Source organism: Calonectris borealis, chromosome 13, assembly GCF_964195595.1.
Source record: "Calonectris borealis chromosome 13, bCalBor7.hap1.2, whole genome shotgun sequence".
Classification (NCBI taxonomy): Eukaryota; Metazoa; Chordata; class Aves; order Procellariiformes; family Procellariidae; genus Calonectris; species Calonectris borealis.
The window spans coordinates 2028393-2097500 of record NC_134324.1 but is presented as its reverse complement, the minus strand read 5'-3'; the positions used below and the strand labels follow the sequence as shown (position 1 = coordinate 2097500).

The 69108-nt window shown below is 47.7% G+C and overlaps 4 protein-coding genes and 2 long non-coding RNA genes across 9 annotated transcripts; 3 read left to right on the top strand and 3 right to left on the bottom strand.

Moving 5' to 3' along the window:
• The first annotated feature begins 10860 nt into the window (after window positions 1–10860).
• On the top strand, window positions 10861–21902 carry ITM2A (integral membrane protein 2A). The gene is made up of 6 exons (XM_075161931.1): window positions 10861–11043; window positions 15010–15141; window positions 15373–15561; window positions 16962–17072; window positions 18188–18338; window positions 20827–21902. Exons 1-6 carry the CDS (start codon window positions 10960–10962, stop codon window positions 20913–20915), a joined length of 756 nt encoding a protein of 251 aa, XP_075018032.1. The 5' UTR covers window positions 10861–10959; the 3' UTR covers window positions 20916–21902.
• A 12367-nt stretch (window positions 21903–34269) lies between these two features.
• GPR174 (G protein-coupled receptor 174) lies at window positions 34270–44403 on the bottom strand. Its single transcript, XM_075161929.1, has 3 exons — window positions 43591–44403; window positions 41238–41309; window positions 34270–37086 (listed from the first exon to the last, which is right to left on the bottom strand). Exon 3 carries the CDS (start codon window positions 36665–36667, stop codon window positions 35687–35689), a length of 981 nt encoding a protein of 326 aa, XP_075018030.1. The 5' UTR covers window positions 36668–37086; window positions 41238–41309; window positions 43591–44403; the 3' UTR covers window positions 34270–35686.
• Window positions 44404–48173: 3770 nt separating this feature from the next.
• On the top strand, window positions 48174–67037 carry LOC142087584 (uncharacterized). The gene is made up of 3 exons (XR_012675502.1): window positions 48174–48281; window positions 50106–51258; window positions 66246–67037. It is a non-coding gene; the product is annotated as an uncharacterized LOC142087584 (long non-coding RNA).
• On the bottom strand, window positions 50221–55049 carry LOC142087579 (putative P2Y purinoceptor 10). 3 transcript variants are annotated; one of them, XM_075161925.1, is made up of 2 exons: window positions 54876–55049; window positions 50221–51386 (listed from the first exon to the last, which is right to left on the bottom strand). In XM_075161925.1, the coding sequence occupies exon 2, from the start codon at window positions 51334–51336 to the stop codon at window positions 50221–50223; it is 1116 nt and encodes a 371-aa protein (XP_075018026.1). In that variant the 5' UTR covers window positions 51337–51386; window positions 54876–55049. The 3 variants fall into 3 exon arrangements, 2 of the variants coding, with proteins under 2 accessions (XP_075018026.1, XP_075018027.1); XM_075161926.1 differs by lacking the exon at window positions 54876–55049 and adding an exon at window positions 54696–54717; XR_012675501.1 differs by lacking the exon at window positions 50221–51386 and adding an exon at window positions 54471–54792.
• Window positions 57606–60468, top strand: LOC142087585 (uncharacterized). The gene is made up of 3 exons (XR_012675503.1): window positions 57606–58124; window positions 58572–59281; window positions 60379–60468. It is a non-coding gene; the product is annotated as an uncharacterized LOC142087585 (long non-coding RNA).
• Window positions 59493–68862, bottom strand: LOC142087581 (putative P2Y purinoceptor 10). Of its 2 annotated transcripts, XM_075161928.1 has the most exons (3): window positions 68578–68862; window positions 67292–67642; window positions 59493–62736 (listed from the first exon to the last, which is right to left on the bottom strand). In XM_075161928.1, the coding sequence occupies exon 3, from the start codon at window positions 62732–62734 to the stop codon at window positions 61712–61714; it is 1023 nt and encodes a 340-aa protein (XP_075018029.1). In that variant the 5' UTR covers window positions 62735–62736; window positions 67292–67642; window positions 68578–68862; the 3' UTR covers window positions 59493–61711. The 2 variants fall into 2 exon arrangements, with proteins under 2 accessions (XP_075018029.1, XP_075018028.1); XM_075161927.1 differs by lacking the exon at window positions 67292–67642.
• Between the last annotated feature and the right edge of the window lie 246 nt (window positions 68863–69108).

Below are 69108 nucleotides of genomic sequence, written 5' to 3'. Positions count from 1 at the left end.
GCACAGGTTGCCCAGAGAGGTGGTAGATGCCCCATCCCTGGGAACATTCCAGGTCAGGTTGGACAGGGTCTGAGCAACCTGATCGAGTTGAAGATGTCCCTTTTCTTTGCAGGGGGGTTGGACTGGATGAGCTTTCAAGGTCCCTTCCAACCCAAGCCCTTCTGTGATTCTGTGATTCTATGAATTCCACCCTTAGCACCACTTTATGTCTAGATCAGAGCAGAGCAGCAAAGGCCTGAACCCCAGCTGCTTCCTACGGTCTAAGGGGAGAGAACGAGGTGCTGGATCAGCACATCCATTGCCATGGTCAACCCAATACTGGGTTTCACTTCTCCAAACTTCCCAGTACTCTGCAACCCAGTCTGGTGCCATCCTTTCAGCAGAACTGTTGGGTGACCGCTGCCTGTCGCGCTGTCAAGGAGCGGGCAAATTCACCTGGCCGGTTTTTCATATGGAACATGGCGCGGTCCCCAGCCCGTCGCAAGCCAACAGCACAAGCTCAGAGCGTGGTCACTGCGAGAGGCTGGGAAGCGAACGGGTGCCCTGCTGCAGCTGCAGCGGAGGCAGGATCAGGCAGCTTCCTGCAGGCAGCTGCCTCCCCTGCCCTGCGGCAGGTCCAGGCGTTGGGCAATCCTTCTCCCCGCAGCTCCACCCTCGGAGAGGTCTTTGTCTTTTTTAGATGAAAAGCCAACACCCTTTCGTGTGGTTTCTTGTACCAGCTCCTTTTTACGAAAAAAAACCCAGTTGTAAATAATGACTCAGTTGTACCTGTACCCAAACCACCATTTTCAGGCATTGTGAATAATTTCTTTCCCTTTATTTGTTTTCTAATTGCAAACGTCAGTGCTTCCTCACTAAGACAGGGACTCAAGGAGACAGTGGTGTGCTTGAGTACACTGAGGATACTTCCTTAGCATAAACAGGGCTCCGAAACTGCCCTCAGTCCAAGGCTGCCTGGTGGCTGCAGTAACTCGCACAAAGATCAGAACGGGTACCTGAAGGGTAGAACGTTTTTAAAGAGCACTGGATTTTACGTTACAGCAATACGTCCTGCCCTCCTCCCCCTTCCCCTAGTGCCGCCCTGCACCACTTTCCCTCTCGTGTCACTTGTTCTTCTTGCCTCCCCGGCTCTTTCCCATGCCCAGCACTTTCCCAGCCCCTCCTGTCTTGCTGTTCAGACTGATGAAAACATGGTGAGCAACCGTATTACGAAAACAACAATCTGTGCAATATCTTTAGGGGAATGACCATTTCCAACGTCTGCATGATGGAAACCAGGACTGAGGCTGCGCCTTACCCTCTTAGTACAGTAATTGAAGAGAAACTGGCCTCAGTTAATACTAATTTTCAATAAGTCTTGAAATGAACCAGACACAGTTCTGCTAATTAAGGTGAAAAAGCAGCTCATCCAAGAAACTGAAGCAATGCTCTCAGCAAGCAATTCCAAAGACATATCTGTTTGTTATAGTCTGCGTATTTATTATTCCCAGGAGGTTATACAGGATATAAGTGGAGGAATTTCTAATGCTATCATTAATTTCAGTGGCATCTTTTCATATTAGCAAACACCATCCAACTCTGCCAAATGAAAGTAGCTAAATTTCAGGAGAGTGGTGATGCACACTTGTCACAGGGTTAAATTTGGATTCAAGATGGCATCATCTCCAGGCCTCCAGCATATGACACAGAGTAAGGAGGACACAGTAGGGGAGATCATGTCCTTCACTAATGAGAATATTCACTTGGGAAGAAGTAGAAGAAAATAACCTAGAAATAAGGTCATCGTTCTCCTGACAACCCCATGGGAAACTCAAGTAGTGCTGAGACTGAACTAATTTTCCTGCTGAGCATGACAGGCATGTGGATGCCACTTCACATGGCAGTAAGAGCAGCCAGCTGCGAACAGTGGAAAATATTAGAAATCCCAAGAGAAGAGTCTGTCAAGAGTCTTTAGCCCTTTGGGCAAACGGTCCCGTGTGAATTCCCAACACATGGATTTTGAGATTATTGCTGCATGAAGCTGGGACATACTTTGGTTCCTAGTTTATCTGAACATTACCAAAAGATGAAAGGTTGCACCATAACTGTCGAGAACTGTATTTCTCTGTGACGCAATCCTTAGAGAAGTGGAAGTAAACACACTGCTACCTCTGCAGGGTTCTTCCTTTAGGGCGACTGCATTGCCACCTCCAAGAAATGGGTCTGAGCACTAAAACAATTGACACTTAGAAAGAGCCACTAAAATTTTAAGAAATTTCTAAATTGCAGAAGAACAGAGATTTGTTTACTTGGACAAAAGGGTCACATTCCTGGAAACCCTTCATCCTATACGCTCAGTTGCATAGCAGGGGAACAGCCGAGAGTTAGAACTAGGGCACTGAGAACATGACCTCCTCCACACCAGTAGAGTTAAGAGACCTGAAGGTACGAAAGGAATGGAAATGGTGTCAAGGAGCAAAGCCCACACATCCCAACACAGGACTTCGGGTGCAAATATTCCAATCCGTCCATAATACGGTTGATTTTTTTTTTTAAATACTAATTATATGAACCAGAAACAGAACATTTTACTTAATCACCGTGTCTATGTTAAGTGATAAGGTAATATTGCTGTGAGTTGGACATTCCTGCTTGTTCACCTCATTATTGAGTGACTGGTCTGACTAAAGCACATATTGCATTAATATATAACACCTAGACAGCCTTAAGAAAGGGTCAAAAATGGCCCTGGGGAGGACTGCTACCTATGAGCAGAATAAGTGCCGTGCTTGAGAATAGACATGATCCAGCGAGAGGGAGCGGACAATTAGAGAGGTTTAGCGGTGGCCTGGCAGAGTGGCTGATGCAAAGAGGAGCCCAGAGGGACACGAGTAACCTTTGGGCCAGCAGAAACCCCTGAGGTACAGCAGGGAAAAGTGCCAGGTCCGGCACGTGGGCTGGGAAAAGCCCCTGCCCCGGTAAAGGCTGGGAAGCTGCTGGGTGCAGCCCTGCTGGAAAGGACCTGGGGATTACAGCAGATGCCAACGTGAGCCAACAGCATGCTCTCATCTTGAGTAAGGCAAACCACATACTGGGCGACGTTAGGATGAGGGAAACGATTATCCCCGTCTACTCAGTGAGACCTGGAGGCGGCATTCAGCTTTACTGCAAGAGGTGTAGGGCCCTCCTGCAGCTCAAGAAGGACACAGAGACACCGGAGAGGACCCAGTGAAGAGATACCAAAATGGTATCTCCAGCAAGAAGCTGGTGGAGCTGGGCTTGTTAGCCTGAAGAAGAGGAGGCCAAAAGACCTAAGCTCTGCCCACAACGATGTGAAGTTACAGAAATGTCAGAACCAAACTCCTGTCAGCAGGGCCAGAAGATAGAAACAAGGTGCAATGGCCACAAATTGCGGCTTGGGAGACACAGGTTGGACATCAGGGAAAAAAATCAGTAGGAAGATAGTGTACTGGACTAGGTTACCCAGGCGGGCTGGGGACTCTCCATCCTTAGCGTTTTTCAAGATTCAGCTACACAAAACCCAATCTAATGTTGGTGATAGGCCTACTTTGAGTGGGAGGTTGGGCTAAAAACCAACAGAATTCTCTTCCAACAAACATTCCCATGTTTCTGTGATCTTAAATTCAGGCCAATGCACAAGTATTTAACATTAACTCGGTGAGATTTCAATATATCCTGAATTGCTTTTCTTAAAAAGACTTTCTTTCTGAACTGGGGAGCTTCATACAAAAGTGCAATGGAAGAAAGCTACCATTTTTTAGCGATTTCTTACTTCCACCCCTTCAAAACACAAATGCCATTCGCTCTGCTGTCTGCTGGAGAGCCAACACATTCAAAAATAGTATTGCATGGGGTCCCATCAAAGACTTCTAACATCACCAGGTGTCTCCTCAGTATGAAGAGATTTCTTAGAACAGGAAAATAAAGTACCGCAAGTTATTTCCCGTATCATGATGTAGTATCTATCATACAAACAGAAAACATCTTCTGCAGTAAAACCTGTAGTCTGTAAAAATGCTGTAGACAGTAGATTTCCTCTCCCTTAAAATCAAAAGCCACCTTCTCAAAACAAATACATTCAAAAAAAATCAACAGTTTCGTTAGGATCTCTTTTGACAACGTAATATTTCATATATGCATTACACCAAGTGTGTGTAAGTATGTGCTTGTGCCTGTATGAGAGTGCGTGTGTGCGACCATGTTTCTTCCTCTCTGCACTGTAAAGAGGAAACTCGGGTGTGTGTGTCGGTGTGTGTACGATCACAGGCTCCTTCCTCGCTGCATTGCAAAGAGGAAACGCAAGCTGGGCTTGACAGCCCGCGTCTTACAGAACCAGCTTTCATCTTCGCCCAGGAGCAGACGCCGCAACTTTGTTGAGGCTTTGCCTCCCGGAGCTGTCAGTCCCTCTGCTCACCGATAAATACCGCGACAGGATACCACTGTCACCTGTTCTGCCCCTTAACAGAAAATCTGCACCCCCTTGCACAACTTCTCTGACAATCTGCAGGAAAAAAAGCAACAAATCTCTTTAACTGGCAATATTTGTACTCCAGGCTGCTGTTAGGACAGGTGTTCTGCGGTATTTCTATTTTTGACAGTATAGGCTTCACACAGATGAAAAGGGACACCTGTATTCTAAAAAAATGCCCATAGGAGCAGATGAGGGTGAAGGCAGGTTCATCTTCCATAAGAGCTTCTTTTTCAAAAGTTCATATTGTTTCATTAGGTAAAAGAAAGCAAAAGGGCAGTGCAACTGGCTGCAAAAATTGGTAATGTATTCTTTCTCAAAGGCAAGTACAAGGGTGATTTTTGTTAGCATTAATGGACTGAAGTTTGGTAGGTAAGGTGATACAACAAAATATTTTGTTCTTTAAAGTTCTTATACATTAGTTACGTTGCTATGATATCTAAAATACATACTTAGTCTTCTTTAGATAGAAAAGTGACAGAAAGTAGGGTGTTATTTGCAGGAAAGGTGTCTCTATAAGTGCACTATAGCTTTTTACTAACTATATACTATCAGTTCCAATTCTGATATACCTCTGCATGATTAACAAAACTCTGCTAAAGCCCTTGAAAGATTCACCTGTGATTTTTCACCCCACCTCCAAAACCTTCTATAGCCTCTTAGTGCAGTGCTCAGACTGGGTGCCTAATTACATCATCCTGTAAATAAGAAAACTCTCCAGCTGGAATGTTGTCTAGCTATAAATCCTTTATTAATGTCATATTAACAGATATAGCTACTCTATATGCAAGTGGTGTGCATGCAATACACAGCGATGTAAACAATCAGACCAAAACAGAGCTCTTGTTTCCTTGGCTTTTTTCAGAACTGCGTTCATTGGAAGACTTAATCGATGTTAAACTGATGATGTGCCTACACAGCAATCATTTACATAGTTGAGGAGTACCGTCTCTATAGGTACTATTTTCATTAAGCCCGAAAAGAGCTGCCCCTGTGTGCACAGCCATATCAACACGTTGTAAAGCAAACCCACACATAACAAGTCAAACAAGCTACACCAGTCAACGCAGAGTTTTGACAGCACATTAGGGATCTCTGCCAATACAGCTCTGTTGATCTGGGAACATCTTCACACAGCGCAGTGTACGTACAGCTCTGGCTTTTCTGCATTTGTGGGCAAGCACATGCTGAATTCAGCACAGTTTGGGACAGCATAGCCAAACACGATGTACCCGTGTCCGCGCTCGTCATTAAACTAAGTTCAAACTACGCCTGTGGTCACAAGCACGGTCAACACTGGGTTGTTTTGCTGCCGTTGATAAGAGGCTGGCCATTGCAGCAACGTCTGCCGCGTCCCGGGCGGCGGGTGTTGGTGTGGGCTCTGCCGCTGCTGCGCCGCATTCCAGAGGGCTGGCTGAGACGCCTCCCCGCAACTCTTACTAGCGAGTAGAGATCAGGACACAGAGAAAATGCCAAGGATGGAGGGGTGGGGTTAAGCCCAGCACTTTCCCATTTAGGGTGTCTAACAAGTCACAGCCCCTGATCAGCCCATGGTTCTGGCTCAGGCCAGGGGTCCTCTCCTGCAGCAGCCCCCGGCAGGTGAACTCGCCGGCGAGCAGTGGAGCGAACGGAGCCTCAGCCAGCCCACCTTGCCAGAGGGAGAATTGCCAGGGCATGCCGACCGTAAGGGTGGTTTTGGGGGGAAGTGTGCCTGAAAGGAAAAAGGGAGAACCCGAAATGACACCCCTCAATGCCAAGGTAAACAATCTGTGTCCAAAAATGCATATTTGGTCCGTTCAGTAGGAGACAGCTAGAGTTTTGAGTGTTTATTGTTTTTCCTCTAACAGTACTGTTTAGCAATGCTTTTTTAGACCTGCCAAGGCTCTGAGTTCCTAATATTAGGAATTACATCTCTAGTGTAATTCTGCTTGCCTCACTGCAGTTACACCAGAGGCGAATTCGGCCCTTTCATCATTTGGGGTTGCTGATGACTCTGGGCGTCCTGCTTGCTCTGCAGATTTTCTGGAGGACTGGAATTTCTTGTGGAATTCTGTTCTGTGAGGCAATGGCTGTGTGGGCAGTGAGTCCTCTTCAACATCGGTCTGAGCGCAGTCATTAAAGGATGTGCTCTTGACGTTGTTGCTTAATCACCTCTTCGTCTCTGTCTCCTTCAGGCTCACTTTTCTGCTCATCACTTCCACAGTTTGTCACTACAGAGAAAATGAACTCCTGTCTCTCCCCTGAATGTAAATAGGCTATTTTCTATTTAACTAATATTCCTGTTACAGTATTTTGTAACAAGGCAATCAGTAGAAGTGAGTAATGTATGCTTTCTTTGCCACAGATATTAATCTAATACTGCTGCAGCAGAGAAAAGCACGCCAGGCAGTAAGGGAAGTCAGTGGAGCAAACACAGTAATCGCTGTCCAGAAACAGAGATCCTCAGTCAAGGGCCCCAATTCATCTCAACCCAGTGGGAAAATCTTTCCTCTACAAACATTTATCTTGGCAGCTCTCAGCATGACAGTTTCGTAGTCTGAAATACAGACAGATTCCTTATCAACAGCCTTATAAACAAGAGCAAGGTAGAAATGCAAAAGAGGTCCAAGGGTCACTGATTAGAGAGGGCATGAAGACAGCGAGTATCAGAGCTAGAGAGGGAGGGAAAGCAGGCTGAGGAGGTGGCGAAGGGGGAAGTCTTAGCAAGAGAGGTGGAAGAGGACTGGAGGCAAAAAGCAGAACTTCAGACATCTGGATAAACATAAGACGTCAAACTTGGAGAAGGTCTCCTTTCGTAAAGGATAAAGTTTGTAGTTTCTCTTTCATTTTTAACAGTTCTGCTTGACGTACTTGTTGTTTGCCTTTTGTTGTCCTTCTTTCAGTACTTATGCTACTCGTAAAAAAATTCGATTGATAGATATAGTGTATATTTAAAACTATTATTAATTACATGTATTATTGATTCTTTACGTGTGCTACCCTGAGTCTGGGCTGGGGCTCAACTGTGCATGCTCTGTGCATGTACAATGCTCTGCGTAGGGGACAGCCCTTGTTACCTGTGAACTTGTGCAATGTGCAGTGAGAGCATCAAGCTCATGGTAAGTGAATATCCACCTAACTATCTACGTGGATTCAGGTCTAACAAAAACCTTAAACACATGCTTGACATTAAGCTGTGAGTGACCGTTGAAATGTAAAGCGTGCGCTTGCATGTCTTGCCAGACTGTAGCCCTCCTGATCACAGCTTTGTTTGAACTGGAACAATATACGCGACTGAAGATTATGCACATACGTAGTACCTTCTACTTCAAAGTCTGAGAATGCTTTACAAACTAGAACAAATATAGTATCATATTGTTCCCAAAAGGTAAGGAATTGTTCTCCTGGCATACATGAGAAGCAGATAGAATGAATGTGAATGTATTTTAAAGTTTGTGGTTTTTAAAAAGTACATTAGAATACTTAAAAAATTCCTACACAGTAAAAATTAGTTTTAGTGCTATGCGGGATTGCTCAAAAAGATGCTTCAGGTGGCATTATCTGCTGAATCAGTGATTGGTCCCATAAAAGATACTACCTCACCTTACAAACCTTGTTCTTTAATATTCTTAGACTGCCTGGGCTACTTACATCACCACTATCACTAAAAAGGGAGGTGTCGGTGTTTAATGTCACTTTTAAGAAATACAGTTCGCTTCTCTTTGTGAGTAAGCTTAAAGGTAACAGAATCATAGCCGCTATGGCACACCAGTTCACCCTTCTTTTTGGCCAAATTCCTCCAGTCTCTAAGACAATCTAGTCTGTATGTTTGTTAAATTTTTAAGCAGTGTTGCTTTACCATTACAAACACTGGAAGGATTAAAAGGATAATTAAGGATAAGGGAATAATCTCTTGCCTTTCAAGGTGATAAAGATGATTGCAGAATAATTACCAGTAAACTAAACTAGGGTATTTTAGTTTTTTAGAAAGAAAAATCAGCAATATTATGGAATTCAAAAGAATAAGTGATATTACTTGTTTAGATGTCTTGGGATTTCCAGGCCTAAACTGCAACCAACATATGGTAAAAGCCTGAAAGAAAACTGGGCCAGTACTAAGAGGCTGATGCAAAAGCATTTTGGAGGTGAAGTGGTGGAGTCACCCATGGAGATGTCTAATATTTATTCAGTCAAACAGCCTGATGATTTCAGGATGGTAAAAAAATCTGAATTTTCTTACGTCTATGCATCTCAGGATGGAATTTGTCTTCCCAGAGCTGGTACTTCAGATTGCAACTGCTCTACAAAATACTGTCAGACTACTGTCGGAGGAGCTTTATTTGGAAGGAGCAGTTACTGACTGAATTGACAGTTATTATCAGGTGTGTAAGGATAGGGAAAATTGATGATAATGGAATTACCTTCTCCTGGACACTGCACATTTTAAATAAGTTTTGAGCACGTTAAGATAAATGATTGTCACAGATGCTAAAGATAGAAATGCACATGAAAAAAAATCACAACAAAACTTATGAGAGTTCCAGTTTTGCAAATTCAACGAGTGCAGACAAATGTCAAAAAAATGTATTTTTAAATTTTTATCTGAGCACAATATTTCAAGGTGTGTCCATCCCTTGCAACAGATCACAGAACATAGACAGTGAGCAAGCCGGGATGTACAGACACTAGTCTTGATAAATAGCAAGGGTCTATTTCAGTTTTATTTCTGTGTTCTTTTTCAAGTAAAGGTGTTGGGTAATTGGAAGTCAATTTGTTTAAGCACGAAGTAATTATACTAGATTAAGATACTGAAAATTTTTCATACAATTTATAAACTGTCAGGCTGGAGAGTACAGATATTACTTCGGCCATACAGGAAACTTACTTAATCGGTTTTTAAATTTGTGTTTCAGGGACTTTGATGAGAGTATGGCTTAACTTATTCCTAACATGCTAAAGCTAGGAAGTATGAAATTTAATTTTTCACTGGTTTCTTGGTAAAATGAGGTAAAAGTGTGTTCTGTTACTAGACAAAGTCAGGTTAAATAGACATCAAAGACTTTGTTTTTCTCTGACTGAAGTCAAAGTCAAAATTCTTATTAACATGAAAGGGAGCAATATCAAACCTATGATCCTGAAAGGAAACAACAGTGGTATTGCATCTGTAGAATAACAAGAACATGCTTTGAATGCTGGAATACACGCTGCATTTTGTTTACACTTAGAAGAATTACTTATTGCAATATTTGCATAGTGTTCAGTTCTATTTAATTACAGCTGTCTGCGAGGAAGAGTTCAATGGTGTAGGCACCAGATTCAAACCAGATTGCTTTCTAGAGCCATAAAGTCAAATTCCAGTGAGACGGACACAGACTTTCATCCATATGAAGGGGAAGATTGTTTCAGACAGTCTAATGCATGAAGTCTTTTCTTCTTCTCCCTCTTTGGAGACATTAAATGAATGGTGATGCCTTGTCTGCCTCCGTGGCTGTTAAAGATCCCTTAGGCCGCATTTCACAAGAGAAGGGAGGTAGCTTGACTAAAAATATCCCCATCCCTGTACCATGCTGAGTGTGGCCCAGAGACACCTCCTTTTCACCAGTGATGTGTGTAAATACACGGTATTAGACTTCCGTATGATTGTCTGCATGAATAGTGCACAAAGCTCACAGGAAAGAAAACGATTTCTGTGGAGGCAGGCTGAGAAACGAGCAATGGACGCTGCCTCCTCACTCGCTGCTGTCCCCTCACCGCCTCGCCCTCCCCACACCACGGGCAGCCTCCCCCAGATTTCAGGCTGGTTTTAGGATGCAGGTCTTTTAAGGAAGGAGTTTGGTGCCGGCCCTTGCCTGTGAAGCTCCCCGTGCAGCCATGGAGCTGCATAACCCCCTAACAGGGGCAGCCGTGGTGTTTCTAGAAAGCTCCACGAGAATACAGGCCGCTCCAGCGAGGCCTGCGCGAGGGGCCGGCGTGGCGGGCTCGGCCTCAGCACCGAGGGCAGGCTCACACACACCTGACTGCTCAAAGCCCCCGACTGCCTCTGGCAGGGTGCCATCCTCCACACAAACGTGAAGAGAAAAGGAAGTTTCGGTCACCCCCAGGGAGTTCACGGCACGTCTCCCTTTCGGTGTCAAGCACTCTGCCCGCTGTAATGGCTGCTGGGCATCATTAAATGTCTAAGTCATCACTTTCTGAGGGGAAGCAGGAGGTTCGTGGGGCAGAGACGGGACCCTGCACCCTGCCAACGCTCTGCTCAACGTCCCAGCACCGGGAGCGCCGTCTGGCTTTGCCGTTCCCCAGGGCCAGCGCGGCGGGGCCGCCCGCCCTCCGGCGGGGCCGAGCCATTGTGAGGCACCCGGCCTGCAGGGGGCGCGCCTCCCCCCTGCCCGGGAGGCGGTGCTCGGCGGCGGCCCGCCCCTGCGCGGGGGCGGGGGGCGTGGCCGGCTCTGCGCGCCCCGCCCCGCCGCCCGGAGGCTCTTCAGCGGGGAGCGGCGGTGCGCAGCAGCGGCGCCATGGTGAAGATCGCCTTTAACTCCCCCTTCGCCCAGAAGGACGAGCCGAAGAAGGAGGCGGCCGAGGCGCTGGTGGCCGATAAGGTGCGGGGAGCGGGGTCTCCCCGCTGCCGGGTCGCGGCGGGAGGAGCGGGGCCGAGGGGCGGCGGCGGTGGCGGTGGGGAGGGGGGGGGCAGGAGGAGGTGGAAGCCGCCGCCATCTTCTCGCCGAGGCAGCGGGCCGGGGGAAAGGCAGCTCGCGGAGTCCCCGGCTCGCCTGGCGGCCGCCCCAGCGCTCCCTTCGGCGCTCCCTGGCGCTGGGGCAGCCTTCTAGCGCGGGGGCGGCCGCTCTGCGGTCAGCCCCGGGGGGTGGTGGAGGTGTGTGGGGGGGGGGGGATCGCTCCCCTCAGGGCCGCCGCCGCGAGGGGCTGCTGGGCGGTGCGGGTCTGAGGGGGCCCGAGCGCGTCGCGCTGCTGCAGCGGTTTGCGGTTCCCTCACCACAGCCATTTTCCCAGCCCGGCTGCCGTTCGGGAGGCCTCGGGCAGTGCCGGGCAGCCCGAGCTGCGGGCTGGCGTGACATACCCGGGACAGCTTCGGGCCCGCACGCAGGGGGCAGGCCCGGCTGTTTATCTCGCAGCTGGGCCCGTGCCAGGGCCGTGTTTCCTGACGGGGTTTTAAACCTTCGTAGCTGGCAGGCGGGCGAGTCCTGCGCCCTGGCGAGCTCCGGGGCTTGGCTCCGTCCCGGCCAGTCCGGGAAGAGGCGCGGGGAAAGTGCCGTGCCCTCGGCGGGAGCCTGGTCCCCCCAGGAAAGAGCAGGGTGCAGCAGGGTCTTCCAGGCAAACAAAGTGGGTTAGGGCTCATCCTCCGCTCGCCGCTGCTCTGAAACCCTGGTAGGCAGCGAGTTGGAGAGCGGCGCTGTGGTGTGAGGTGTCTGGGCTTCTGGTATGTCTAGCTTAAATTAAGAAACCTGCCATAAAGGGTTTTAAATAGAAACCTAGGCAAATACTCTGTGGTTGGCTTTTCCTTCCTAACGAGTTGCCGTGTCGCTGGCTTGAATTGAACTTTGCAAATCTGTGGGAGACTTTATTTTGAAGGTGTCTTGATTAGCTGCTGCTGTTTTTAGTCGCAGGAAGAAGATCAGAGTCTAGGTAAATAAATCAGTAGCTCTAGAGGAGGAATATGGGATGGACTGAGTTCATTTGTAATCAGGGAGTGGGACTATGAAAAAAAAAAAACCACAACCCAAAACACAAACACCTGTGGACTTGGACTCTAGTGTCTTTATTTTTTTTTCTCCCCTTCTAAGCTGTAATCAGGAAAGCAGCTTGCCTTCCAGCCTACAGAGCCTCTGCGTCTCCTGAAATAGCCTCCCTTTAAAAGGTGAAAGGGTGCAGAGTGGTGTTATTGCTCAGTGGCCTCTTTTGAGCCGTAGGAGTTGTATGTGTGCACAGTTAATACAGTAGCACTGAATTACTAGATCAAGAGGAGGGGGAGAAAGTAGTGAAACAGTGTTAATAAAAGTTCAAAATTTAAATTTTGAAAATGTCATTAGTGGGACAAACTCATCAGCTACTCCTGAGGCAACTTGTTATACATAGTTTTACTGGCCCCTTAGCGTGCAAGTTCTGAGCATAATAGTTCTAATTCACACGCTGTTCTCATGATAGCTCAATTTAGAAGCTACTCATGCTGCTTTGTTATACCTGTCACAATATTCTCTGTGTTTGCGCATGTGTATGTGGTTTTTAACAACTCTTCACTCTGACTTCAGGGCTTAAGAGTTGCATGTAAACATCAAGTTCATAATTTTACTCCAAGACAAACTTGCTCTAGTGCTTGTTAATGTCTCCTTTTGCTGGAATATTTGTGCAGAGCAAACAAGCTTAATGGCTAATGTTGGCTGAAAGAGGACAATAAAAGTCCCCTAGAATATCTGCACAAAACACTTGAGCTTGCGGAATACTCTCCCTGCAGATTCTTTGGAGCTGACTGTGTCAACAGTGTCTCTTGAGCTAGCTGCAGATATTAACACAAGTGATTTTTCTTCTACTCTCTTACTCCTAGTTTGCTTTGCTTGTTACTGCACAGCTTAGAACTGCATTTTCTTTGCAGGTTTTCTATGACTTTTATTATTTTTTGAGCAGAGGCTTTGTAACCTACTGGAGTGAAGTCTTGGTATTGTGTTATCAGCTCTGTCAACTCTTTCTTCTCAGATTCAGGCTGCCTACATTGCTTCTTAAATGATAAATACCTTTGCTTTGTTTGAAATATGTGTAGTGCAAGTGTAGCTAATTACATGTGGACATCATCCAAGCAGTAGGACATCTGCGGTGCCAAAACCTGTTGCAGACTGTTGTGTTCAAGTAATGATAGGCTAGATGAGTAAGTTACTTGAAGGGTGTAGATGAAGGTGGCAGAATATGAAGAGAACAGAATTAGTCTTGATCTTAAAAACCAGTTAACTCTGAAGGATGGTTTTCATATAATGGCATATAAACGTGGCATAATTCTGACTCGAAACTAGTTTGGTTTTTTGGCAAATGCTTAACTAGCCAATTGTGGTGGCTTGTCTTGCTGAACCAACATTTTTCTGTTTGGAGGATGCCAGAGTGGAATGTAGGAGTATTGACTTGCACAAAACTGCTTGTTTTTTGTTTCAGTACTTGCGTAGCTGATGCATTTGACTTTTACACTGCTATATCTTGCTGAGCATGGAAATATGTGCAGCCTTTGTAATAATACTGTGGCTTGTCGTGATCACAGGTCACTTAAATATGTTGTGTTCTAGAGGAGTGCAAATAGTGGGACCCAAATAAAGAAAGGCCATGGAAGCTGCTGTGCTAAATCTAGCTACTGACTCTAGGAACAACACGAAGGAAAAGATCTTTTGCTGTGAAATCCGATTTTTCTTCCTGACCAGTAAAAAGAGCAGGTGTTGAAAGTGAGCTGCTAAATACCAGAGTCATGAATCATTAAAGGGACATACTTGACCAAATACATAGATTTATCTAAACATTTGGGGTTTGATTTTGGTTTGATGTTTGTTTTTTTTTTTAAAGACCGAAAACCAGTGTGTGTTTTGCCTAAAGGGAATGTCTCTTCTGATTGTTGAGTATTTGACAGTACTTTTGCAGTTCTCCTCTCAGCTTGGCTTGTGTGAGCCTTTCACATGGAAGTCTAGAAAGGCACTGAAAGAACTCTTGGGCGTTAAACCTGCCATTCAGACACCACCACTAACTTTGCCATCGGTATTACACAACTCATCACCATGTTATGTGGTGGTGATAGTAGTTCCTCTGGATGCAGTCATCTTCCGTTTGAGAGAACGCTGCGGGGGGGGAAACAAGTCACTGAACTGAAGAGATAAGTTTTAGGCTGCTAGAAACAAAACTTCCCTGGGACTTGGGTGGAAGGAGGATTATTTTGGAGCTGCAAGGTAGGATGTGACACAGGCACTTATTTTTATTTGGCATAATTTGAAGCTGCATTTAAGCTGATGAGTGGTTCTCTTTCATAGTGGACTTGTGCGCATTACACATTCTAAAATGTGAATGTTTGACTCAAGTCTCAGATGTTCCCCAGCTAATAGACAAAGTTGCATCTCAGCTTTTTCTGTTAGTCCAGCTTTGTAAGGAAAAGTAATGTTATCTCGTTCCTGATAGCGAGAGGAGGATAGGAAATAGGCTTTTGGGAAGAGACCTGAAAACACTGTGTACCTTCAAATGACCTTGCTCTACAAATCTTGCTTTCCTTGTACTATACTGCGGCTGCAGCACTGTATCTTTTGTTGCAGTTATTTGAATTTCTTACACCTCAAATAGTTGTTTGATAAAGGTTTGTCTAGAAAGCATCCTCTAATTAAGAAAATATCCTCTTTCAGTGCTGTTTGAGAATTGATCTTAATGTGATGCAGTAGTATTTCGTGTAGGTGTTTTCTTATTATATGATGCTTGACTTAGAATTCTTACTGCACGCCTAGAAGATGGTAGGTCAAAGTGAAGCAGTAGATAACAGCTTACTTAAAATTCGGAGTGGCTACACTTTCTAAGTCCTCATCCCCCTTTCTTTAAAGGATCCAGAAGTTGCCACACATGGAGGTGAAAACTCATCTGGAAGATGTCTGTTGACTCTGCTGGGTCTAGCGTTCATCTTGGCAGGAGTTGTTGTTGGTGGAGCCTGCATCTACAAGTACTTCATGCCTAAGGTAATGTGAAAGTTCGTTTTTCTTTAAGCATCACTGAATATAAAAAGTGTAATTATAAATGGATTACCACTATAATAGGAAACCTTCAGTAACTGGGACATGAAGACTGTTATGTCCTTTACAAAAGCTCCAGGTGTGACAGACCTGTGCTTTGTCATAGCATAAGTATTAGAACTGCAATTTTAAAGCAACATTTGCTGTAAAAATAACTGGCCTTGCTCTTATTTTCAGCATAAGGTGTACCGTGGTGAAATGTGTTACTTTGAAAATGAAAATCGTGATCGTGCAGTAGAACCTTATTTCCTGCCTATTGCTGAAGAAGCTGACATTCGAGAAGATGATAACATAGCCATCATTGATGTGCCTGTTCCAAAGTTCTCGGACAGTGATCCAGCAGCGATTGTTCATGACTTTGATAGGGTGAGTATATGTGAAGCGATAAGAAATAACTAGTCTTGTTGCTCACTGGGAAACTGTGGAGCGGATGGTAATCGTAACAGCTCCAGAGTTTTCATTCTTGAGACCTTTAAAGCTTACTGTCAATGCAACCTTGTCTTGGGGATGGGTTTAAGTGTGGGAAATCTAATCCTTTTAACTCTATTACAGTAGACTTAACTTCTGCAAGGGAGGAGTGTTACAAGAATGTTAGAGTTGTTCATACCCACAATGACTCTAACTGGATCATTTCTCAGAACAATGCATCTCGGTGCTATGCAACTTTAAATATTGTTGCCCATAGGATGTATGGAAGTGATGCTATTTGGTCAAGAATCCTGTATAAATGAAAGTGAGGGTAGGAGAATGTTGTAAATGTGCGTTAAGAAATGGGGAAAATGAGGATTCGGTCTAAGGTTCTGCTAAACTGTGTTACAGCAAAATGTAGAATTCCAAACAAGTGTGGGCCCTGGATAAGTGAATTGAAAAATCACTTTAAGTGGCTGAAACCTAGAACTTGAAAATGCTGTGTTAGTTGCATGTAGTTTCTCTAAAGCAAAGATGAGAGGATGGTTTTAATTTGACTTTTTCATTAAAGTTGTGTTGATAGTATTAACAGTTATCCTTAGTCAGCTGTAAAAGTTCTCGTAGGTTGTTTGTAAATCAAACCTTGTCAATGCAGATACAGTCATGGTAAAGACACCAGAACTGACCTCTGTACTTGCTGCCTTTAACAGCAGCATGGAATGCCACGCAGCCAAGCTGTGCTACCTGTGTTCATAGAATTTGGAGCTTTTATCTGTGGTGCCTTGATAGAATCTTGGCTATAACTTAAAGGATTCGGGCAACGTAAGAACTACAGTTGATTCTGGCTAAGTGCTATGCAAAGTCATACTAAAACAAGTAGATATGTTGATAATTTTAGTCTCTGCAGTTCTTGCACTCTGTGGTAATGCTGATGTGACTTTTTAGAGACTCATAGTTTTTCTGAAGAACTATTTGCAGGGAGTGATTGCTTATCAGCAGTTGGATACCTCTTGTTTGCACTGTGCTTAATTGAACTTCTTCACTTATGAGACCATACTCCCAAATACTTTTCTCTGTATTAATACAAACTGTACCCATTTAGAATTATAATAGAAACAGCTTTTCTTAGGCAGCTCTCACTTCTTACAGAAGTCGTGTTGTAAACCGTAGCTATAACCATTTTGTTTGCAGAAGCGGTAATAGCTAAGTTCTTACACTAGACAGTTCTTGAATGCATCGCTTTGATACTAGCTGTGTGTGATCTCCAGCTTTTTGAGCTTCCTTCTTAGTCCGTGTAGAATTGTGTTCTAATAATCAAAGGCCATGCTTAATTAATTGAAAACGTGTTTTCAAAATAGCTTTTGACGGCATATCTTGACTTGCAACTGGGTAACTGCTATGTGATTCCACTGAACACATCCATAGTTATGCCACCGAGAAATTTGATGGATCTCTTCGCAAAACTGGCGGTACGTGGAAACTTTACTGTTTATGCTGACAAGATCCCTTTTGATAAGAGTGCGGGGTGTTGCTCCTGGACTACAGTCTCTTACTAGAACAGTCCTCTTGCCATCAAAGTACATAATCCCCCTGGCTCAGTCACTGTACTGAAGTTAAGGCCAGCTGTCAGTGTATATTATGTTGAGTAGATTCATGCTTAATGCTCCTATTAATACCTAGCTTTATGAAAGCAACTAGCAAATAAGTTTAAATTTAGCTGTTATAAAGGGATTTGATAAAGCTCCAAATATCACCGAAAGCCTAAACCTGAAAGTTACTACCGGAAAGCTCACTTGCCCCATGAGTTTTAATGAAAAGAACAATGCTAACTTGTTCTTCTGTTTTATTGGCCCTGTAGTTATGAGCTCACCGCAAGCACTTTGACTCTTCAGTGACTAAAACTGCTATTTTTCCAAGAAGACTTACCTTATGGGTCAAGTTGATAGAGCTTGCTGCTACTTTCAAATTTAAATGCAATACTGAGCTATTGTGTGTCAAATATACTTTTCAAAAAAGTCATTGACTCTTCTACACCTAGTGCTAGAGGCCACCTAATCTAGCTTAGCTCGTTTCATTTTCTTCAGCTTCATGAAGACAAGCTTGAAGCGTGTCTCCTTGCCCCCATTTTTAGGAGTTGTTCATGAGAGGTGGGAAGTCATTTCAATAGTGCTGTGATCCTGTGGTGAAGACTTAACTTTTGTAGGTCGCACTGCTTTTTTTGTACTAGAAATACCTTGCCTCAAACATGGAAACTTACTATACTTTTTCTCCTCTTTTAACTGCAAACTTTCTGTTGTGTACCAATAAACTTGAACAGGTTCTATTTATATTTGCTTCATGTGAGGCAAGTAATGTTAAGGTTAACTGCTCTTTGTTTGGATGTAACTGCAACCGTTTGAAATAGCCTTTGTCAGTCTTTAACTTCTCTGGTATGCAGCTGTTCAAGACTTGCATATCTTAGTATTAAAAAGAAGGAAAGCTGAAATCTAGTGCTTGAAGCCTTCCAAAGCAAAGAGTAAAATGTAGTGATGTTTGTCCATTGTTAGCAAAATACTGTATCTCAAGGTTTTCTTTTCTCCTTTAGACTGGCTCTTACTTGCCTCAGACCTACCTAGTCCGTGAAGAAATGGTGGTTACAGAGGAGATAGATAACGTGTCTGACTTGGGTATCTTCATCTACCAACTCTGTGTTGGAAAAGAGACGTTCAGACTTCAACGCAGAGACCAGATAACAGGTAAGTTCCGTTCAGTAAAAAAAAGTCTATTGTTTGAGTAGGGAAAGGGTAAATACTTAAACCTTCAGAGTTTTTAGACTTGGAAATCTGTGAGTGTTCAACATGAGTTGAGACCGCTCATAGAACTGCTGGGTATTTTCCTCTACTTTCAAGTATGTATCCGAAGTTTCATTCAAACATAGTGAGAGAGAGTTTCAGCTGCACAATTAGAGGTTACATGCCCAAACCAAATTTGCACGTAAGCCTAGTTCAGTTCCATCTTTTGGTTGAAGCTGTAAGTTAGTTTGGCCCCAAAATTCATATAATCCATCTGATAATGTGAATCTCTGTAGGTGCAACTTAGTCTGTCACTGCCCTATCTAAAACTGGGTTAGAGGAGCACCAAGTAAAAGCATTTTCTTCTCGTGCTTCACTTGCTCTGGGGCGGGGGGAATTGAACAACTAGCTTTGGACATCCCAGACTTCCTTTCTAAAAGAGGAAGAACACTTCATAGGAACTTCTGAGCTCGCTTTCTTTATTGCCTGTCTCCTCGCACCACCCCTCTGCCATTCTGTGAAAAGGATTGAATTTGAGGTGTTGGTGGTTTGACATACTGGGAGGAGGCCTGGAGTACAGAAATCTGATGCTATGAATTTTAGTTCACTGTAGTTCTCAAAGCATTTCATCGTTTGCTGCTCTTACCAAACAAATAGCAAAGCAATCCTTTGTCAGTTACAGCCTTTCAGAATGCAAATATTTGGTTTGTCAGAAGTCTCTGCTCTGGTTTTCCTGCCAAGCTCTTATGCAAGAGTTTCCTCAGCCCAGTTACAGCTTGCAGCATCAGGAGCCACATCTGCTGTTTGCTAGAGACTACATCCTGTTACTAGATGGAAGGCTCTGTATGAGGGAGCATAAAACCGGTCCTGCGTAGCTAACAGCGTAGGGCACATGAAGAAACAGTACACGTTGCCTTTATGGGAGGGAGAGGCATGTGTCTCTTAGCTGTTGTGAAGGTGCTTCTGTGAACAAGTCTAAATTGGCTGCTGCTGTGACTGAAAGACTAGTCTACAGACAATACTGTGAAGAGCGTTTATGATGTTTCCTTAAATCATCTTGCATGTTGTTGACATCTTAGCTGCATAGTAAAAGACTTCTACAGAATACTTGCACAAAAGGATTCTAGTAAATGAATAATGCTTCTTGGTACAGTTTCTGTTCTGTAACTAACCTTGATTGCCCTTGGGGGGGAGGGCAGCGGGATATCTAGTCAAATGGAAGACTGCTGCAGAGGAGAAAATCGTTCAGGGACAAGGCTTGTCTTGCCTTCCAGATCAAATTTCTAGCACACCTTTCTTTTAGTGTGTACATGCACACATAAATAGACTAAAACGGACAAACTCCTGTAACTTCTGTGGAGAATTCTTCTCATTTAGCTGGTGCTGCATTGGCTCTCAGATTTTGTAGAGTTCACGGGTTCATCAGTTAGATCAAACTGACCTCAGGTTCTGCAGCAGTTCCCTGGAGTTGTAGCTGAAGGCATGCGAGAAACCGGACAGGTTATCCTGCCTGTTCAATTATGTACCCAGTTGGATAGCTGTTGGAAACTTCTTAGCTTGTACAGGCATTAAGATTGAGATGAATTGAAGGACAGCCTGTATTTTAAGTGTTTATAAACTAAAGCAGTGCCCTGCTGTGTTTGGTTTAAGAGCTAGTGCTTCTAGACTTCGATGGATAGCTTCTCGTGCTTACTCTGAACAATTCTCTGCTTATTAAACAAGCTATAAATCTTTCTTCTCTAATTGTTGTATATTGAACTGCTTTAGTCGAGCAGCTTGTCTTTGATGGCAGGACTACTGTATTCTTGTCTCCTAGTAGAGATTCACAGCTGATACAGGTAAACTGCCTGTGTCAGATCCAATGCTGGCATGTCCCAAAATAGAGAAAATCACTTTAATAGTGTTAGGAAGAACTTCAGCAAGATCATCAGCTGAATGGCAAATCCTCACAGGGCTCTCATCAAAGGGAAGGCTGCTCTAAAGAAGCACGCTCCGTGTTAATATATACTGGGTGGGGGGAAGTGCTGGAAAGAACTAGGGTTTTTTCTGCACCCTTCCTGAGTTTTTAAACTCTTTCTCTGTAACTTCAGTCTGCTTTGCTTTTCCTTTTCTTTGTGGTTAGGAAGGGCTATGCGAAACTTTGCCATAAACAATCTATTTAGTATTGTCTCTTCTGTCACTAAAATGGTGGTGGGATACTAGAAAAAAGTGCTTGCTTGCATTGTCCTGTGTGTTGTATGTGGGCCCCTCTCGTTGCCATTCTGAAAATGAGGGAGGCTTTCTGATAGAAAACAAACTGGTAACGAGCTCTGGTGGCAATTCATGGCTGTAGAAGCACTATGTACTGAATGATTGTATCTCGCTGCTGTACGTAATGATACAAAACTTGTAAATACTTGCTGCTGGGTTCTAGATCTGCTTTACTTAGGCTCTCATCTTCTCTCGTCCCCAGGTCTGCAGAAACGTTCAGTGGAGAGCTGTCACTCAATCAGACACTTTGAAAACTCTTTCGTTGTTGAAACAAAGATCTGTCAGCAGTGAAAGGTGTTGGATCGGAGGTGACTAGTTCACACCTTCATTAAGAAGTCTGAGCATTAGACGTTGACTTCTTAAATTAAAATGTGCAGTGATAATCAAAAGCCTTATGCATTTTCTGTGTATTGCTTGTATTTCAAAAGACGAAGTCACCATTTCAGCTTTCTTTGATCCTTGGTATAACTTTTTAGTTGTCTCATGTAAAACTTAAATTTGAGTAAGGTTTTTTTAGAAGGTTAATATCAGTTTATCCGTTGAATGTGTTTGATTTAGTGTAATCTGGGAATGGCAGAAAAATATATATATAAAAATGTTAACCAATTCCTTGGCTGGAACCAGTTCTGTTCATCTTAACTTTCACAGAATGATTAATATTAATAATCTGTGGTTTGCACATCTTGTGTAGTTCTGTAGAATAGCTCTGCACTCCGTATCCTGGCTAAAAAACCTTCTGATGTGTATCATTAAAGGTTTATTTTAACTACCACGTGTGAAGCATGTAAAATCCAACCTCAGTGATCATAAACCTCTAACACTACCCTCTTTCATTTTGTGCAATTACTGTATTGAATTCGTATGTATATTTGGAACCTTCCCCGAGCTTACGTTTAATTCTTCTACCTTTTGTTTGGTTTTGTGGTATTTAGTTGTTAGATTCGGATAGAGTTGCTCTTAAAGCTTGTCAGTATTTTTGGTTATGAATTGGTTTATCCTGTAACTTCCTATTTCAGGAATCTGTTCTGGTATAGCTCACTTGTGAATGTGACTGTAGTTGTAAACTTAAACTACTCTGGCTTATATAAACTTTTTAGATCAACTTTTTATGAGCAAGTAGCATTACTACTGCAGTCAGAGCATTGTTCCTTTTTTTGAAAGCTGCAGTATAAAGATAATGAAGAGTTAGTGTCCTGCAGTTGATGAACTTGAGAGTTTTATTAAGGGACTTTATATTGGCATAAATTCTGCAACCCTATAATAAATGTTTCTCTAAAACTCTGGCGTTTGTGTGACTTCATGGCGCTCAGCGGCGAGAGCACGGTACGCTGGTATATGGCCCATGTAGGGGAAGTGATGGTTATGGGCCTGGGGCAGCATGCGGTCCTCTTCCCTCTTACCCTCACCTCTTCTTCAGCTTGCGAAGCCGAATTTCCTCTTCCTGTTGCTGTGGAGATGCTTTGTGGTGCAAAACGAAGTTGGGGAACAGAGGGAGGAAAAGACATCTCGCTTCAAAGTTGATCCCCCAGCAGGCAATTCTCAGTGATCTTTAGTGCTGTAAACCGAATCCATTGAGCAGAGTTGCTGGCATGAGGGCAGTAACTGTCAGTTATGGTATAGCAAGGGAGGGATGCATTATGTAATTCATCCATTTGAATATTGGTGTTGATGAGGCTGGTGATTAAAGGTATGCTTGTCTTGGTGTATTTATGGCAGTGTTAATGAGAAGTCTTTTTAGCATATCATAATAGAGCAAGACAGTGGAGGGTTAATCAACAGCTTATTGTGACACCTTTTGGTGTTTACCCATGAGCTTTGCTGTGCTTTAAGCTCAGAGCTATGAGAGCGCTGCGGTGAAATTTCTATGACTGGTTGCTCAGAGAGCTAAAGTGTGTATTGAACCCTTGTGGCTTTCCTGGAAAGTAACTTGGATTGTACAGCTGGAAGTAAAAGAGTAAGCAGGCTTTCTGCTCTAAGACCTAGGGATTGAGAAGGGACTATAGGAGTAGCTGCTCTCAGTCACTGTTTATGAAACTGTGTGGAGGGAAGGAGCAGAGCGCAGCTCCTGGGCAGCAGGGAATTCTGCTGCCTTGTCTCAGAAACTAAAGCAGCTCTTCTCCCGAGGTGTATGGTGATGCCATGCAGAGGATTTTTTTGCCCCAGAACTAGAGCTTTGGTCCGCTTGGCTCTAAAATAGTAAGCGTAGGAGAGTATTTCATTGCGTACTTAACTTTACTGAAATAGAATGCTGTGGAAAGCTCTAATTATTGTCACTGGGAGTCAGGTATGCTTTACTGAAATGGCATGTGTTACTAGGGGAAGTAGCTGCACTAAGTTTCTGCTACAGACTTGCTATGTGCTTGGGCAAGTTACTGTTGTGGTGATCTCCTCCTCCAGATTGTCTGAGAGGATAACGAGGGTGGGTTGGCTGTCTCATTTGTTTTGGTAGTCTTGAGTGGAAGGGTTTGGAAATGTTGGTTGCAGAGAGCAAGAAGCATCTGCTTGTAGCATTGAGGTTTGACTCTATTGAAAATAAAAAATAGAAATTCTTCCTTCCAGCTTTGAGTGGCTGTGCAGTGGATGGCTCTCACTATACAAGCCTTTAACCTGCTGCTACCTTACGACGTGTAACAGGAATGCTAGACATGCTCACAGATAGGCTGCAACAGTTTCTTTCCTTTGGTAAAGAGTTTAAAAGAAATGAAGTCAGTTCCTTAAGAGCCTATTAGATGTTCTAGGCAATAAGCCAGCACACTCAAAGGAACAGATTGTTCTTACCTGCTTGGTGCTCTTGCATTGAGAAAGTAGTTGAAGTTTCGGTCATGCATGCAATGTGCTAGGCTTATTATCTGTCCGTAATCATTTTATGCTGTGGGCGGGCATTCAGATCAAAGGACTGCAGTTTTAAGGTTGCTTCTATGAAAACAGCCAGTATTCCCAGGATCTTCTAATGCTGTCTCTCAGTTTGAGTAGCTCCTGTGTTCAGCTGGTCTGCAGGAAGCAGAAGAGGGTGCGAGTCAGAGGAGTCCTTTGCACCAGTAGATGGCACAGGCAGCAAGCACTTGGGCATGAAGAGTGTGTAACTGATAAAAACTTGGTGTATTTATTCTAACGTACAGGTTTTCAGGTATTTTGCCAAAATTAAACCTAAAAATGATTTGATGAAAGCTTCCTCTAGGTGGTGTTAGTGTCTTTGCCTAGTTTTTATCTATAGTAAAGAACATTTTCATAATACGACTGTAACCTGTGTAAAACCCTATTAAATACTTGAATAAGACTGTGCTTCAAACATGGGTGTGGTAACTGAAGGGATAACATTACCAAGATGCAAATGCAAACTTACTTACCGTAGTAGCTTCTGTTTACAAGTGTGTTTACGGAAAAAGCAACCAGTGTGCACAGGACGATCAGCAATATCTGTGCACTTGTTTATTGACAAGTTATCTTTATGCTAGCTTGCACGTTATTTTTCTGACACAGTATACTTACATCTAAGTTTTAAATACCTTTATGAATGTTAAGCTGACAATCTACTGCTTTGGGTGATTTCTCTTCCAGCATGACATGTGAGGTGTTTTTTCAAGTTTAAGTGCTCTAATCAAACAGAAAACTCAGAATTGGGAACAAACTTGAATTTGTAGCTTGGAGGAGATGCTGTTGACCTTTGTAGAAGCCTGATAGCTTTCTGTCTGAGTGTGACTGGTAAGATATGGGCGGCTGGTGGTGGTGTGTGTGACAGACACTTCCATTAGAGTAGGTGCTAATCTACACTAGGACTGCGGAGTTTCCTCCAGCTTGACTCTGTAAAAATTCATAGGAATTCAACTGTTGTTTGCATATATAAATACCTTGAGATGAAGATCCAGGGAAGAAAAAATGGGGACAGCGTGGAGACCTTTGAAAGACATACCGAGGCCTCAACCTGGTATGAAATAGAGCTTTAGCACCTCAGACTTGATAAACTGGTTGTCTAAAAGTGAGACATTTTTCGCAATAAGCTCAACTCTATACTATGGGCCGTTGCAGCTCAGCTATGCTTAGTATGGTAGTGAAAAACTCTCACCTCACACCCACAGCGAAAGTCGCAGCATATATGCAGATGCCTGGAGGATGAAGAGCCTGCTGGGACTTCAGCAAGACTGGACTGACTTCTGTGGACTTCATTAGTTCTTGGCATCACAGGGAAAACTACCAAAAATTCAGACGTGCTCAGCAGAGTTTATGGTGAATGACGGTAGAAATATTAGAGTGCTGAAATCAGCTCTGAATTTCCCTGAGAAAAATTCTGGTTTACTATTTTTAAATCATCTTCCTGTGTCTGGGATTCATTCTTCCAACTGCTGCAGCTCTGCTTGCACCAGGGTGGGCTGAATTAGACAGTCTCCTCGTTAATGATCGAGAAGCTGCCAGGTTTAGATTTTGTAGGTTGATGCTTTTGTTTCGTCTTCTCTGAAATACTCAGGAAGGCTAGAAAGAAAGCAAACATTACGACGTTTAACTAAAGACAGTGTCTTCCACCCTACCACTTTCCCGATCTGTTGCATTTCATCTCGCGTTCTCCTAACATGCCCCAAACTAAAAAAATCCTAGAACAGAAGAAAACATTTGTAGGGCCAGATAAACGCGGTGCAGTCCACAAAGCCTCTGCAGTGGCACAGTAGCTAGCCGTGTGGCTGAATTACAAGGCTGAGCTCGAGGTCAGGCTTGGAAGGATTAAAGCTGCTTTGACTGTCCTAATTTTGAGCCGTGTGGGGGATGGCTTGGCTGCCAGCTATGGCACAGAGCCCAAACGCTAGCACTGATTGAAGCTTCGAGACTGCAACCAAAATAATTGTAATATGTATAATTATAGTTGCATTATTTCATTAAAATTATTTCTTCATTATTTGTATATATTTGTGACATTACCTCGGCAATATGAATGGGTGTATTTCCTGTCTTGTAATTAAAGACTCTCGACCTAGCATTTCGCCTCCAAAGGAAATAATTTTGTATAGTTCAACTATTTTGTTTACTTCAGCGTATTTTCTCTCTTTTTGTACTGTGACGCCTCTGAGTGCCACATTAACAAATGTGAAAGTGAATTTACTGTCTTAAAAGTCTGTCTGTGGATGTAGATGTTGTGTGTCTGTTACAGAAGCATCCAGGTTCTCATGAGCTGTTCCATTTTAGGCCTTGTTGATGTTTGAAGCTGGTCTGGGTTAAGCCGGTGTGTGGACACCTGATTCTGCATCAAGGAACTTCCTTCCTGCAGACCTAATCCCTTCTTGGAGTGGAACCAGGTGCTTTTATTCTGGAGTGAGAGCGCCCGCATGTGGGATTCACTGGGAATGGATCCATGGATAGTTAAACCTACAGTTTCCACTGGATGATCAAAAATCCATTGGTGGGGAGGGGGTGTGTAGGGGTTTTTGGTTTCGTGGGGTGGGGATATCAGTGGTAACAATGCACTCTCACTTGACGATAAGTAATTCAGTACTTTGGTTTCTCTGCACTTGGTGGTCGTAGCTTCTTTGTCATCTCACATTCTTAGCCCCTTTCTCTAGTTAATCCTTAATGCTTGGGAAAATAAGAGGGAAGTAGAAGCCACCATTCAGGCTACCCTACCCTTACCAGTGCGCCTTAGTGCCCAGTGTGAAGTTGGAAGCAGTTATGGCTTTGCCTCCTAAACTCATGGTTTTAAAGAAAAAAAAGAAAAAAAAAAAAGGAGGGGGAGGGTGGGATCAGACTTTCACACAAAGTAAACGATAGCACATCCTGGTTGTGAGCTGAGCTCTAACTGCTGGCTTTTTGCTTAAGGTTCTAATCTGAAAAGAAATGAAAGCATTTCTGCTTATCTAGTACATCTGTGCTGCAGCATAAGCTGCTTTCCTTGATGTCTGAGTTCTTCCTGCTCTTGTCAAAGCTTCAGTGTTAACTGCTCTTGACAATTCACAAACCACCACTGAATCAGGTGGACATCTGGATGGCTGAGAAGCAGGAATGACACCCCAAAGACACAGTCTCCTTCTGTTACTGACTGCCCGAAAGTGTTTTCTATGGTGAAGGTTTGCTTGGGTGGAGGTGGCTAGGAAATAGAAGTGTATATGGGTTGAGGAGAGCTTGCACCTAGAATTGCTGACTGCTGGTGTATTTCTGAGGCCTTATTTTCACCGTAGATTAAGACCTTTGATTTTCAATAGGGAAATGACTTATACTAACTGGAGGGAAAACAAAGTTTCTGGCGGAGTGCCTTGAGTGTAAGAGAAAGAAGTGAGCTCCAGAACTCAACGACTTCTGTATTTCTTCTATAAATATCCTATTTGCAGATATACTGGATACCTGCAGATCTGTTTGCAGACTCACGATATTTGTTGGTTTTTAATAGAGCTAATGGTTTCCCTCTACAAAACTCTTCTTTTTGCTTTCTCAGCATCATTTGATTTTCTTCCTCTTGTGTTTTCATTTAGATTTTTTTTAAAAAACCAACCAAACAAAAACCACTAGCCAAAAAACTCCAGTGCTACAAAGAAAAGGTGGGTCCTTGCTGCAGAGCTGGGATCTACAGCTGAACACTGCTGTTCAGGTGAGTTGGGGCTGTGCTATCTCCTACAGAAAAGCATCACCCCTTCATGGGGGAGATGGTTGGAGGGGACCTGGTTTGCCCCGTTGCTCTCGCACACCATTCCACATCGAAGAGGTCATGCTGGTTGTGGCTATTGCACTGAGGAGCAGGGATGCGTTCTTCGAAGCCATAAAATCTCAGCTTTGCTGCGTTGCTTTTGCATTCATCCTTTTGCCTTTGAGCGGGCAGTGTTTTGGTCTCCCATCTGGTATTTCTACCAAGGGCTACTTTGTTCGATGCAAATGGAGGAAAGCTCACCCTCATGAGGCCTTTGCAAATGCTAACAGCCAACACCTGAGGGCTCGGCACCGAGCTGTGGAGAGCCTGTGCGTGTTTTGGCCCAGCGCTGATCTTAGACCTGGCCCTGAGCCAGCACAGGAATACCTTCCAGTTGCCAAATACGATTCAGAGTAAACTGCAGGAGTGCATGGATGTGCTTTAGTGCAACACATCTGAGGGCAAAACCCATCAGTAACAAAGTCATCAGCGGAGCTTGAATCTGGGATTTCTTCTGTCTTTAGTTCAGTGGTCATGTGCCGTATTCAGCCCACTTATTTCTATAGTTTACAGTCAGGTTTTTTGTTTCTTTTCAACTTCTAAATACCCGACCGGTTTGGTGTTGGCTTTAGTGCTGTTCTGTTGGGTGCTGGCAGTGCTGCCTGGGCAGCACCAAATCCAAAGGGATTTTGATGTCCAGAAACAATCTTCCCTTACGCTGAACTTGTGGGTTTTGACCAGTCGCCAGACAAAGAGCTCTTGGGTAATGGGACCTTAAAAATAAGTGTTCTGCAGCGTTGCCCACGTTACATGGCTGCAAAGGGTTGTGCACCCATGGGAAGCGAGGCAGTTGTTCGGGGCTGACTTGTATCCCGGTGAGTAGTGGGATTATTTGCCCCACACCAAACCATCCTGCTTCCCCATCCATGGCAGCTCCGGCGGTTGCATGCCTTCCGCGTGATGGGCAGAAGTTCAGCGTGGCGCCTCTGGCCCCGGCGGGGAGAGCACATCCCTTTTCCTGATAAAAGGGAACTGCTTGACTTGCTTGGTTGTGAGAGATTCCCTGGAATTTTTAGCAGTATTTCTAAGGACAGCCCTGTCCTGCGGCCAGCATGTCCCCTGGAGCCTGTGGCTTTCTTTAAGTAGAATAACATAATGGGGGGCTGTAGGGTAAATATCCCCTTTGCTGTCCTAGAGGGAGAACGTGGCCCTGTCCCAAGCTGGTGGTTGCTGTAGAAGACCCCACTGAACCAGGAAGCAGCCAAAGAGCTTCTGAGCTAGATGCCACCAGGGGTTTGGTGTCCTGTGGGAGACACCTGGCCTGGGTCAGCTGGGGGCAAAGGAACCCAGAGGGAGAAACTTTGGGTGAAGGAACTCGCGGGAACAGCACCACGCCGGCGTGGGCAGTGGTGCTGCTGTTGTCTTTGGGCTTGTGATGGTGCTGCTCTGGGTTTTATAGGAACAGGCTGGGATGTGGGGCTTTGATGGTTAGCATTAATTCACTTAAATAAGAAACCTCTCATTAAACTAGAAACTCAAAGCTGTGTGAGTTTTAGCTTCTGTTATACATATGTCTCCTGGGAACTTTCTCTCTAGCTGCACAGACCTCTGTCTGACCACAGGGAGTTACCATTTCTTTAAATATCGACTATGTAATAGTGGAGTTTGTGCAAGATCATGGCGCTGAATCACAGGACTGATAAACAGGCTGACAGCAGATTAGAGAAGTAGTCAGCCAAGACAAGAGTTTGGGTGGATTAAAAATTTTAAAACAGTTTTTTTCCCTTGGGACTCCTGGGAGGGCAAGCAGGGAGGCGAAGCTGGCCGTTGGGTGCTTGGAGCAGGCCACTGGCGGCTGCCCATTGCGGTAGGTAAAAGCCATGACCTTTCCTTAGCTGGAGCTCCACCAAGTTATTCCCTTCTCACGTCACTGTTGAGCCCACTGGGAAAATGGGTAGGCAGATGAGTTAAGAGATTTGTTAATTCTCACAATACGTTATGCCAGTCGGTTTTGTCATTTCTGTTCATCCTATCTTTGTTGGTTGTTCTGGTTTTTGGGTTTTTTTTTTCCTCTGAATTCTAGGTTTAGGGGAAAAAAAGTGGGGGTGGAAGGAAACTTAAGCAGACTGGCATCAAAAGTTATAATTTTGACGATTGTAGCTCAGCCACTTGCTGACCATGGAGGTACCTAATCTCCGAGAGGCTTCACTTTTCCTCTCCCTTTAATTTTGTGTTGGTACACCCAGAACTAAGCACTGGCTGTGACTGGGATCAGGACTTTTTTTGAGGTCTAACTCATGCTGAAACGGGCTCTGGGCACGTTGCCGGACTGGCTTTCTTAGAGGTAGCCGTTGCTTAATCATCACCCACACACAGACAGGATGGAGATCCCATAAAATGGAGCGCTAACTGCCACCAAAAAACCCCACCTAAACCTACCAGCAGCTGGTGATGTTTACGGAGTGTATCCCGTGTTGGTTTGACGTAAGATACCGAAATAGAGCTGGAAGCAGGAACAAGCACCCAGGTCTTCCCCTTTGAGGAGACGGCACTAACCACCAAAAGTCATGTTTGTGTCTGTTCCCCGTACCCAGGACCAGCCTACTGGGCTGCGAGCTTTCCTTTTTTTCTCCCACTGCTTTGACGGAGGAGCAGAGACTGTCCTCATACAGACTAGTCAAGGGCATTTTCCTAGCAAGGAGAAACAGGCATTCAAATCCCCTCTTAAATTAAGGAGGAATTTTGACCATCTTCCTTCCTTCTTAGGCAAGGACAGTACTTACAGGGCGGGGCAGGGGTAGCCTTGTCCCTTCCCTGTGCTTTAGAACCAGGGTATGCTCCTCCCAGAGAGATTCAGGCGATGCTGAATTGTTGGAAACCCCAGCCCTACGTTAAATCCAGCCCTTGGTGCATCAGATGGATGTGCCTGACCCTGGATCAGGCACCTCCTCCTGTTGGCTGAAGGTTGCTCTCTGAGGAAGAGGATGATGTTAATCCTGAAAGAAGATCTATTGATGCCCAAAAGCAGCCTCTGTTACAGCTGGAGATTATTCCCAAATGCAGTGCAAGGCTTAGGAGCCTGCCGGGCCAACAAGCTGTGCGGTCGTTCTCCTTGTAGCTACTGGAAGAACGATGAGAAAGGACATTTCTATTGCTTCTCTCCTGTGGTTGCCCTGGCTCTGGTGGAGCAGACCCTTGGACAAGGGTTGAGCCTTCAGGAGATTGAACCAAGTCACCTCACATCGGCTGACCTAATCCAAAAATACGATCGTGTCTGTCCCTGTTTCCTCCTGGGAAGGTCAGTGTTTTCATTAATGGAAATTAATGAGCCTGCTGGCGTCAGCAGGAGTCTTTGCACGGAGTTCAGTCTCGGGAAACAAGGAACGATATAAAAAGTATGAAATGTTTTTTGGGGTAATTTGTCAGTATTGAGAGACTATGGATTAGTCTAATAGAGCAGAAAACATTAAAGAAACACTGGAGGAAAGAACTGATGATAAGCAAAACAAAGATCCCTGTTCCTCTGACGGCTCATTTCCTCTATCAATTTATTTCAGCAGTGTTACCCACGCAGCTGAATTCTGAAGGGCGAATCACTGCCTTAGAGAGAAGGGTGAGCGAAACAGGTTAATCCGGTGGTAGTTGCTGGTCCCAACAAATTCATTGCAGTGGTGGTACCAAAACAGCTGTTGCAGATGTGGTCTGGGTTTTTATTACTATTATGTCGTTCTTGATGGCTTTAAGTAGCTGGATCTTTTTTCAAAATCAGATCTTTTGGCCACTAATGTATATCATATAGATCACATTTACACAGAGCTCAGTTTATTAGCTCAGATGCTGGAGCTCTTCTACCCTGATTTAACTGGCTGTGTGAACCAGGCACTGTCCAGACAGCTCCAGCTTATCTGCTCTCTTTTTGTCAGAGATGGTTTGATAAATACCCTGACAAGATTTTGTCTTTTTTTTTTTTGTACTGGATGGGGTTGACTTGTATCTGGGTCACTCGCTGTGGTTTTTTTTAGTTACTGAGGTCTGAGGAGTGGTGTCCAGCAGCGCTGTGTGTGATGCTCTGTGTGCCCTTATGGCCAACAAGCTGTTTTTGTGATGCTGGGGATGATACTAATTTTTAGCCACTAACAGTAAAGTGAAAAAGGAAGTAAAAGTGAAGTAAAAAATGTCAGTTTGCTGCTGGTGCAGCCTTAACCGGAGCAGGAAAATCTAACATAGGCCACAGAGAAATGGGGAGTTTTCTCAGGACATTGAGCCACCGGATGACAAAATAGCAAATAAAATCTAGTGCTGGTAAAAGGAAAGACGTGTGAGGGGGGAGAAAAACTCTGCTTAGGTAAGAGGAGCTGTAAATCAGCCCTTTTCACACGGCAAGGAGATCTTTTGAGTTACATGGATAGCTCATGGGCAGTGGCTGGTGGTGGCAGAGGAGATGAAGAGGACATTGGCCATGGAGGACCCACGCCGCGGCCATCAGCAGGTGGCCCTGCTCCCACCTCCGGGTGGCAGCCGCGGGGGCAGGAGGCGGCCGGGGGTCCCGAGCGCGGGTGAGACCTCGCCTCCGCTGAGGCACGGGTCGGGCAGAGGAGGTGAAAAGGGAACCGGTCGCTCGTGGTGCAAGAGGGAGAGGTGTTGCCAGGTGGCCGGCTCAAAGCAACAGCGATGCGTTTCCGAGCAATGGACGTATAACTGAAATAGGGAATTCGTTGCCACTGGGCTTAAAGGATCGGTGGGTTCCGGCGTGTGTTGGTCGAGCAGGTTGGAGAAGAGCTTTTCGTGGCTCTGGAGAAGGATGCTCTCAGTGCAGCTGCAGGAAGCCCCACAAGCAGCGGTTGAGGACGGCCGTGCCCGGGCAGGATTGCTGCCCACAGGCGTTTCAGCGCTCTCCCCAAGCCCACCATCAGCAGCAAGCGGGCCGCCTCGGTGGTCTCTGATCTGGCTCCACACAACCATCTTGCGACGGTGCAAAGAGGAGAACGGGAAGAGGGGCAGGCACATGCCTTCCCACTGCCGTAGCAGCCTTCGCTTGCAAGTACAGTTTTAAGTCTCAACATGCAAAAAAAAAAAAAAAACCCCACAAACCTGTCATGTCTCTTCTCATGATGACAATGACACAAAGGAAGCTTTGAGAAGCGGCGCCCGAGGTGTGATGAGATCTTCTGCAGGTGTTGCAGGCGGCGTGTGGGTTCGGAGGCTGTGTGGGAGTCAATGGAAACAGGGGCTGCGATGTGCGGCCTTCGGAAACACGCCGAGAGCTCTGCTTCCACCCAGAACTGTGTCATCCTCATTCGCCCTGTTGTGTTGGGTATAAATAATACTTCCCCAAAAAACGACTTGTCTTGATGCTGTATCTGAACGGCTTAAGGTCCCCACGCATCCCCTGAGACCTTCCCTGGTCTGCGCTATTGTCACAAATGGCTTTTTTGGGGATCGGGAGGGATGCAGCCTGCCCTCAGGGTGCCCCTGGCTTCCAGTTTCAGGGAGACTCCTTGAAAGAGGCTTCTTTCACTGCCAGATACAGAATAACACTCCTGAAACGTAACTGCTGCAAAAAAGTAAGAGAATATACCTTTTCTTTCGGCCTAGCACAAATTAAACCTAACTCTGTTTGTGTCAAAAAGCCACTTGTCACTTCCGCACAAAGTCTGCCTGGCGAGGTTGTCGGCAGAGACTTCGGTGCTTTGCTTCTGGGCAATCACAGCCCTCCCAGGGGAGAGGTGCTTCTTGAGCAGCCGGAGGAAATACTTCATGCAGAATAAAGGGGATGTTCTGGTTGTTTTTTTTTTCTCTCAGTTATTCTCATTCAGATTCCCAGTCCAGTGCTGCAGACCAGATTTATTATTCAATGCTTCCTGGAGAAAATATTTCCGTGGGAATATCGGCTTCTGCTGGCTTTGAACAGGCTAACGGAGAACTGCAGCCAGAGCTGAGCAAAGTCCAGGTGAAGAATCAGACCTTGCCTAGCACAGAGCTCGAAGCTGGGCAGAAAAGCGATCAAACAGCAGTTGCTCCCTGCTGCTGCCATGGCTGGGCATTACTTGTCTTCTCTAAACCTCCTGTGTGCCATGTGCCATCCCCACTTGAGGCTTTCTTGGGTGGCAGAAATGCAGCAGAGCATCTCTCTGCTGGTGTCTGATTGCTCCAGGGCTCAAGCACGGGCTGGTATCACGGATCCCGAGCCATCACCAGGGCGTGAAAATACACCTTCTGTTAATCTAAGTAATATCTTGATTCTCCAGATGTCCGTGGCAACGTCAGCCAAGGGCTAGTGAGACCTCTGTGCTGGGGAGGGTGGCCCAAGCAAATCCCACCTGGAGCAGAGGTGCCGCGGCAGGGGGAGGGCAGGCAGGTCTCCCCTGAATTCGGCTCATGTCAGCTACCGCGATTATTGCACCCGACTTCCTGCAAAAAGAGACCGTTAATACTAATATGAATAAACCACATTGCTATGGCAGCGGAGGAGACGGCTCGTGTTGCACCCACATTTTCTAGGTAGGAAAACTTAAGCTTATTGAGGTTTTTCTCACTGAACAATTTCTGAACTTCTGACACCACTTTGTATAACATCTTTTCCCCTCCGAAGCTAAAAGTAGCTCTGGGGGGTTGTTCGGGGCCATCCTGCTCCCCTCCCACGTGGCCGGGGCAGCGGCCAGAAAGGAGGGTGATGGGCTTCTGCCGGTGCTGCCCCTCAGCTATAGGAATCCACGCTGACTTGGTAAACCTCTCGTGGGGGCAGATGAGCTGCTGCAGTTTGCAGCAGTGTGTTTTGCCCCTTTGCAAGCCAGCCTTTTGCTTTTCTCCCCAGAGCAAGGAGGAGGTTAAAATCATTTTGAAAAGGCATCTAAAATGTTCTACGGGTGCTCGAGAGGCGTCAGCGACCCAAGTGCTGCCACACGTTGGTCCCTGTAAGCGTGTTTTGGTGATGCAGGCAGTTACAGGGGGGAGAGTGGGCCAAGAATTACATTTAAAATTTTTTTAAAAAAGGATTTTTTTACCATATACAACAGGAAATAAAAAAATAAATATTTTTTCGTTGCTGTAAACAAATTACAATGTGCTTCGTGGTTTCCATGAGTAAGCAGTGCTTACTCAGCCGACACACCGAGGCTCAGACTCCTGTAGGGATGAGGTGGTGGTGTTTTGTTTTATTATATAGAAGGGTTTTTAAAAAGAAAAAAAGTCTTTCTGTGTTCCAACACTCTTGGGGATTCACATCATTTTTCTACAAAATATATATTTTTTTTTATAAATTAAATCTATAAAACAACATTTTGCATTAAATAAAACCTAATACCATCACAGTAATTTTTACATTTCAAAATGTAACATTTCAAATGTTCACAGAAAAATAAATTTTACAAGAAGGTGCAAATGAAATACCAGTCAAGCCCAAAGCTTCTGTTGTTTGATTTTAAAGAAATTATTATTAAAAATACATGCACTTTCTTAAAAATCTCTCGTAGCCTGTTGGGTGGCACCTTTGACTCTGCTTATAGTGAGTTCCCATTACAGTAAACTGCAGAAAGGTTTGGTTCCTCTGGCTGGGTTTTAATCACGCTGCTGTTAATGAAGAGTAGGTGCGATGGCGCAGGGCCAGTTATCAGTGAAAGGGAAATCATTTTCCCCATCTTTGATGAAAAGAGGACCTAGATGGAAAGGCTAGATGGACGTCCAGCCTGAATAAATACCCTCGAAGCACAGCCCCGTGGTTAAAGCTTATCTAAGGCAGCGATATGGCTTCAAACCATATGGCTTTCGAGCCAGAAATGGGAACCGATGGCAGAAAAATAGTGTCTGGATGCTTCAATGACTTTGTGATTTGGGGGTATGTCATTTGCTACTCCCTAAAATGGAGGCTTGGTTAATTGTTTAAGTGGAAGGTCCTTTGGGGCCACCTTGCACTCCTCGCTCCGTGGTCAACAAGGCTTGAGGCAGGCTCTTGGCACTCTCCAGAGAAATTGGTCGCTGCTGGACTGGCTTTTGCTTCAGAAATATATAATACTCTGTCACCTACTAATTTTTAGGATCAAATTCTTTCTGCATAGCAGGACCCCAGAATCTTTGCTGCCTCTTGCTGAAGCCAGGGTGCGTGACCAGGACGTGGGCGGGTAATGGCCCCACCGGTGACAGCATCACTTCTCTCCACGGGTCCGCGTCCTCCTCCTACTGCCAAAGCTACCTGCTCCTGGCTGCCCCGCTTAGAAATAGGGCCTGTGGGAATTACACGGTGTTACTTATATTCAGAAAAATTTGCAACCAAAGTATTAAACCAACATATTTTCAGTCAGGTTTGGGTTTTGGGGAGTTTTTGTTTTTCTCCAACCCTCACTGAAATCCGCAGATGGTTGTCTGAGTCGTTGCTCTCAGCGTCCTGGGGAGAAAAAAAATTGGGCCAAACCCCAAAATATAGGGAACATTTGAAGTCCCAGGAACCGTTTGGGGAAGGCCAGCGCTAGTAGTCCATGGAGTCCTCCCTGAGCACATCTCTGGAGTGCTTCCTCGCGTAACTGAGGTTGTGGAGCTGAATGCTGTCTTGCAAATCCTGCCTGGAAAGGCGTCTCCTGAACTCATCTGTAGTAAAGTAGTAGATGACTGGGTCCACGCAGGAGTTCAAGCTGGCAAGGCACAAAGCTACAACGTGAAACACCGAGATCACCTTCTGGACGCACCCGTTTTTAATCTTTTTGGTTTTGACAAAGAAATCTAGTGGAAAGCTGATATGATAAGGTGCAAAGCAAATCAGAAATACCAGAGCGCAGGTGAGAATCATCTTTAAAGCCTTTTTTTTCTCTCCGAGGTCATGTGAAGCAGAGTTTTTTTCTTTTAGTGATAAGATAGTCTTCCACGAGCAGTATAGGATGATGAGTAGGGGTGTTACGAACCCCATCAATTCACCTATCGTCATCATTGCAATGGAGATGGGAAGGTCAACTTCCTTTACGGGGAGATCCACAAAACACGTGTTTTTAGCATCCTGGTGAAGCCTGAGAAGCGGGAAAGGCAAACAGCCGACGCAGACCACGACCCACCCAACGATGCTGATATACACATCACAGATGCGTTTGCAGTCGCTGAATTTGAATGGGTGCATAAGAAACAAATACCGTCTTATGCTGATGCAAACCAAGAAGTAGATGCTTGCGTACATATTGACGTACTTCAGGTAGAAGCAAAGCATGCAGAGACCTCCTCCAAATTCCCACGTCCCGGTCAAGTAGTAGAAAATCCTCAGGGGCAAGGACAAAACCTGCGCTAAGTCGGCAATGGCTAAATTGATCATAAATATTACGGCCCTTTTAGTCTCTTTCATGTACCCGTAAAAGACCCACAAAGCTAACGTGTTTCCTATCAGTCCAGGGATCAGGATGAAAGTGTACGTAATCGCGTAGTAGGGCTTGAGGTCTGTTTCGGTGCAGGTCGAGCTGTTCGTCATGGTTGTGCTCCTGATCCGTGCTCAGCCCCAGCATGATAACATGTTCCTCGCTCGCGTCTGCAGCCAAGTTGTCCTCAGGTTGTCGGTGCTTAAATAAAACGGTTCAGCCCTGGCATCCGTGTGTGGGGCTTGGGTTACCAGATCATCGTGTCCACTCTGGGGAGGAGCTTCGTTACGGGGTAAGTGAGTTAATTAAAGTCCTGCTCGTGTGCTTTGCTCGTGCTTTTTGTCAGAAGTTACTGGACCTTCCTCTAGTCGCTTGCAGGATTGACAGGGAGGGGATCCACACCGAGAAATGCATCGTCCTGTGCCGAAGCAGTCGACAGTTCGTCACCGGAGCTGCACCTCTGTCACCTTTTGGGTGGCATTTCAGCCACTTCTCTCAACGCAGGAGTTTGACAACCGACGTGGCCCCGCAGCTGAAAGACAGAAAGGTGCAGTTATAACGCCGCGGGGAGACACGGGTCTTACAAAGCAAACGGTACGGGAAAGCTTGCAGGAGCGGTGGGAGCATCTCTAGCAGATACCTCTTGCTAGTGGCATCTGTGGTGCTCAGCTCTTCTCCTGCCTAACAAGCGCCATGTCTCGCTCGGTGAAGGAACCACTGAGGAATAAATAGAAAATGTGTTTAATTGCTGCTACAAACCAGCCTCCCGTGCTGTACTGCCAAGCAGAAGTCACCCCCGATCGCAGGGCGTATTTAACTTGCTGCCAGGTTTCTGCAGCTGCGTCTTTCCCAGCTCCAGCTTTTCCATCCGAATCTCCCTTGGGCTCCGGTTGTGTGGGTCTCCCCGTGCCCGAGCGCGCGGCCAGCACAGAGATGCTCCGGCGAGCGCCGTGCCTGCATCCCTCCTCGCTGCCCTGCCGCGGGCAGAGGGGCGCTCGCCTCACACGGCACCCGCGAGCGTAACGCTCCCCTGGCCTTCCCAGGAAAGCCCTTCAGAAAGGTCCCACCCGCACCACGGCTATAGGCACCCGAGAAGATGTCGTGTTCTGTTCCTTATGTAAATGAGCCTGACGCACGCGCCTGAGAAATGAACTTTTTCCACCGGTGCAGCCGCTGCTGCTGTGGCACGCAGTGGAAGTCCCAAGTCGGTGGCTTTCACCAAACCGGGGTCAACTTTTTCATTTATCTTTCATAAATACAATATAAAACATACTTGCATGCAAGCAGGGACAACCGGCCCACTTGCTAAACACTTTTTGCTGCAGAACTACCTGCGTTATATTAAATTTGACTTTCTCACAACTGCTTTTTCTAAGCCTTTCCTTTACCCATCTTGTGCACGTGACTGCTGTGGCTGTTGGAAATACCAGATACTGTCACTAAGGCGACTGTAGGTGGACTTTATTTTAAAATTGTTTGCATGGTAAGCAGCTGATGTTATCTGAATCTGTCAGACAAAAAAGAGAAAAACCCAGATCTGATAAATATAGAGGAAATTCAGATCTCTGTCCAAACGCTCTCAGGTTTGCCTCTTGCTTCAGCATGAAGAATTAACCTACAGGTCTAAGCGGGAAAAGTTTGTAGGGACCAACCAAGATGCCAAAGGCACATCTATAAAGGCAAAATTATATCCTGCTGCAATCCCTGATGTTTTTTCCTATGCTTTGAGGTATGGGCGTTAAAATGTGAACATTTATTAATGAAGCCGATGTTCACCACTTGCCAGTGTGATTGCACCAAAACTTTGAAGTAGCTCTGGGTGGAAACAGAAAATCTTCTACAAAAGGAAACGGTTGGAGGCGAGCAGCTTTTCTGTGCCTATTTGTGTGTTCCTCTTGCGTACCACCAGTGACGAGTCCAATGAGACTGAGATGTCCTCCTTTCTTCCAGGGAGCCAGCATCTAGCATAACCAGGAGAGCAAAGCGGCTTGTGAAATAATCCCGTTAAACTTCAGAAGCGACAATTAATAAGCCGTAGAGTTAATCAGCCTTCTGTTCAAAGACTTTCCAATCCTTTTATTAATTCTCTGCCCAACTTCCGATGCACAAACCTGCACGACTAATTCTAGAAATGTGAGTAATCTCTTTGTCATGCAGGAAAACTAATTGGTGCTCACCCACTCGTTAGCTTTTGTCCGACACTGATGGGTAACTTGGGCCGAGGGCTTCAGTTTCCATTTGCAGGAGCTTGGCTGGCACAAGTAACTGGGAGGGGGTTGTGGATGTGGCTGGTTTTTGTCAGTACCTGGCATGCCCTGGGGTTCCCAGGCTTCAGAGCTCGCCCTCGGCAGCCGGTTAACCCCTCTGGGGCTTCCTGACAGCGGCGCCCGCTTCGGGCGGGTTCCTCCCTTCTCCTCTGTACTGGGACCGAGCCAAACCAGTTGGCCAAAGTGAGTACCTCCTTCCCGAGTGGTCAGAAATTGCCTTGCTGGGCTTGAAAAAACGCTGAGCGTAGGTACAGGCAGAGCGGGCTGTGCTGGGAAAGCATCCAGAGCTGCTTACTGAGGACCGGTACTTACAGAGGGTGGGAGGGATGCTCTCTTTCGTGTCGGTTTTCCATGGCGATGCCGAGGCCCTGGGAAGATGCGCCCGTCTTTACCGTTACAGCAAACTCCTCAGCATGACGTGTCCACGCTTCCCGGCCGGGTCGTGGTCCTGCCGGGGTGTCCGAGCAAAACAATCGCTTTGCAGGTCCCTGGGCTGTGCCCGGGCAGCGGGACCGGGGCACCAGTGACCGGGTGCATCCCCTCCCTCCCGGAGAGCTCCTCTGTTCCTTGGCTTCCCAGATACCAGCACCGTCCCCCGCAGCCTGCCCGGCAGAGCGAGGGGGGCTCGCGAGGAGCTGCACAGCTTTGCCATGGGTTGATTGTCACTTTTTTTCACCCAGAATGTCTCAACTTTTTGCCTGAAGTTTGCTGTGGAGCGCCAGCAGCGAGCAGCTTGGGTGACTTTGGGGTGCCATCGCTCGCTGCCCGCACAGGTGTCCCGCTCGGGCAGATGCCCGTGTGCCCGCTGGCCCCGCTGCTGAGAGCCCTGCTCGGGCAGGGCTGCGCCTGCCTGGGGAGCATCGACACGGCCGTTTGCAGGACAAAGCCCTAGACCTGCATCACCCAGCTCTTCCTTCCTGTCATTTTTTAAATATTTTTTTTTTTAAAAACAAGCTTTTCTTTCCTCTCATCTCTTGCCCAGGGACACCCAGTCAGGGAGGTTGAATCATGCTCCTTTTCCTCCGGCTGCATTCCCGGGTGGGTAAATCCGCCCTACCTCCATCGCTGGGCCGTGAGCCACGCAAAGGGAAGGACAAGGTGCAGCCCCAGCCCGCCTGTCTGTTCCCGCACGCCTGCACACCAGCGTTTCTCCTGTGCCCTCCCAGTGCCTGCATTTCCCCGACCCCGCTGCACAGCGACTTTCCTGCAACACCATCCCCTGCTCCCTCCAGCCCGGCCCCGGCGCAGGGATGCTCTTGCAGCACCTCCTGCCTCTCCCTGAGGCTGCAAACCCGCAGCACGAGGGGTCCCAGAAAGCCCAGCTAAAGCTGGGAAGCAGCGAGGGTGCTCGCCCAGGGCACCCAGAAACACCCGGGCGAGAGCAGCCGCCCTCGAAGCGGGGGTAAAAACACAGCAATGTGAGAAACTGCACTTTGGAAATCCCGAGCAGTAACATTGCAAAATTCAGCCAAATGTGCTATGAAAAAACCAGTAGAATGCTAAAAAAAGCTCCAGAAAGAGGAAATTTTGTTTCACGTGCTCTGCGCTCGCTTCCCCTCGGCGCAGGGGGCTGGCTGCGGCCGTAGGTGCCAGACTCTTCTCTCCCTGCACGGTTTTTCCCCCCCGTTTTGCCAAGGAGACCCCCAGGCAGCCACGTCAGGGCACTGGATGAAGACTTCTCGTTTGTGCTTAATGAGTCAGAAACAGCAGGTAGGTTTTGCAGCCAGCCTTTACATCCAGGGCTTGTTAACGCTTGTTAAAGCTGGGCACGTATCGTGTGAAGTATTTTCTATACGCTGAAGGGCAGCTATATATCCATATGAACAAGTGCAAGAGCTGGGGATGTGGGAGCAGCCACTCACAGCCACAAACACCCGTGGGCCTGGGATGCAGCAGGGCTCTGCCCCACACCCACACCAGAGCCCATCACACCCCCCACCAGTAACCAGGCTCCTCACCTGATGGTTATAACTGCCCGGGTCAACCCAGGACCCTCGTTAGCAAATCCTGCGGGTTTTACCCCAGGAAGCAAAGCCTCTTAAAACCCAGCTCAGTGGAGGAGAGGCTCTTAAACAGCTTGGGGAAAAGCAGCCATGGCTGTGCAGTGTTTGCGGGTGCTGCCCCTGCTGCAGCATCGTGCCTGGTCCCCCCCTGGAGCTCAGGTCCTCAGGGAACCCGGGATGCTGCCCAGCACCTCCTGCTCCCTCCCAGAACCAGGGTAAGAGATCAGCCTGGCCGGATCCTGCCACCGAGCACCATTCTTGCAAGGACCGCTGCTGGCCCAGGTGAGCAGGGGGTGTGTAGGCACCCCGTGTTTGGCGTGGGGCTGGTATTTATGGTGTAAAAATGCCCGTAGCAGAGGTGATACGGGCAGAGCAGCAGCTGGTGCTGCAGCTGGTGGCATCTGCTGACTTACCCTTTCGGGGGGAGCCCTGGCTGTGCTCTGACTGGCACCTCTCTTCTATTTTTCCTCCTTCTCCTCCACGGCCTGAAATAAAAGGAGAATGTGCACAGGGGTAATTTCAAATAGAAATTTAGTTTCCTGCTGAAGCTGCGCAAGCAGGGGCGGTGCGGGGGTGGCTCTGTCCCTCCCTGTGCGGTCGGCGGGGACATGGGGACGTGGGAGCTGGCCCGGGGACCAGAGCAGGGCAGCGGTGTCCTGTGCCGGGCTTCTCCCAGTAACTGCTTGTTTTCCACGTCATCTGAAGTGCTGCTGTCCTGTTTTGGCAGAGATAACTACTAGTAGTAATAATTAATAGGTATCCCCTGAAAATAGAAATGATAGAAATATCTAATTGCATAGGATTGCTTTTTAGTTCTTTAAAAACATGTCAGGGGAGGAGAAAGGCTTTTATCCCTTGAAGCAGTTTTCTGGTAGATATTTGGGTTTTATATCTCCTTCCATAGGAGCAACGTTGCCCCTTGCTGTGCCAACTGTGGCGATTTCTCTCTTTTATTTCCTCTTTGGAAGCGTCTGCCCACAGCGGCCGCGGTGCTTTTGTTGGGCGTCCTCGGGGCCTCCCGCGTTTTGCCGTGCTCGTCCTGCCGCAGCAGGAACCCGCGTCCCTGCGGTCCCTGCCAGCCTTGCCCCAGCCCGGGCACCGCTGGGGGCCCGGCAGCAGCCCCTCCCAGCCCGGGTACCAGCGGCCTCCGGAGCATCCCTCCCCTCGCCAGCGTCTGTTCTGCACCAGACATACTCTGAGTTGCCGGAATATGTTTGCTAACCTTGTGTTTGCAAAGCAACACAGATGAGAGCGGCTCTTTCGTTTTGGCTCAGTTGCAGAGCACCAGAGCAAGGGCCTGTTCATCCCATCCCATTTCTGTGGTTACCCGAAACGTGAGTCACTAAAGGTGGTGAATGTTTGTGCCAGGGGAAAAAGCGGTGAAACAGCCAAGATTTTACAGGTTAGGACTGTGGGGCATTGGCACAGCGGAATGAAAAGGTTTCTTTCTATTTGTTCTTTCATTAATTTCTCATTTGCTCGTTATTAAGTGTTTCCGTGGCTTGCCTACCCTCTGCCTTCCCGTGCTCCCTGCCTCTCCGCCCACGTCCACGCTGGGAGGAGCGGCAGAGCTGCCGGCATCTGCTGGAGGGAGATTCCCCCTCTGGCACAGAAATCTTGGGAGGGGGCTGTGGGGCTGGAGCCCTGGGGGGCTCACTGGGAGCGCTCGTGGGCGGAGAGGCGGGCGGCTGGGGACACCAGGGGGATTTTGGCTGGGTAAATTCCAAGAATACGCGGGGAAAAAATAAATGCTCTGGGTTAATGCCATGGGGAATACGCTGCTTTTGCCTCTTAATCCTTTGCAAAAGCTCTCGTCCTCCCTTATTAGTATTTATCCTGGTTAAAAAGGGAAAATAAACCCGGAGCAGCAGGGTTGTGTATCAGCCTAATCCCCCACCGCTCTTCTCCCTTCCTGGCACCCCCTGACGTCCCTGGTAGATGTGTGTGGTAATGAGCACCAAAGCCACAAGTTTTCCACCCAAACCGTCAGCGCCCGCCCCCCGGGGACGCGCAGCCGCGAGCCCGCGCTCCCCGGGCTGCGAGCGGCGGTGCGGCACAGATAACCTGCCGCCTCCCTCCCCCGCTTCTCGCCCTTCAGTGGAAAAATTGCCAGCGGAAAGTCAGCGTACTGCCTCTCGCGAGGGACAGAGCATTTAAGAAAATCCATTGGACAAATATAGTGAGATGACCCCAAGTGAGACCCGGAGTAATGAGTAAATCATTATAGTAAATAGTAAAAGCTTGTGGAGATGGGGCTGTATGGCCTCCAAAAGTCCACTTATAGACAAGTCCCTTCCCAAGCAGCTGTGGGTTTTTTGTAAAGGTTAAGAATCGCCACAGTTGGTGTTATTCTTAAATGCAGCTTCTTGATAGTCACGTAACAGTAATAGAAAATATGGTTTGAAACTTCAAGGCTGGCTGTTTTGGCTTAAGCCGTACCCCTCCTCTCCCTCGGATACAAGAGCATCCCATGAGCGCTTACAGGAGCTCGCTCTTCTGATAAATGGAGATACCGGCTCCTCACCCATACCCGGGCTTAGCCTGCACCTCCTCGCTTCTACTCATTTACTTTGGGAGACTCACGGGGGTCGGTGGTGAACGCCGCACCCCCCTGTCTCTCGGGGGGGCGTTCCCATCCCCTCTCGGCACTTCTAGTGCGAGTAAGAAGAGGCACCAAGTCTACATTGCAATAATAAAACAAAAGTACAATTTAAACCTGTTACCCTGAACCAAAGATACCCAGGGATAAAAGAATATCTGTCCTACCTTTGCCGTCTCGGCGTGCTGCTCCGGTGTGACCCCGCGGCCCCGGCGGCGGGTCCCCACCCCTCCCGACGTGCAAAGCAAAAGTGCAACTGCCGGGAGCAGCCGCCCGCGCGGGAGGGGAGCGGGGCCCTCCCCGGCCGGCAGCGCCTTCTGCGCCGCTCCCCCTGCCCGCGGGTCCCGCTGGACCTCACCCTTCTTTCTTTTCTTTTTTTGTGGTTATATATATAATGTCTAAAGGCGCCGTTGGTTTTGGGGTGTTTTGGACGGCAGTCGCTGTGAGGCTACTAGCACCCCAGCAGCCTCCCCCGCTGCCGGCGGGGGGGGTCCGGGGGGCTCGGCACCCCGCAGCACCCAGCCGAAGCAGGCGCCTGCTCGCAGAGGCCCCTTCTGCTAAGGACACGGAGCTAACGAGGCTGATGAAGCGAGGCGCTTCGTCAGTTGTTTTCCTCTCCCTTCCCCAGCTTTCTGGGGAAGGTTCCTTCGCTCTCATCTGGGTGGTTTTACCCCTGCGCCGCAGGTCCCCGCGCTTCGGGGGGGCTCCAGAAAGTCGCGCTGAACTGATCACGGTCCGGTTCGGGCTTCCCCAAAAGCAGGAGCTTCTCCACCGTCATTATTGTCTTGTTCAGCGGATTGCCGCAGCTCACGCGGAGCAAACCAGGGCCAGAGCCGAGGACTCTTCTCTTCCAAATGAATGCTTGTGCCACGAAGCGGTGTCACCCACCACCGTGGCCCCCCGGCTCCGGGCCCCTGCACCCGCTGGGTGCTCGGCGGGCGGTGGCCATCGGCAGAGGGCGGCGGTGGCCGCGGCACGGGCTGCTCGCTTGCCCGTGAACGCTCAGTGACTTTGTGATTTCGAAAAGTAGCAGTTCTGTAGTTATCCATCTGGGGACTCTAGCTCAAGAAGTATTAAAAAAAATTTTAAGATCAAGAGGGATCGAGGATTCTTGATTCAATCCGTTATTTTGAAAAAGTCACTTTTTTAACCATTTCCGTAGCAATTCAACCTAAAATTATTTGCAACTTTTTAATTTGCATTTATTAATTTTTCTTGCATGTCTGCTGAGGAGAACAGGACTTATTTTGCAGCACGACTTGTGGGGAGGGTTGCAGCTCTGCAGAAGGGTCATGCAGGCGCCTGGGGGCCAGGCGGCGTGTCCCCACCGCGGCGTCGCGTGTCCCCACCGCGGCGTCCCCACCGCAGCGTCGCGTGCTCGCAGCAGGTACCAGGGTCTCAGTGACACCTACTCCTTTAGAGCATTATAGATTTACTCATATAACAATTCCAGCTTATAGCAGGGTTTTGTAGCTCTATATACTTCTTTTTATTATGGTTTATAGGAAATTAATCTCTTGGGCACATCGTGGGCTTTTATAGCCTCACGGTGTGCCAGGTTTGTCATCCCTGCGGTGGCACAGCTCCTCGCTGGGGCTTGCACCTCCCAAAACACCCGGGCGCTTGCCTGTTTCAGCAGCTAATAATTCTACTAGTTAAAGCTTCTGGCCATCTTTTGAAGCCTGCTGATTACTTAATGTGCCTTAATTAATCTTGTGTGGGAGCTAGAGCTTTCAGCACTGCGGGATCTTCGCCGCAGAGTTGTCCCCTTGAGTGAGGGGATGGATTAATCTGCTGATGCTTTTGGACTAGAAGCAGCGGAGGTTTGGGGTTTATTGCTTAAATGGGGCTCGTTGCTGGTGCGGAGTCTCCTGGGAGATGTGCTGAGTCTGCGGGGGAGGATGCCAGCTCAGTTCACATTAGTCCTGGAGCGTTTCCGTAATTGCAGCGGGATCTGGGGTGCAGAACTTTCCCCGTGCTTGCCAGCGCCTCCCGGCAGCTGCCTCTGCCCTGCACTCTCACCGTAGTGACTTAAAGAAAAACCTTTTATTTCCTTCCTCCCACCCCAAATTCATGTGATTGGAACCCGGCAGTCCCCAGGCTCTGCTCCTGTCCCGCCAGCCTTTCCCTGCGTGACCCTGGCACCCCCTGGCTCCGCAGAGGGGACCGTGGGGCCGAGGGGGACCGTTTGGACACCACTTTAATAGAAAGCAGAGTCGAAGCCAGTGCCAAGAATAACGGCAGTACCACCCCCCCCTGGCTGAACAGCACCTGGGCTCTGAAGATGACCTCTTTTCTTTTCTTTTCCTAATCAAATGTGTGATGGGTGCTCAACTTTGCACTTTCATTTCTGCAGAAGCCAGCCTATTTATAAGAAAGCATAGCGGGCGCTTGGGCAGCAAGTGTATTTACTGTACGGATAGACTTTTTATTTCAATAACGCCTTTCAGAGCATAACCATATCCTGTTTTGCTGGTGCCACGCTCTGCGCGCAGCCGGCGTGCATCGCCGCCAGCCTCCATCCCGTTTCCCGTCACTCCAGGAGCCATCGCCTGCGGCGGCGCCGGCTCAGCCCCGTCTCAGGGTGCGTGGGTGGGAACCCGAGGGTGCCTTCCCCAGCTCGCCTTTACCCGCAGCCAAATGCCAGTCTCCGAGTCGTGCTGTCCCCTGGCACAGGGTGCGCGGTGGCAGCGCTGGCCGCACCCTCCCCAAAGCTGCCATAGTTGAGGCCACCAAAAACCAGCAGAACTTGGAACTGGGCACCAAATCACAGAACAATTAATTTACAGTATAAGATAAAATTTCATCTAATACTTATATTTTTCTCCTCTATTACTTATACTTATATTTTTATCTTATAAAAATTGGAAATTTTCAGTTCGCCTAAGCTTGTGCTTCATGACCTTGTAGGAGACCTCAGACAGAAACAGCAAAGGTCTTTCTGGTCTGCGCTGACAGTCTTTAATAGAAATAATTCCCGAGAACAGGTTGCATGTCTGTCTTCTCTCCACGTGGCTGGCGATGTTTTGCTCGGTGGTGGCCCAGGAGGAGCCCGGGGAAGGGCACGCACCGGGCAGGAGCGTGTTTGCAAAGGGGGAGCAGCGCAGGGCCCCGGGCTCTCGCCCGCAGCTCCCAGCACCAGTGGGGCTCGCACGGAGCCGGGGTGCTGCTGTCACCAGACCGGGGGCTAAAAAGTTCGGGATTTTCCTCCCCAGCCGCAGTGCCTGCCCTATCCGCCTACTGCAGGGAAATTTTCTTTAGGAAACAAAAAATCCCCCGTTAAGAGGAGCAGGACTGAGCGATCGGCGTGGCAATTCCTGCTGGAAAGGACTTGCTGACTGCCACGAGGTTGAGGCTTCGGCTGTTCCTGGGGGGAGAGCTAACCCTTACAGCGCTGAATGCGGCCGTGGCATCCACAGAGTTCCCCAAACCCTTTCCCTTCTGCCGTGAACAGGACCCTGCGGCGCACGAGGGGCTGACAGACAGCCCTGGGTCTCTCAAATGGTGCTGTCCCATTGAACACCAGTGACTTGGGCTTCGCAGGGTGTTGCTGGCTGAGCCCGTGAATCAAAAAATTGGCCTGGGGTCTGATGAAATCATGACTGTCTGGAAAACCGCTCCCTGGCTCGGGTTGGTTTAAAGCAGCAAAATTTGCTTTCTGTGCATTTAGGTTGCACTCAGAATTGAAGTTGTTGTGTTTGTTCCTTTGCCAGGCGCAGCGCTTTCCCCTCTCTTCGGCGCGAGGTGGGTGGATGGAGAAGCAGCTCGTTGCCAGCAGCGGTGGCCATTAGCACTGTGCCAAAAATCATCAGACTCTGAGTCTCGCTACCGGGTAGGTGGTGCGAGCTCTGCCGAGAGCTGAGGCTGAGCGGTTTTCCAGAGGCAAAGTCACTTTGGGGCTGGACTGGAAGCATGCGGTCATGGAGGGAGGAAAAAGGTATTTTTAGCAAAGAGAAAAGTAACCTTCCCTCCTTCCTTGCGGTGTCCTACAAAGCGTTGTGCACAAGAGACCTCTTCTTGGATATTCCTAAGAACTGCATAATTTTAGGTATGTGTAAGTGTAGTATGTGTGCAGGGGTGTACGTGTATAGGGCTGGACACACAGAGAGATATATATATAAAAGGAACTAAGCAATTCTAGTCAAAGCTAAAGGATTAGGCCATATAGAATAATTAATAGCACGTGAAAAGCTCAGGATATGTGGTTGTGGTCGGTGCCGGCAGAGGTCCGGCTGAGCTGCCCGCCTTGCTGCTCTCCCTGCCGCTGCAGCCTCTCGCCCTTCCCAGGAGGGTGTTTCGGAAGCCCTCCTGCCAGCACCCCTTGCTGGGGGGGAATCATCGCAGCCAAAATCATCACCGGTGGCTTATCGGTCTGGCTGAACCCAAATCCCTGCGGTTTGGGTCCCGGTGCCCAGCCAGGGTGTTTGTGGTAGCAGGTCTTGGTGGGCTGTGATAAAACAGGAGGGCTGGAAGGCATCTCGTGGCCTCCGAAGGGCAGAAAACACCAGTCTGCACTGGAAAAGGATATTTCTTCGGGGTTTGGTTTGGGTAAAGCCCAGCAAAATCCTTGCTGTGCGTATAACCCAGAAAGGGATTTTTCTGCTGTATTTCCAAGGCAGCCTGCGGTGCCCGCAAGCCCGAGGGGCGGCAGGGGCCGCCGAGTAAGGGTTGCTGCTGCGTCTCTGTGTGACAGAGTAGTGAGAGTCCTTGTTTTGCTTTCTTTTTCCTGTTTTCTTTTTGGAAGTGGGAAGCTGCGTTGCAGAAATAGCAGAAAAGCTGTGCAATCTGAAAACAAACTGGCAAAGTCCCACCGGTAACTGGTGCTACTGGGAAACCTGGAGCTGGCACTGCCAGTAAGGTCAGAGCCACAATATGGGCTTTGTGGTCCAGTCAGCAGGACTTAAATATCTACCTGTGGTTATTGAGGGCTACCTGGATGTCCACCCCAGCTCTAAGGGTTGCACCGTTCCCAAAAGGCACTCGCAGGGTAAAGCCACGCTCCCGGTTAAGGTGCTGGTGGTGTGACTTGTCCTGTCCGTGCCGGCCGCCCAGAGCCGGGTCTTGCCAGCCATCGCATCGGCGAGGTTTTTTGCTTGGGTTTCCTGTTTTGCCTGCACACGCTGCTGGGTTTGTGCCATCTGAAGCAGCTTTTTTTCAGCCCTGAAAACTCTTTTTTTTGTTCCCCCCAAGCAAACAAGGAACACGTGTCCTTTTGTTATTCTTTTTTTTTTTTTTTGTGAGAGGAGGAGGAGATTTGGGACAGAGCTGCGTGGCGGTGTGTTTTCTGCCTGTCTCGGTGTTTTCTGCCGGTCTCTGGCACACTAAGTACCAAAGCAAATTCCTCCAGGTTGTCTGGATCTTCCCTTGTATTTCTAAGACCAGCCCTGGGGATGCGGGGGTAAACCACCGCCCGCTCCGCGCTTCCCAGAAACGCCGCATGGGTGGAAACGTGCATCCAATCATCGGCAAAGCTGTTTTCTATCAAACCCCCTCTGCCTACGTTTACTTATATAATTCCCCGAGGGTTTTTTGGCATCGCAGTTGCTGATGCCTTACCCCACCAGGAGGAAACCTCGCAGCCCCCGCGCTGGCTGCGGTGGCAACGCCCCAAACTGGGGTCCCCCCCTCTACAGATTGTGTCGTTCCTTTAAGAGCGGACGTAGTGCCTAATGAGACTATTTACAAGCGCTTAAAATAATACCCATGATGCCAAAATACGTGTTGAGATCATTTTATTTCCTCCCAAGCTTCAAGCCTTAAGGATGCACTTGGGTCAGTTTTGTAAACTTTTCTCAATACCCAGCAAGGGCTGGGACCATTTCTGGTTTTTAAAGCAAAACTGAGAGGCTCGGTAACATCTTAAACATCGACCACAGGCTTTAGTAAAATGCCAAATAACACAAGACTCCTAATAACGACACAAGAGGTGGCAACGCCAGCTACTAGTCCTCCTTTCTGTGGCTCGCCCTGGCTCTCGGTGAGCAGATGTGCCTTGGAGACATCCTTCATCCTTCGTCCTCTTTGCTCGTGGCATACCCAGTCACAGTCTGTTTTCCAAGTATGCATCCCCCCATAATCCGCTGAGCATCCCGTAGATCCCGGGAGCCAGGCGGACTCCCTTGCTTGGCTCTGGGTGCCTTTTTCAACAGCGTGAGCTGACCCCAGTTTGAAAAATCCCTTTAACACTGATGTGGATATAGGTTAATACTCTTTGCTTGATATATGTTGGTAAAGTTATAGTCTTGCAGGCTAGATTAGGTCCAGATAATTGATTTTTGCAATGGAAAGAGGTTCAGTTTACATGGAGATAATTAACTGTCCTGATCTAGAGCCTCATGCAAGCACGGTAGATGCCGTAAGTCATCACGGGCAGCAGGTAGCTGCGGTCGGGGCTGAAACTCCCCTGGTGCTACCTCCCTGAGCTGCGCTGAGGCTGAGCCATCCACTTACCACTCAGGATTCAGGAGGATTTTCAAGAATGACAAATATGTAGAAGCACTGAAACAACAGAAATGAGAGGGACCTGAACCCGGCTGCAGTTCAGCACAGAAGTACTGGCATCGGCGCCAGCTCTTTTGGGTATTTTAACAATATCAGGATGGAGAACGCTGCAAGGCAAATAGTCCCCAACAGCGACAACACAACCAGCAAAACTTTTTTTTTTATCAAAATGTCCTTCTAGGTCAGGTCCTGTGCATCTGTTGCGCACAAGGGTGATTCAAGACGTATTTGGAGACCTAATGCAATCTTCATTCGAGCTATGAGAAGCACCTACGCGGACAGAAATGGCTTATGTTTCAAGAGATGGACTCCAGCAGAAGCTCGTCGGGCGGCATGGGTGGGATTTCCATGCTGTTTATTCGGCCAAAGAACTTCGGAAGAGACCAAAACTTAAAGCGAGGAAGATTTCTCCTCTTCATACGAATGTCGTGGCCGGTTTCGGTGATGGAGAGGCTGCTCCCGCGGCGCGTGAACCGAGCCCGCAGGGCGGCACAGCTGTGGCGCAGCAGCTGGTCCTGGAACTCGGAGGTCATGAAGTAGTAGAGGACCGGATCCAGGCAGCAGTTGAGGCTCGCCAGGCAGAGGGAGATGGGGTGGAAGCGGAGCGTGCTCCTGTGAATGGCACAGTCCTGGATGATGTTCTCTATCACCATCATGAAGAAGGGGAAGTTGATGTGGTAGGGGGTGAAGCAGATGAAGAAGACGGCCGCGCACATCAAGACCATGCGCAAAGCCTTCTGCTTCTCGCTGGTGTTCTGCAGCTGCGTCGGACACTCCCGCAGGGACTGCCACATCTTCCAAGTGCAGCAGGCAATGATGCCGAAGGGGATGACAAACCCAAACAACTCCGCCACCGTCACCAGCGCGATGGAGGCTCCCGGGCTCAGCTGCTTCACCCCCAGGTCTGAGAAGCACGTGTTTGTGCTGTTGGACAAGGCTGGGCTCCTCACCACGGGCAGGGGTAAGCACGCCGCCCCGACGAAGAGCCAGACGGCAGCGCTGATGGCTGCGTCGTACCGCCTCTTCCAGTCCTTGGCCTTGAAGGGATGGAGGAGGAAGAGGTACCGCTGGATGCTGATGCAGGTGAGGAAGCAAATGCTGGCGTACATGTTGAGGTACTTCAGGTAGAAGCACAGCTGGCAAAGAAAACTTCCAAATGGCCAGGTGTGGTTTATGTAGTAATACATCCGTAAGGGCAGCGAGAGGACGTGAGCCAGGTCGGCCACGGCCAGGTTGATCATGAAGATGACGGCTTTGCTCTTCTTGCTGATGAAGCGGCACAAGACCCAGAGGGCAGCGCTGTTGGCCAGGAGGCCGGGGATGAATATGAGGGTGTAAGTGGTTGCGTAGAGGGTGGACTGGAAGGACATCTGGGGATCGGTACAGTTCCCCGAGGACGCGTTGCTCTCCATCTCGGCTGAGTCTCTTCGCTCATGGGGCGATTAAGGCGGGTGGAGGGTTTCTGTAGCGGGTGAAAACAGATGCTGTAAAGCCAAAAACTTCCCAGTATTTCCCCACATGGAGTAAATGCGCTTCGGTAGTGAAGAATAAGCTGTGGGTAGGTGTGTGTACAGTGTGTGCGCAGGAGGCTGCGCAAGACGGGGCGTGTGTGTTGGGACCCCGCGTACAGGCAGCGATCCCGGGCGTCTTCCACGCAGCTCCTTTCAGATGGGCTCTGCAGGATTTGTACCCTGCCACCCCCGAAGGCGATGCCACAATTACAGTGACATGCAATTGAGCTCCCTAGCGTTAGTCTCTTTATTGCTAATGCCAGAGAGCTGCTTCAGCTCCCCGGGGTTTTTCAAGACCACTTTTAGTGCATATAGTTTTCTGTCAAACTCCTGTCAAATTGGTGCTCTCTGATATGTCTACAAGCAATTTCGGTGGGACTTTAAATAAATAGGGACTTTAAATGGATCTAGACACTGTCTTTTCAGATCCATGCAGTGGTCTGATGTGAATCGGCAGCGAGGGCAATAATTAGCATCAGCAAACGATGGGGCTGGCAGGCAGCCGAGCGGAGCAGAGGCCAGCGGGAGAGGTGCAGACAGATCTATCAGAGCTCTGGCTCCAGATTTAAGGCTGGATTTATAAGCTAATAGCTGGCCGAACACATGCCAGTTGCTCTGCTGGTCCTGCTAACTCAATTCCAGCACTCATGGCACATTGTGCAGGCATCGTGTTGTAGCAACAGAAATTATCCTCCAGCAACAGTTCAGGACATGAAGGAAGATAAATACATCTGTCCCTTAGCTAGAGCAGAAATTCTTTTCATCCATTTACCCACTTCACCTCCAGCGCTGAGGGTATTAGTGGGTCGTGGGGAGTTCACAGGTACTGCGCAGCTCTCCGAAGAGGTGATGGATTTTGCCATCGGTGAGCAGAGCCCATGGGGAAGCAGTCTGCTCTTTTAGGAAGAGGCGATTTGGCAGCAGCGGGTTACAAACCAAGGCCCTGTAGCATTGTCTGCAACAACGCAGTGCGATTTTCCCCCTTGGAAATGGAGCCTGTAGCTGCCTGCAAGGTGTCAGGCAGCCCGCCCTTCCCTTCCGAGAGACCAGAGCTGATCTGGCAGAGCCCTGAGCTCCTCTTGCTGTTGCCACCAGTGCCCCTCGACAGTGGTATTTAATTAAGAAGCAGCCAGTGGTGCTGTTTCCCACAGCCCTGAGCCTGGCCTTTGCCACAGGGATGGATTTCTAAAAGCTTTGCTTCAAGGCGCAGGGTGAAGGCTCTTCTACCCTGCTCCTCCTTACCTAGGCAGCTCTTTGGAGGGGTTGCCACATTTTCTGTTTCAGGAGGAAGGTTATATGTTTATATACGTGTGTGTATATATATACAGATACATATATAAAAAATATAGCCCACAGCCTCTCTGCTGGCTGCCCACACCTCTGATTTACCCACGCTTCTGTGCGTGTGCGGTGCTTATGCCCTGGTTTCTGAACTGAGCCCTTGCCAGGCTGATTTCTTCAGGGTTTGGCTGTAAAGAAGCAAGGCTGAAGTGAAATCCTGGCTGCAGGCGGGCTGCTGGGCTAATGCGCTTTTTGGCTGCTGACTGTGCTTGAGCCGGCAGCCCCAGGTCAGGGGTTTGTGATTTCTCTTGCGGGATGGGGCAAGGGAGCGGGGACATCTGGCACGAGGGGACAGCAGGAAAGAAAACCCTTAGGTCCCTGCAGCATCCCCAGGTGCTCCTCACCTGCCTAAAAACCCACGAGGGGCTTGTGCTTGGTGCTGGCCCCACTCTTGGCCGGTGCCTTTTGCTCCAAGCCTGTTTAACCCTGGCAAAGTGGTGGCGGGATGCCTTGTCTTCACATCCCTGCAGAAAACAGGGAGGGAAAACTGCCGGGGAGTGTGGGGAATAGAGCTATTCCCAGCTCTTGTCATGGCTTTCCAGTGACGGAGATGGCACTTGCTGGTCTGGGCTTGTGAAGAGGGCTGTAGAGTGCCTGGTGCCCCTGTCCCACCACCTCCTCCCCACCACGGTCTCAGCCCAAATCCTAAAACTTGTTCCTGCAGATGTGACCATGGGGAGCCTCCTTGCCGGTTTTCTCCATGTTTTGGCTTTCCCTGGGAGCCCGGGAGTGCCTGTTTCTCGGCGGGAGGGCTGGGTGTCACTCCTGGTCCCCGACACTTTCAGTTTTTAGGTGACAGCGCTTGTCAGGCACCTGGTGAGAAAGCAGCCGGGAGCTCCCTGCCGAGCCGCCGCCGGTCTGGGTTCAGGCCAGTGCTCATTCACTACAATGCTTCCTGAAAGAGCGGATTTTTTTTTATTTATCGTTGTTTGTTGGTTTTTGCTCTGTGAGGAGCCTTCCCTCCCGCCCGCGCCTTGCCCCGAGCCCCGCCAGCTCCTCCCGAGTTTTGCTGTCGGTGACGCCGGTGTCGGGGCAGAGATGCTCCCGTGGGCTTTGCAGGGGTTTTGTTCAGCGACTTTATAAAGCTTGTATGAAATACTCCCAGCCATTCCTTGATTGTTTTTCTACTTCATCCACGCATGGATTTACACACAGGCAGGAGCTGGGGGCGCTTTTTTTAAGTGGTAAAACTGAGTTTTATCCAGCTGTGTGCTGAAATTACAGAGGGGAGCTGGGTATCCCTGCCAGGGGGGTAAGACCGCTGGTTGTGGATGTAGCGCTGCAATTCATTAAACACCAAGCAACTTTGCAATTAATTAGGAGGTTAAGGCAGCTATTAAAACACCCGTGTTTCTTTTTCTGAGTATGTTAGCAGTATTTATTTCTGCAGGCGTATGTGGTTGTCACTATTGGAAATCGCCTGGCTACTCTGAATCACCCTGCGCCCCACCCAGCCCTACACTGCTGCGGAATTGCATTTACTGCTCCCAGATTCACTGGCAAACTCGCCCTCATCTTTTCCATGGGTTGCCTGGGCAAACTGGGCTAAAGCTGCGCTCCGGGGGTGGCTGGGGAGAGCCCCCGGCTTCGGGAGCCCTGGAGCAGCCAGGGGGTCGGGGCAGAGCTGCCTCCCTTCAACCCTGTCCGAGCCTGGGATGCTGGAAGGAAAAGCTGTCTAGGAAAAAAAAAAAAAATCCACTTTTGGCTTGAAATAAGCTCCTGATTTGAAGTAGCGGAGGTTTTCTGGCACTTGTGTTTTAAGCAATAATTTTGTTTGTTTAATCCAGGCACTAATAGGAAACACGTAAACAGAGCTGATCGGTTATGGCAGCTTCTGTCAGTAACAACAAAATTGAAGTATTTTGGGTAAAACAGGCTTTCCCCATGTCCTGAGGCACGCAGCAGCTCCACTCACCCACCCCTCGGAGCCGAGGGAGACAGAAATGCGCGGGCACAGTCAGAAGCTGCTGAGGATGTTGCACCAGCCTCTGCCTGATAAGATCTCTTGAAGAACAACTAAAAAAAAAAGTGGTAATGTTGCTCAGAACTGCGATAGCTTCAATCTACTGAAGAAAACACGCAGCAGAAATCAAGCTTACCTTCCTGTGACTCCCATCCTTCGGGGGGGTGACATCCATGCTAGAGAGCAGGAGGAGCGAGCTTTCTGCTTTTATTTCCTAGCGATTTTCGCAGCAATCCCAGCCCCAGCGACTCCCCGTTAAACTTCCACATGTTTTCGGAGCGCTGGAATCCTGCCGGCATCTGCAGCCCAGTACAGTGGCTGCAGAACAGGAAATCCTGTATTTTGTTTCTCTTCACCACACAAAACGTGTACAGCTAATGACGTTAAAACAACTGGGAAGGCGATGACGTCATTTGATCCAACTGCCGTGCGATAGAGACCTCGGACGCGGATTTCTTTCCTTCTTTTTGCACAGAAGTTGTGTTAGGTGACGGCGTCCTTCAGTCGAGCTGCTTTTGCTTTTATCCACAGTCACTTGCCGTTTGCTTACTAAAAACTATAAAATACAGAAGCAAAACTCTCCCAATAAGTGCTCGCTAAAGGAAAACTGAGCCAGTGTAAGTTACTGGAAGGTAGTAATTTTCCTTCATTTTCTTGGAAGTTTGGTTAGCCTCAGACTATCAAGGCTACAGGCTAAAGCTAGGGGTTTGGACTTTATTTCTGAAATAATATGACGGTTTAAGGTGGAGATTTTCCCAAAATACTATTGTTTAAAAAAACCCATATGTGCATCATTCCCAATTTCTTTTTTTTCTTTTTGCCTCCTTTAATTCCTTTCCCATATATATGTATATGCATATGTATATAATTTTTAGTTCTCTTACTGCCTGCTAAGTATGACCTCCTTTCTGAATTGCTGAAAACTGGCAGGCACATACTGTAGTGTAACTTACTAAGAGCTGCCTCATTTCCAGCTGAACAGTTTTACTTGATATACAGTGTCACATCGTACAGCCCAGGGCTTGTAAAGATAATACGGCTGTTGGCATCTTTCCCTTCCTTACTGTAGGTGATGTATAAACAGAACTATTCTTGCTCTGTTCATCTATTTTCTGTAATAGGTCCTGTGACCCTGCAAAATTAACAGAAGCATAACTGTGGAAGAGAAATGAAAGAAGGAAGCTATTATGACCTTTAATTGTAGAATAAGTCGCCAGCTCAGGGTCTGGGATCAAGCGTGCCTCTTTTCCCCCACCGGCTCTGCCGGCTGCGCAGTTGCCAGGGTTTCTCCGTGCCGGCAGCGATGCCGACCACGGGGACCTGAGAGCACTCCCGTGCCGTGACGTGGTGCGTCACGACAGTAGCGTAGAGAACGGAGAAGAGGATCCTTGACCTGCAGTGTCCTGTGGTCAGTGGCGATGCAGTTACTTAAATCCATTGGTCAACATCCTCACGAAGGCAAAGGCAAGACCAGTTTATATACCAGCCTTATAGACATATCTATGGGCTGCTTCATCACCACTTGCTTATCCATCATGTTAACGTAGCCTGCTGGCAAATAAGTACCTGTGAAGCCCCATGCTTCTTGTCTCAGCTGAGAGCAAAGTGATTTAGAAGATGCAAGAGCTGTTTTTTCTTCTTGTGCATCTCTTTCAGCAGCTGATGCTGATCCTTGGAAGAAAAAGCAGTGCTCGTGTATTTGCAAAACGTTCACGGATTCGCAGAAGGGAGGCTGGCACTGCGCCCCATCCCTCTCCAGAGGTTAAAGGTTTATCCCAAAGTGAAGTGGCTGTTTTATCAGGATATCCTGCCTAGGACATCCTACTTCTGTGTCCGCAGCGCACATCCAGTGCCGTATCCAGCCATCTCTGAGCCCTATTTTTAGGTGCGTGTTTACAGCAGGGCTGCTGGGGAAGGAGAGGTCAGTGGATGTCAGACCATAGCGAGGGTCAGACTCCCGCCTCGGGGTTCATAACCACGTCGAGTCCTCTGCTCATCGGCTTTTTGGAGTACTTTTGCAGAAGATCGCAACCTTCCTGGTCGTCAAAGGCTGATGGATTGACAAGCCTCAAGCCTTTTCCTTCACCATCTGCTAATCAGCCTCTACATTCTTCTTTCAACTGCATGCATATTTTTGTTTAGCATTTCTGCTTTTCTGGCTCGTTACCGATACTAAACATGCATTTTACGCTATGCAATGTTATACTTTCAAAGGCAGAAGACACAAAGGAATTTTTAAATAACTGTGAGACTTTATCTAAGGCCTCCAGATAAAGGTCGTCTTCGCCTTTAGCCTGGTATCCTGTGGGCAGAAGGCCAAATGCATATGATCAGCATCTCTTTAAGCGCTCAGCATTTAGAAATATCTGACAGGATGCACCTGAAGGATGTATGAAAAACAGCGGGCCATTCAGGAGGAGGAGGTCTTATTCACACAAAGCAACTCACCCTTGTGCAGAGACTTGCTAGGGCTTGACCGGAGCCGTCGGCACATGGCCCGTGGGGCTGGGTGAGCCCCTGGTGCCCTGCGGCACATGGTCCCTCTCACCACTGCACAGTGGTCTCTACAGGGGCAGCACTTTTAGGAAGCTTTGATTTATTTTACAGCAAATAATTGTTGGTCACTCCCTACCTTTTCAGGCTAAGCCCTTGTGTAATCCACAGAGCCAGCATTTTTGGTCAAAACGCACCAGTCATAGCCCCGAAATCTGTTAAATGCAATGAAGGGTTTTCATATTTGTCAGCTGGCTCCTAGCTGTTGAGCTGTTATCCTGCATTTACAGTATACTTTGGTTTTTTCTCTGTGCAGAGCGCTGATAATTTCATTTAAGGAAAGGAAATGAAGCTGAGGTACTCGCAAGATCCTGCAGCTCAGAACCTGAGGCTACAGAAAGGCATTAAATCCCATGGGGTTGCTTTCCAAATATGTTTGCTGTCAAGCATGGGAGGGCCCTTTCTCAAGCAGGAGAGGAATTACCAGACCTCTGATACGGTTAAGATGGGGTGGCCGTTTGCTGGCACTGCAAAGAAGCACGTTTTCTTTTGCTAACAGGTGAATGGCTGATGTGCTAGGGAAGGAGAATATGTCATGCCGTGGTTTTGCCCAGGGCCGTGCCTCAGGGAACGTGCACCGCCGCCGATGTGGGTGGTTTGGAGACCTTCACCGTGTTTCCACCCTGAGCAGTTCCCTTCGGGGCGAGGCTTGACGCAGCGGTGCTCCAGCACCAGGTGCCAGTGGAGCCCTTCAGATCCATCCTTCACAAACCTGCATGGCTGTACCCCACCTCTTGACTTGGTTAACGTCTGCCTTTCTGTGGCATCTCTGTTGAAAGACTTTTTTTTGTGTCTGCCCATGAAGGATGAAGATGTCTTCTTTTTATAGCTGGTGAGTTTGGGCAGTGGGACCAGTGCAAGAGATAATCCAGGAGCAACATCATGAAATTATATTTCCTCTTGTCAAAATAATAAACGTGGCTTATGGTCACAGGAAATGGGGTGGATTACAGGAACCGGAGCTGGGCACAACGTGCCTTTGAAAGTGTGAGAGCGCTGGCAGGCAAAGCCAGCACCTGCAGCCCCAGGTCTTGTGTCAGGTCCAGCACCTCCCAGCCATGAAGGCTGCAGAAATACTGTCCTCCTCGACAGTAACGCTGGATTTGAGTAGTCTTCCCTTGAGACACACTGCTGAGGTTTTGGAGGACTTGAACTAAAAGCTTGGAGTTTCACATCTGGGTTTGTGGAGGCCAAACTGACGGTCTTTGACTTTCTACATGCTTTCAGAAAATTACGAGTTTTCCTTGATCTCTTTTTATTTTGAATTGTTGCTCTCTAGGCTAGCTCACCATCGTGACCATCTTGGCTAACTTTCTGTCGCGGTTTAACGCCATTCGGCAGCTAAGGACCACACAGCCGATATAACTCTATCCCAGCCAAAATTGGTATGCTTTCCCACGCACCAGAAGAGACCATTAGACCAAGTTGTCTAACCTCCTGTGCATCAAAGTGACCTGTCTGGAAAGGCTGAAAGTGTCGAGCGTGTGACTTTTCCCCACAGGCTGGGGCTGCGGTATGTAAAAGACCATTTTGGGGGGTCTAAGGGAGTTCAGAGGACGATCGAGACAGGAAGACAGGGGGGAGAGCGTGAGCAGCCGAGGTGCTTGGGGATGCCATCGTGGTGATGGGGAATGTTACCCTTCATGGAGCCTCCAAATTCCTTGTTAAGGTTAAGGGTGGGAGAGCCACCGTCACTCTTTGGGCATTCAGATGCTGGAGCAGGTAATCCCCTGCCGGGTCCACGTTATAACTTTCAGTACATAGGGGACAATAGTTACCAATTTCTGCTTTACCAATCTTGTCGTAAATTATGTGAGTGCTTCTTTAAGCCATATAGATTTGGATCTGTAGAATGATTGTTGGATGAGCTAGAGAGAGATGGTTTCTGTGGTCCTGCCTGCCTCCACTCCTCACCCGGTCACGCACCACCCGCAGCACAGCTATTTCCATGGAGGACCTTTCTTCCCCCAAAATACCTCTAAATCCAATGTAAGTGTTGTAGTTAAAAAAACAAAACAAAAAACACCAGTCATATTAGAATGGGATGAAAACCTTTCTGTAGACAAGAAAGCAATCTGTTTAAGAATAACAAAAGCTGATGCGCTCCATCACTTGAACCCTTTGATTCAAGGAGGAGCTGATCCCATTCAGTTTTCTAGGTACAAATGATAACTATGAAACTCAGCTTACGTTTGCAAAAATGCGTTTATTTTTCAAGCATCAGTTTTTTGGAAAGAAAAATGTAGGACAAGCTACATAATTACCATAACAATGCCTTCAACTTGTTTTCACCGGATAAATGGAGAATTTTGTGAGAAAGAAATCACAGTAAACAGCTCCCACTCACATGCTAGCTGATCAAGGTCCATAAAAATCCTCAGAACAACTATTGAAACTAAAGTCTCCTTCACTGACAATATTATACAGTTTCTAGCTTATGAGAAAACTACTAAATTAACAAAAATTTCATTATGCATGCTTAACTGTGTACCTGAGCATCAACCTCTGCTCACATTTTTAAGGGGACAACTTGCAGTGTGTAAACACGTATGTGTATCATTGGCATAATGAACTGCCAGTTAAATCAGAGAAAACAGTGACTTCAGTGGGAGATGGACTGTTTGCCTATTCTGCAGCTTTCTCGCCAGAAGCCTCCAAGAATACTCTCTCTGTGAAAGTTACTTCCTTCAGATAGGCATATTTTGGTATTTTCATTTATCTACATGTAAGATTAAGTTCATCATACTGTAGCCCATAATCATCTTCTCACAAATGGGAGGAGAACCACAAGAGCTTACTGTATTTAATCAGTATGTCTTCTCTGCCTTTTGGAGGAACTCCAGTGTAATGATTATTTAAACCTGGCTATTGTTTACTTTTCCCCATTTTATTGTAAAACAGTCAAGTGGGAAAACATAATATGCAGAAAATTTTTGGTTGAGTTGAAATGTAATTAAGTGGAATTGAGTAGTTAGAAATATACTTAGCAAGTGTTTCTGGTATTTCTTCTATTTTTGTAGCAACATGTAAGATGCTGGCACTGGTGCTTACTGAGAATTGTACACGTTCCTTTTGAAAAAACACAGGTTTTCAAAGGCAATAAAATCAGTGCCTGTGTTCAGCCAAAAAAATCCCCAGGTATCATGAGGATACCCCTGAAGTTACACAAAGTGGGTGAACTTGAAGAGCTGTCACTAATTTAAAACGAGGTAAATGGCATCCTTTCTTGTCACTGCTTTTCATATCTTCATAGTCAATGAAGTTACAAAAATGTAAACATTAAGATCATGAGAGGAGCTGGTGGAAAAAATCACAATGAATAATTTACTTAAGAAATTAGCCTATGCTCAATTAGTGAAATCACCTCGGCAAGGACACTTCTCTTTTTAAAAAGTTATGCCAGTTGAACCCATTGAGCAGAGATTTCACGGGACGGATCCATCACAGGTACCTCTGAGGCAAAGAAGCCACACGCAGAAGAGAGCGAGGACCTGAACGGTACCACCAGCATCATCAAATCCACCTGCACCGATGCCGAGTCCGGCTGCGCCCAGCCCATGGCGCGTTCGCAGTGGTCCTGCCCCTCGGGGTCCAAAGGCGAAGGGCACGTGCTGATGCCCCCCTTGCCCCCAGGGGCAGCTCGGAGGGGAAGAAAGTCACTCAGAGCAAGAGAAGGTCCCATTCTCTGGAGTGTTTGAGGAGCCGTCGGGAGAATTTGTCCTGCAGAGGGTCTTGCACCAGCTGTAGGTGCAAGTTACGGGATGCATCAGCGTTAAGGAGCAAACTTAGGGCTGGGTGAGGAGGAAATGATGAACGAGAGCGGGAGGGGGAGTGCGGGAAAGGTGCAGCAGAGGTAAGCGTGGTGACCAGTGGGATGCACTCAAAGCCGGAGCTGTTGTGCTGAAGCAAGCTGCCAATCTTCACGCGTCTGCAGCCCTGAGTGCAGAGACCAAAACTGCCAAAAATTTATTATTACTGGCCATTTTCAGGTTCTTGTATGCATTGTGTGTTTTTAGCAGAGAAGACACTTCCGCGGATGTCAATGTATGGATGTGGGATTGTCTTTGGCTTGATCATAGAGCCATGGAGTTGGGAAAATAGAAGAAAACCTCCTGGGACGTTTCCATCATTTCCTAGCAAAAGCTTTGGCACTCCCTCCTGTATATTTGCTAGTCCAGCTAGGACAGGCGTGGGTGGCACAGCGGTAGGTGTAGTCACGCCAGTTGGGTCGCTCATCAGCTCCCAACACATCGGTCTTAAACAGAGTTTTACCTTCTATATGTCGAAAGATTTCCACTGCCACAAAACTCCCCCGAATAAACTTGCAGGATCTTCCACAGCGGAGTTGGTAATCGAATATCACAAACCGGTCCCCGATTTCTCATGAAATATCTTCATTCTTTTAAGGTGGCTTTCATGTCATTCCTTAATTGATGAGGCACTCTCTTTGCTCATGAGCCGACTCCTGATGACCATGCTGCTGTGCCTTGATATCTGGTCCTGAAACTCTGAAGTCATAAAGAAATACAGGATCGGATCCAAACAGCAGTCCAGACTCGCAAGACTTAAGCAAAAGGGTTGGGCGTAGAGCGTGATGGTACTCAGGAAGCAGTCTGTAATGACATTTTCTTTCACCAACATGTAGAAAAAGAAGTTGATGTGGTATGGTGCAAAACACACGCAGAACACAATGGCACACATGGAAACCATCCTTAAAGCCTTCCGCCTCTCACTGCTGTTTTGCAGCGGTATCTGGAAGCCCCGAAGAGAGTCTTTTGTCTTCCAAGTACAGAACAAAATAATGATGAGAGGGCCGACAAACCCAAAGAGCTCTGCCGTGCCTGTCATCAGCACGGTGGCCACCTTGCTGTCGATCTGCCGGACTTGAAGGTCCGCAAAGCAGGTATTCGTGTTTTTGGCCAGACCGTAGCTGCGCATGATGGGGAACGACAAGCACACCACCCCAACGAAGAGCCACACCACAGCGCTGATGGCTACGTCGTACCGCCGCTTCCAGTCCTTGGCTTTGAACGGCTGGTACAGGAAGAAATACCTCTGAATGCTGATGCAGGTGAGGAAACAAATGCTGGCGTACATGTTGAGGTACTTCAGGTAGAAACACAGTAAGCAAAGGAATCTCCCAAAAGGCCACGTGGAGTTAATATAATAGTATATTCGCAGTGGCAGCGAGAGGACGTGAGCCAGGTCGGCCACGGCCAGGTTGATCATGAAGATGACGGCTTTGTTCTTTTTGCTGATGAAGCGGCACAAGACCCATAAGGCAGCGCTGTTGGCCAGGAGGCCAGGGATGAATATGATGGTGTAAGTGGCTGCATACAGGCTGTTTTTGAATGTTATATTGTGACTGAGGCAGGTCTGGTTGCTCTGCGTCATGACTGGGCTGCTGGAAACATTTGTTGTCGTATAGGGTGGGGGGGTCATTCCTGTAGAGAACAAAAATAGGGGCTGTAAAGACAAAGGCACTGCAAGAGTTGTCAATATTCACATTTGCATTTCCTATTTGACTATTCAAAGTAGAGGTACAAAGTAGAGGTTTGGAAATGTCTTCTGTATAAAACATCCTGCTGTCTTCTTCAGAGCTGCCCTTTCAGAGGTCTCCCACTATTCACGCAGAGGTGGGGGACCATTCCTGTGTGTCAGTCCCAGTGCTGGGCTGGCCGTGTGCCGTAAGCACGGGCGAAGCTGTGCCGTACTGCTAATAGAGGAGTAGGAGAAGCTGCCTGTCCTTTTGGCAGCTCAAGGTCACGGTCTGTGGTTTGGTCTCTGGGTAGCAGGGGAGGAATACATGGAAGAAAGGTGTGCCATAGCCCAGCTTCTGCGGGTGAGCAACCACATGGCTCAACGATCAAAATGTGGGTGCCAACCACCGAACCGTACCTGCTGTTAAGTTATACGTTAGGCATTGACGGGTGGCTTGTCTCCTGACCCCTTCAGTGGACCTCATGGACCCACCTTCTCTGGCCTGATGGGGACAGGCCATGTGGAAAAGGGTAGCAGGGAGCAGGCTTGAGAAGTTTGACTGTTTTGAGTGCAGCCAGTGCTCCTGAAGTGTGCTGCCGTGTATTTAAGCTAACGTAACAAGTAGAGACCTAATCAGATCACCAGCTTCCGTTTCTCATCACCCTAGCAGCCTCAGTTTAACACTTTTTTCCAACAGATAATTTTTTTTTTAGATGCTTCCAATTTCTGGCTCTCCTTTGATTCAGATGAGTAGGGACGGCGAAATGTCCCATGTTGAACTGTTGGGCCATCTTTTTTTTTGTCAGCTTTTGTCTTCAGTACGGGCAGGAGGGGTTTGGTTTTATCGGGTATTTCCCCATAGGGTTATAATTCTCATTACAGTGATTCCCTCCTGTGTCTAAAACAACGGTTAAAATTGAATATCAGCTTCCTATTTCATGTGGCACTGCAGACACTGATTCATTCCTCCTGACTCATTTCCTGCACCACTGGCAAGCGGCATTTGCCAGAAAAAGTGTCTCTGTAGGTAGATATTAGTAACTCGTACCCTGTTACTAATGTTTTTTTTCCTTCATGTTACAAAAAAAGAGTAGCGTTTAGAGATCTCGAGTGACAAAGAACAGAAATAGCTGTTTTTTCAGCTTGTTAATCATTGTGGTACTTGGACTTGGCAGTTCGTACAGACACTGTTCAAGGCTGCTATGGAAGGGTTGTAATTCAGGCCCCAGAGATGCCCAGACGTGGCAAGGTCCCAGCATGGGACACAGGCCACCCTCACCGCGGGTACAGTGGCTCTGGCTGATGCTGATGGTGAGCAGGGCCACCTAACCACTGCTCCTGCGGGTTCCCTAAAGAGATGCTACTGCCAACTTTCTTGCTTTTCTTTTTAAATTTGTCTTTCATTTTCTCACACTCTTGAAAAAGCAAGGGCTGCATGTTTATCTCCTGCAGCACCCCCAGCTTTAGCAACTGGGCTACATCCTCCAGTTGCACCAAACTTCAAAGAAATGCTGCAGTCGAGAAACCCTCTATCTAATCCCCCTCCTTCACTGAGGTGGCACGAGTACCTGAGGCCAGGTGCCTCACAGCAGCCTCCCAGGCTGGTTTTGTCCCTCCAGGGCAATCCCTCCAGTCTACAGTTCACTCCCAGTAACCCTCACCCCAAGGCAGCTCTGGGACAAGATGCTCTGCTCCATGGTGGAGTGTCCCCAGCTGCCCCCATCCCAGGACACCACAGCCTTGCTCCTTTCACAAGGCCAGAATGTGTCCATGAGGAGGGAAGAGGGCTCAAAAGGTGCTGGAAACAAGGGGGCAAGATGCATCTGGCCCACGGCCTTATCTCCACCGCTCTGAGAAGCAACATTGGAGGCCTCCCACTCTCCTTTCTGGTGGTCCTCAGGACACTGAGACAGGGAGTGGATAGGGCATGGAGCTGAGCACTGGGGTGTTCACTCAGGGCACTGCTTCTCAGAGTGGTAAATTTGGGTTACAGCCCATTTCTTGAGAGTGTTGTGAATTCCTGTCGCTCAGGATGTTTGTGATCACTTTCCATCTGGTTTGTCTGTAGCTCTAGCTGGACATGCTAGATGTCTGCCGCCCTTGTCTTCGGCCAGAGCCCTGCTCACTACACCCAATTTCTGTCATAGAATCATTAAGGTTGGAAAAGACCTCTAACATCATCCAGTCCAACCGTCGACCCAACACCTCCATGCCCACTAAACCACGTCCCTAAGTGCCACATCTACACGTCTTTTAAATACTTCCAGGGATGGTGGCTCAACCACTTCCCTGGGCAGCCTGTTCCAGTGTTTGACCACTCTTTCAGTAAAGAAATTTCTCCTAATGTCCAGTCTAAACCTCCCTTGGTGCAACTTGAGGCCATTTCCTCTTGTCCTATCGCTTGTTACTTGGTAGAAGAGACCAACCCCCACCTCGCTACAGCCTCCTTTCAGGTAGTTGTAGAGCGCGATGAGGTCTCCCCTCAGCCTCCTCTTCTCCAGGCTAAACTGTCCCAGTTCCCTCAGCCACTCTTCATCAGACTTGTGCTCCAGGCCCTTCGCCATCTTCATTGCCCTTCTCTGGACACGCTCCAGCAACTCCAACCTGAAGGAGGTCCCTTCAGGTGACCTCCAACTTTGTCAAGAAACCATTAAAGAGCCATTTTCAAAGTTGCTAGCTGCCTGGTTTCCCTTGGATGTCAAGGTTAGACTGACTGCCTGGTGCTCCTCCAAAACACAAGTGCTAGATGGCCATTGAAACCATGGAGGATGAGGTACATTTGCAAAATGTTCTATTTTAAGGACATGCTTATTTTTAAATGCTGGACGTGTGTTCTTCAGTTCAAATGAGTCATAACAGTCAGTTTGCTTATTGAGGTCCCCAGATACAGTTAGCCCTTATTTACATTTCATGTGACAGCTAAGGACCAGACCGCAACATCAGCAATCAGAGTAATCAAGTTCAGGCTGCTGACTCAAACTGGCCTCTGAATGGAGCCATTTAGGGTAAACCGACGTGTCCAGGATGTGTCCATCACAAGAGGGTGATGCTGAGTGCACATGCTTGCTACCAGAACTCAGCCTTCACTTTCTGATTGCAGCAAACTGCGCCCAGGTGTGCAGATGAGCACGGGGCTGGGCTGCAAGGGCTGCAGCATGTCTGAGACCATGGTGGAGCCCACAGCATGGAGAGGTTCCCCTTCGGCCTTCATCTGCTAATTGTCCACAAGGTGTCAGAGTTAATCAAGATTTCATCTCTTTGCCCTCCTCTTTAAGGTATTTTTCTAACCCTCAAGGGACTAGGGCTGTCTGAGTGGCGCGAGGCAGAGGCGGTGGTGTGACCATGGTCTCATGAGTTTGTATTGCTATCTTCTAGGGTGATCCCAAATTGAAAAACTCGTGTGTTGCTGAATAACTGATATTAGGAAAACAAATGGTCCCAGGAATAGTCCTCATATTGCTGGTATTTACAGGTAGAAGAGCCCTGAAAAGCTGCACTTTGATGGAGACCAGGGAGCTGCTTTGAACCTTGGACCCAAAAGCTTATAAAACCCAACCTCTGAAAATGCAGGTGATGTCCCATCCCCACTGCCCCGAGCAAACGTAACATCGTGATTGATGAACAGGAGACGTATGGCCCGTGGAGTCAGAAAAAGCCTCTCCTTTGCATTCAGTGAACTCGGGGTCAGGCCATTTACAACGAAGTGGATGAGCAGGATGACCCGGCTGGCAGTGCAAAAGCATTAACACAATTAATATGTACATGGGTGATGTCTGCTGGCTCATCAGAACAGGGCACTTACTGAGAATGAATGACTTCATTACAAAGTCATAAAAATATAATGAGATTAAACCATCTCTTTAGACAGAATGCACCCAGGCATATGCACAGGGGACTACAAAACAATTGCGTTTCTGCCCTTCCTCCTGCTTCTCTTGTTCAGATTGAAGCTGAATCCTACACTGTCCCCTTATCTTCCCACCTGTGCACAAAAGCAGACACCACTGAATGTCAGTCTGAAATTAAGTCTCCAAAGCTGTTCAGAAAGCAAAGTCATTTGCTGCATGATGTGTGTACAGCAAAGGTAGAAGGCCGAAAAGCTCCATCAGATTTTATCGACCCTTATTTACATATCACAGGGAGACAGCTCCTACTAAAACATTGTTTTCAGAATATGACATTTCAAAAAAATTGGTAGTAAATAAATACACTGTTAACTAACTACTGGTTTTTACATTTTAATTAGAGTCTGTATTTCTGAGGTTGTTGCCATAAGAACATAATTAAGTGTGCACGTTATTACTTGTAGCTGGATGTTTGGAAACTAAATGTCGCATCTCCAGGAAAAAGATGTTGATCTTGATAGGACTGAGAAGCACAGGAACGTCATTCCAAAGTCCTGGATCTTTCTGGCATGCCCATCAGCAGAGAGGTTAATTGATTTGATTAAGACACAAATGCCTCTACACTCTGCCCTCATTGCATGGCCATGAACATCTCACGCTATTGCTCTCGCACCTAGGTGTGAAACCTCTGCAGTCAGAAGTGGAAAGTTCTACAGTTAAGGGTACTTTTTCTGGTTTTCTTCTTCCACAAAAAAGAGCAGATCTGGGTTGTCTGATCTGTTGTGATGAGATGTTTTCATTTTGCAACACTAGTCTAATTCTCACTTCTGCAGCTGTGGCAGCTGAAGAAGCAGGGCATGCACACGCAGCAGGACGCCGGCAGCCTCGTTGGAGCACTTGCTCCAGGCTGGGCGAGGGCTGTCCCGTGGATGGACTTCCATTGTGGATGCAATTCCCATGGCTGGTGATGTGCACGCCAGAGCCAAGGTCCCGGCGCTTTCACTTGACACCAGAAAACATGCCCCTGCACAAAAATCACACTCTTACTTCACACATCCTACTGCCCCAGCCTGCTGCTGAAGTCCTCTCCTACATAAACCTGCGGCAAGCCAGATTTGACACACTGACTCACCTTCAGCGCGATTCCCTTTTGACTGACTTTAAGAAATTTCAGATTCAGGGGCCACCCACTATGAATCCTGTCTATAATTGCCAAAATGCATATGTGCTATACTGCTCTGCTCCCGTCAGAGCTGAGCTGCTGGTGCAAGTGAATGCAAGCCCATCAGTAAACCATCTTTTACAAAGCACAGTTTAAAAGCTTCAGCCGGTGAAGTAACTTAAGTTTTAATCCAGACCAGTGACTGCAGTCTGAATTATGAATTAAAACAGCCTCAGGATTCTCATCAACAAAAAGAAGTCCAAGCAGTCTTGCTGTTTTTGTCATATTGTGTCCCCCTGACTAATATTAACTTCCTACTGTTGCAATTCAGTCAAAGAGCATTGGATGGCACAAAGACAGGCAGCATGTAGATTTTTTTTATGGCAATATAAATCACCATTAGAAAAAACAGATTTGCAAGTTTCCCTTAATGTCAAGTATGATTTTAAAATAAAAGATATTCCCTGAGAAATCTGGCAAAAGAAAGAGATTGTGCCTAGTAATGACACCTAGGAGAACAGTTGGAGAACCACTAATTGCCCACGCTGTAACATTTTGCTTTCTCTAGCAACAGCAATTTCATGCAGCCGCTGTTTCAACTCCTCCATGTGTTCCTACAGAGGATTGGCGCGCGGAGGACTGCTGTTTTTGCAAGACTCAAAGCACCACAAATCTCCTCCTGGCAAGAGCCAACCCCTAAGAAAAAGCCCGAGGAGTGCAACATTTTTGTAGGAAACAGCATAGGCTCATTAACGTTGGTTCTAGATCACAAAGAGAGAGCTTAAAAGCAGCCTTACCTTTTCAGGCAGAAACCCAGCTAAGTGCAACCGCGCCGTCAGGAGGAAGTGGAGTGTCCCGGCTGCACCGCACCAGCCGTGTTTACATGTGCACAGCGACCTGAATGACATCACGGGTGCTGCAAGGTGCTGCTTTGCCTGCGGCTCTGCACTGGGGCTGCTGCTGGGGCGGGCGCCAGGCTCGCAGCCCCTACCTGCTTCTGCTTGCTCGGCTCCCAGCCCTGCCGAGCTGAGTCCCGGCCAGGCGTACGCACGGTTGCCCCAAAATGGGGTGCATGTGTCTTCGTCCTCAGTGTTTTCTTTCCCGCTGCTCCGCCAGGATGGCTTGGCACCCCTCGGGCTGCTGCGGGACAAGGTTCCGAGTGGAGCTGGGTGCTGCTCTGTGCAGGGCACCCCTTCCTCCTCTCCCACTCTTCCTCCTCTCCAAGCACAGCTCTGAGCTGACCATGGAAACACTCCCGAGGTTTCTGCTTGCTCCTCCCTGGGAAGTTCAGCTTTGCTCTCGCCTCCTGATCGAGGGGCTGTAGACAG

Coding starts and splice junctions, on each gene's coding strand:
- ITM2A (XM_075161931.1), top strand. CDS start 10,960: ATGGTGAAGATCGCCTTTAACTCCCCCTTCGCCCAGAAGGACGAGCCG. Junction 15,142..15,372: donor ACAAGTACTTCATGCCTAAG/GTAATGTGAAAG, acceptor TCTTATTTTCAG/CATAAGGTGTACCGTGGTGA. Junction 18,339..20,826: donor ACGCAGAGACCAGATAACAG/GTAAGTTCCGTT, acceptor TCTCGTCCCCAG/GTCTGCAGAAACGTTCAGTG.
- GPR174 (XM_075161929.1), bottom strand. CDS start 36,667: ATGACGAACAGCTCGACCTGCACCGAAACAGACCTCAAGCCCTACTAC.
- LOC142087579 (XM_075161925.1), bottom strand. CDS start 51,336: ATGGAGAGCAACGCGTCCTCGGGGAACTGTACCGATCCCCAGATGTCC.
- LOC142087581 (XM_075161928.1), bottom strand. CDS start 62,734: ATGACCCCCCCACCCTATACGACAACAAATGTTTCCAGCAGCCCAGTC.